This window comes from Parambassis ranga, chromosome 8, assembly GCF_900634625.1.
Source record: "Parambassis ranga chromosome 8, fParRan2.1, whole genome shotgun sequence".
Lineage (NCBI taxonomy): Eukaryota > Metazoa > Chordata > Actinopteri > Ambassidae > Parambassis > Parambassis ranga.
In genome coordinates, this window is record NC_041029.1 from 16533157 (window position 1) to 16587619 (window position 54463).

General features: G+C 44.1%; 4 protein-coding genes across 7 annotated transcripts; all 4 read left to right on the top strand.

Annotated features, from left to right (window-relative positions):
- Window positions 1-4848: 4848 nt before the first annotated feature.
- LOC114440161 (prostaglandin E2 receptor EP1 subtype-like) lies at window positions 4849-9530 on the top strand. Its single transcript, XM_028412463.1, has 3 exons — window positions 4849-5048; window positions 6768-7690; window positions 8752-9530. The coding sequence occupies exons 2-3, from the start codon at window positions 6815-6817 to the stop codon at window positions 9019-9021; spliced, it is 1146 nt and encodes a 381-aa protein (XP_028268264.1). The 5' UTR covers window positions 4849-5048; window positions 6768-6814; the 3' UTR covers window positions 9022-9530.
- Window positions 9531-10166: 636 nt separating this feature from the next.
- ilf3b (interleukin enhancer binding factor 3b) lies at window positions 10167-23678 on the top strand. Of its 4 annotated transcripts, none has more exons than XM_028411593.1 (17): window positions 10167-10296; window positions 12909-13003; window positions 13650-13873; window positions 13966-14140; window positions 14873-15020; window positions 16354-16445; window positions 17520-17666; window positions 17917-18028; window positions 18117-18214; window positions 18313-18424; window positions 18517-18630; window positions 18717-19099; window positions 19187-19468; window positions 19952-20084; window positions 20173-20220; window positions 21643-22071; window positions 22858-23678. In XM_028411593.1, the coding sequence occupies exons 2-17, from the start codon at window positions 13001-13003 to the stop codon at window positions 22983-22985; spliced, it is 2628 nt and encodes an 875-aa protein (XP_028267394.1). In that variant the 5' UTR covers window positions 10167-10296; window positions 12909-13000; the 3' UTR covers window positions 22986-23678. The 4 variants fall into 4 exon arrangements, with proteins under 4 accessions (XP_028267394.1, XP_028267395.1, XP_028267396.1 ...); XM_028411594.1 differs by having other exon boundaries at window positions 17520-17615; XM_028411595.1 differs by lacking the exons at window positions 21643-22071; window positions 22858-23678 and adding an exon at window positions 20658-21533.
- Window positions 23679-24640: 962 nt separating this feature from the next.
- On the top strand, window positions 24641-29511 carry farsa (phenylalanyl-tRNA synthetase subunit alpha). Its single transcript, XM_028411653.1, has 13 exons — window positions 24641-24824; window positions 24966-25103; window positions 25186-25284; window positions 25372-25490; window positions 25559-25651; window positions 27282-27410; window positions 27490-27605; window positions 27686-27770; window positions 27844-27943; window positions 28036-28204; window positions 28328-28405; window positions 28644-28758; window positions 29088-29511. Exons 1-13 carry the CDS (start codon window positions 24678-24680, stop codon window positions 29191-29193), a joined length of 1494 nt encoding a protein of 497 aa, XP_028267454.1. The 5' UTR covers window positions 24641-24677; the 3' UTR covers window positions 29194-29511.
- A 10841-nt stretch (window positions 29512-40352) lies between these two features.
- Window positions 40353-51843, top strand: LOC114439993 (synaptic vesicular amine transporter-like). The gene is made up of 8 exons (XM_028412212.1): window positions 40353-40689; window positions 49579-49680; window positions 49788-50097; window positions 50177-50235; window positions 50315-50398; window positions 50836-50928; window positions 51033-51122; window positions 51767-51843. Exons 1-8 carry the CDS (start codon window positions 40353-40355, stop codon window positions 51841-51843), a joined length of 1152 nt encoding a protein of 383 aa, XP_028268013.1.
- Window positions 51844-54463: the final 2620 nt, after the last annotated feature.

Genomic DNA, 54463 nt, shown 5'->3' on the forward strand with positions numbered 1-54463 from the left:
GCTGAAAGACAGGAATGATAATGTGGGCGGTGCTCATTCAGGCAGGGGCCAGACGATGAACAGAAGGCTGAACAGAAGTCATGTCTGAATGTATGCGATGCTGATTTACAAGGTATGTAACAGTCTAGTTCATCAGTGCTGAACTGTAGAGTTTACATGCTGCAGGAGCTGTTGGGGTGACCTGAGGATTGCGATGAAGAGTCAGCTGTAGGCGCTTGGCAGATCACATTTTTAACCACTTTTTATCAATTATGCGGAAACGTTTGGGGACTACAACCATAATATATCTCCTTACATCTCTGCATGATATAAATCACTTATTTACTTTGGGCCGTGGTCTCAACAGGGGGAGAAGTCTGTCTGACTCCAGGAACTTCTCCTGAGGGATCGCCACCCATTTCCAGGCTGGTGGAGATATAATCCTTCCAGAAAGTCCTGTGCACTTAGCGTGCATCTTTCTCAGATTCCCTGTAAAGTAGGTCCTGCATTCCAAAAATTCCAAAAGCTCCTTCCTGATCTCACTTTCATGGCGGCTTTAATCCTCAGGGTTATGGTCTCCACCAGGACAGGGTGTCCCAAGGGGTGAAGGGTGAAGTTCATGACATGAACATGATGCAGAGGTTCTGGCCTCCCTCTAGAATCAGGTCTCACCTGGTGGCTTGGTTGATACATGGTCTGATACAGCCTCTAGTACTAACTGGAAGTTCCTGTGGTTGAAACTGAGCGACTCTGTGGTGTAGGGCTTAGTACTGATTTAGCATATTTGGAAGTAAATAAAAGACAACACAGCTTTATAAACCGGCAGGAAGAACACCGTGGGCTGGGTAGGGGGGGTTGTTCCTGTAAACTTCACACAGACTCAGGCAGGGAACACCCTCCGTTGCCACCATATCCTTGTGTACCACCCAGAGTCTGACTTAAAACCTTTAAGGCCCTGTTCACACTGGGGAAATCAATCCGGCTAGATCGCGGATTGGCTCAGGTCTGAACAAAAATGCAGCTAGCGAATCCGGCTAGCGACATGATACTTCCAGTTCACGGGGACAGTGTCCGGGTCGCGTACAAAAGCTGTATGTAAACAACCGTCGAACTACGACAGCTTTGCCCCGAGTTTATTTTCCACAGGGCTACAAAGGAATAAACTGCTTTTTGAACCAATAAAAACAAAAGAACGAATGACACGGGACAAAAAAAAAAAAAACCCGCGACGCATGCATGCACGTGGTCCTACTATTATGAGGCGCCACCTAGTGGTTTGGAGAAAAACAAACAAGCCGGATTAAGCTGGATTGAGTGCGAACGTGTATGTGATAGCCAGATTTGAAAATAGGTCTAAACGTATCCAGCTTAAAGGCGATCTGGATTCAATCCTACTCTAGCTGGACTGACTTTCCCCAGTGTGAACGGGGCTTAAGGGACAAAGTATCTGAAGTTATCTTCCAAGTTTTTGCCTAATCAACTGAACTGTATTATTCATCCTCTTCTACCAAGAAGCAAACTAATAATAGCCACAAACTGCAGCGTGGGGAGCAGGGGCTGTGGTTTGTTTTAATAATCCACCAATAAGCCAGAAAAGGGCAGAGTACGACTTAAGGGACAGAAATCTAAACAGACATCGACCCCCACACCCCCACACACATGCACACACACATTAACACTAACAGTGTTGCTTCGTGCACTTGGCTTATGGATGGTGTTTGTCTTTTGATTTAAATTGTTCCTCAGAAACATTAAACTTTCATTATCTCTTCACCCTCAGACCTCAGCAGCTGCACTGCTGGGAAAGGCTGGCGGTGGTGGTGGTGTGGTCAGAGGAGGGATGGTTAGGATGAGTATTTACCGACACGGGGAGCACAGATACCTTAAAAAAGTGATGAAATAAACAGTGTAAAGTCTCGCGTTAATGAATCTTTTCCACTGCTTGTCTACTTATGTGGTTTCATTGTATGTAAAACCAGCAGCGAGCATGACGTGCATAATTATACAAAAATGTCTGGATGAAAAATGTGGTAATTATGAGGTTCTCAGCAAATAAATTCAGGAATTTTTTGTGGCTGTGTTTTCTTGCAGAAATGCAGAAAAATGTTTGACAAACAAACTGCAGCCAACCGAATCCTCCATGTTGCCATCCTCTTCCTCTTATTTTCTTCTTCTTGTTCTTCTTGTTCTTCTTCTTTTCTTCTTCTTGTTCTTCTTGTTCTTCTTTTCTTCTTCTTCTGATGTTTCACTGAGCGATTCTCGGAGTATCAAGTGAAAATGTGTGTTTCATTGTTGTGTCTGTTGAACTGTGGCTGTTTTTTTACAGGGCCCAGGACAGCAGTACCATTCAGCCAGCAGATTCCTGTTTAATGAAATGAGGCATTCAAGGTCCAAAACACAATGTTGTGTTCATTGTTTTAGCACAATCAGGTAGAGCTGGTTCTCAGAAAAGCTAGAATTATGTTTGATTTGATGTCAGCTGCTGTCCACTGCAGGGCGCAACACAAAACCACTCATATAAGATGTATTTACAGCTGGGCTGCTGTGCGGTTTCCTGTCTGGCTGTCTGCAGACAGACGATGGCACAAACAGGCGCAAAAAAAGGTCCTCAATGCTGAGTTAATGTGTGACAGAAGATTTTACGCTGGGTTGAACCTTTAAAATATCAAGGTTTGTGTGTAATTTGAGCACATTTTAATTTTAATTTATTGTAATCAGTCGAGTTACTTGTTTAGTTATTCTGTTTTGGGTAATTACAAATTGCAAGTCAGCACTATGTGAGAGAGCAGATGACATTTTTTGTTATCCTCAGTGTCTCATTAGGACACGGCACCAACTCCAGTCACAGCGGTCCTTTTCCCAACAGGATGAAGAACTCAAATGTGGCAGAGAGAGTCTGGGAGATGAACCCCGTCCTAGGATCTGGTCATTGTCACCCCACATAACTGAGCATCCAGAGACATTTCTGCGGCTTTTGGTAACCATGGGTGAGACCTGGGTCCACCACTTTCACCCAGAGAACCATCCAAACAGTGGAAATCAGTGGAATCAGGGAGGTCTGCATCAAGAAAGATGGTCTCTGCTGTTTTCTGCTGCTGGAGGACAACATGGAACAGGGTCGCACTGTTGCAGGGGCCGACCACAAGAAGACGTCAGAGCAGAAGTCCACCATTGTCCAACACCTGTTTACCTGGTCTACACCCTCTGAATGATATCTCTTCAACAAGATGTGGGAGCATCTCGCTGGTTAGCATCTTGACACTGATGAGGAAGTCATTGGCCTGATCTTTGAGACTGCTGTGAGAGGAAATCAACAAGATTCAGCAGACCGTGTGCTGATGAAGTCACCCAGGTCATTTTTTATTCAAGAGCTTAAAGGTAGAGAAAGGTAGATTTAGAAAACTCAGTGAGAGTCAGCCAGATTTCCAAAGTAAACACACGCCCCTTTCTCTCGGAGCTCACCCCGAAGCCACGCCTCCAATCACATGGACGCGCATCACCTGAAGACGAGCTGCGGTCTGTGACTTCGGCCATCATGCACGTACCTCTCTGGTGCACAGAGCAGGAAGAGAGTGACAACCAGCCAATACTCCTACAGGGTCCACCCGGAGGATTGGCTGATGTTTTTAGTGTTTTATAGCTTCCACAGATGATTCATATATTCATATGTGGACTGTAAAGAGAAGTTACACTAATTTAACAAAAAGTGCATCAGAATGAAATCTCCTACCCGACCTTTAAAGCAGTGTAACTGGAGTTGTTTGGGCTCCTTGAACACCACAAGGAGCTTCATCACATCTGCAGACCACAACTCGACCATCATCCAACAGCCGCCCTGTTTACCTGCTTTGTCCCCTCAGACCACTCTGCACCCACTGCTCCTAAGAAAAAGATCAGCACAGACGGCTGGATGAAGTTGGTGAAAGTTCGAGGAGAGGAGGAGGACATCCTTCTGTTTCACTGCTGCTAAGTTCAGTGTAATGCGATCTTTAATTGGCCTCCCTCACCTGTTTTGAACTGCAGAACAGACTGACCTCCTGCTGAATGGCTCCTTTTCACTCATGAACATTCAGCTATGTAAGGTCTTCATAGCGCAGCAGACTGACGCGGCTGCATTAACTGGAGCTAATGCTGCCGTAGCTGCACCTGTCTCCAGTGGCATGCTGGGTGACTCTTTGGCAGGCCTCACACAGGTAATGCAACACACATTCTAATGTTGACAAAAAATCCACACATTCAAATACACAGCAGCCAGTGTGTGTGAACAAAGACCAGTATTGTGTACCTTAGTGCCATTATAAAACTATATCCCTCCTGCTGTTTTAACAAGGAAATAAGATGGCCTCTGGCAGGAGGAGGAATTACAGATGAGTGCAGAGATATGAGTGATCGATGGTGCTGGAGAGCTCTCTCGTTTCATCTTTGGTTGAAGGCTGTATCCTGATGTGCTGAGCAGCAGGAGTCTGACTGCTGCAGTTACGATGTTTGTAGTGGTGGAAGCACAGCTGGATCACATCTGCACGAGCTGACCACCGAGCTGCTGAGGTTTGTTCAGATGAGGCACAGCGGTGCAGAGGAGTGTTTCAAATTCTAGAGAATCCCAGTAATTCTCTAGAGGATAAAAAGCCAGCGTGCAGGTTGGATTGTCCACATGTTTTCATTGCTGTGAGAGGCAGCTGCACTTTAAAATATTCATGGTTCTCTGAGTGGCCTGTGCATGTCCTGGACTCCAGGGAGTCTCTCCACCCTCCAGGAAAAAAATGGCTGGATGTCAGTGCCTGGGACACCCAGAGGCGATGTGAGCTCAGTGCAGCTCTGGAGTATAAAATCAGCCGGACGCTCTCAGACTAACAGAGAACATGATTGTGAGGTGAAACAGGGAGGCGGTTTGTTCTGACAGAGCTGCTGCTGAGTGAGGAAACACTTCAGGTGAAGACGTCCTTTTACTCTGGATAAGTCAAGAAGAAGAAGAAGAAGCTGAATTTAATTTATTTTAAAGAGCCTGAGTTATGACAAATTGTCCAAATCAAAGTGATCCTGATCACCTCCATGGATTACTTATTTCAAAGGTAGGTAAAATATCTTCTTCTGTACGTCCTCAGGCTTTCGTTCTTCAGTTTTTATTAGGGTTTTATGTTTATTTCTATTCAATTTATTGAAGCATATCTTTCAAATTAAATGTTATTCCCATGAGTAATTAAAGTAAGAATGTTGTATTCTGAGTATTTACCAGAAAAGGAAATCAGGAAACGAGACAGATGGAGGAACTGAACATTTTATACACTTTATATTGATTAATTAATGCATTTTAAAGTAAACACATGTTATAAATGTTCAGAAGAAATAGAAAATATAAATCAAAGGAAATTATAATAAAAGTGGATAAATAAACTACATCGGACTGAGGATCAGCCTCGTAGGGACAGTTTTGTTGCCGCTGCGCTGCTGCACAGCTTTTTAAAAGGAATGTGTGAGAGCAGCGTGTTCAGAGTCCACAGAAACTGTCAGAACTTGTTCAGACCGCGGCTTCTCGCCTTGTATGAAGAGAGAGTGAAGCTCTGAACTCCCACAGGGTGCTGAGAACAACTGATGTTTTAAAAATGAGTCATGTTGTTCTGCACAGCTAGGCTTGACCTTATAAAAGCCCCAATAATAAACTATTTTTCTGCCCCGAGTGTGTTTGACATAAACCTGTAGGACCTCTGGAGGTTTTTTTTTTTTTTTTTTACAATTTTGTCAGAAGGGAAAGTTGGACTTTAAGATAAGAAGCGGGCGGGTTGTGCTGAGAAAGTGGATTTTTCTGTGTTTTACTACAGATGATCAAACATAACATTGTCTTATATATTATTGCATGTCACACAGGAGTACAGCCTTTAACAGACCGAAGCCAAGAGCCGCTCTGATGTTGATGATTTGTCTGGCAAAGAGGAAGGACACGTTTTCCACCCCAACATTTTAACATGAAAAACTGGAAAAACAAAAATCAAATCCTGAAAAACATTTGGTTTGTTCCTATTAGAATGAAGACTTTTACAAAAAGCCTGGAAAATTAGGAAACCAAAGTTGTTTAAAAGTGTGCAGACGCAGACAGTAAACATATATGTTATTGTTTGGATGGTTGAGTAAAAATATATCATGCATAATGCATGCTGTGGATTGCTTTGTCTCCACTTGGTGTATGTTTGTTAGCTCATGTAGCTACTGCTAACACTGACCTTTTTTCATCAAACAGAGCACATTTCTTTGTCCACATCATCCATTTTACAGCGTAAAGTCTCAAAACTGCATGTTGGGAGGGGCTGTCGATGGCTCCCATTAGAGCCTCTGCGCCTTTGTGTCAGTAAAATCCATCAATACTTCAACTGGAAAAACACAGGCTGCAGACATGTAATATTTTAGTTTAACGCCTGCTGTCACAGAAAAAGAACAATTTGCGTCACGACAATTAAGAGTTATGTGGCTTAGAGTTATTTCATGTAATGGGATGAGACGGTTAGATCTGTAGCCAGTTCATAGAAAGTATTTAGCTTTCTATGGAGGACTCTGAAAAACTAATGTTCAACAGAACAACTTAATATTAAATGACGAGTTATACGTATGTGTTTTGAGGAATGTATTCTTACACTCACTAATAGGCCCATAGGCTAAACAAACAACACCATATAATACTCCATTAAACTATGTAACCCTTGTTGTGTCTGTGTTGGACTGAATGATGTTTCATGTCTTTGTTTCGTTTGTTGCAGAAAAGGCATTAGATTCATGCTGATCTCCTTCATTTCTTTCAGTATTTTTTCTGCTAGAAGAACCACTTCTGGACCAGAGCCCAGCGGTGATGCTGGCAATGCAGCGCTGCAACTCCTCGGGCATCATTGGCTCCTTTGCCCTCTCTAACCACACCATCATGGTGCAGACGCCTGAAGTGGAGCCATTAGTGGCACGCAATGCCACCCGTCCGCCGAGCAACCCCACAGCTGCTGGCCTCACCATGACTCTGGGCATCCTCTTCAACGTGGTAGCCCTCATCATTCTCGCCAAAGCCTACCACCGCTTCCGCCGACGGTCGAAGGCCACGTTCCTGCTCTTTGCCAGCTCCCTGTTGGCCACAGACCTTGCAGGACATGTTATCCCCGGAGCTCTGGTACTGAGGAGATATTCTGCAAGCACAGGGTCCACAGCTGAAGCTGCCTCCAGCGTACGTGGTGATCCTTCCAATCCAGACATGTCTTGTCTGTTTCTGGGAGGTTGTATGGTGTTCTTCGGCCTTTGCCCGCTCTTTCTGGGCTGTGCTATGGCTGCAGAACGCTGCCTGGGCGTCACCAAGCCTTTGCTGCACACTCGCCTTGTGACCACAGCACGGTCAAAGATGGTGATCACGTTGATCTGGCTCCTGGCTTTATGTGTGGCCCTTCTACCCTTCTTCAACCTGGGTGCTTACACTTACCAACACCCTGGGACGTGGTGCTTTATCAGGGTGATGGAGGGCACTAAAGCCACAGACCTGGCCTTTGTGATACTGTTCTCTGGACTGGCCTTGAGCTCCCTGGCTGTGGCCTTTGTGTGCAACACCATCAGTGGGATCACATTAGTGAGGGCCCGGCTAAAGAGGTCCTGCTCCCAGCGGTCCTCCGCCAGGTCTCACGACACTGAGATGGTGGTTCAGCTGGTTGGCATCATGGTCACATCCTGCATCTGTTGGAGCCCTCTGCTGGTGAGTGTGGAGAAAACCAGACCAAACTGTGGAAGTGGGTTTAGGAAGCTTTAGGAAATTGCCAAAAAGTGTTGATGAATATCTGTTATAGTGTTTAAAACATACTAAAAATACACGATTTATCTTATTTATATGAAATTAAAGGCCTGCTCTAAAGTGGGAAAACATCTATAAACAGGAGAGAACCCACCTTGAAAAATTCAAAGGTTCCATACTACACTCTTCACTACACTCTTTTCAAGTGAGTAGGAGTCCTCAAATTTGTCTTTAATTTCAGCTCAAAAAAAAAATCACCCAGTGTCTGTAGCTGTCAGGAAATAATAAACAGTGCGTGGCCACACTCTTTCTGGAAGTGAGTTCTGCAAAAGAATCAATACAGGTGGCAATGTAAACACACAGAAGTTCAATTATGCATATTTTAATTAACCAAGGGCGGAGCTTATCCCCTTTTGATGTCACATGGGGCCACAAATGTTATCTGAACACATACAGACACATGTTTTTAAAGGAATAAATCTTTGTGGGTCACTGCTTGCACAGTGCAGACAATATTTTGTTCAAAAACAATAAAGGTTAGGTTTAGAAAAACATCATAGTTTGGGTTTAAACAGACCTTTCCCACACCTTGCTTTAAGGTACGCGTAGCCTCCATTGTCTTGGCTAGCAGAATAAAAACCAGGGGATTCCTATAGACTTTGGAACCACCTGGTACGTAGCTACATTGTATAAATGGCCTCAAGAATTCAACCAGTGCTTTCATTTTTTTAGATGAGGATGGGCTTTAATGTAAATGTTGGCATTATAACATGGAGATCGGTGGGAATTTTCAGACACAGCCTCAAGTGGCCACTTGAAGAACTGCAGTTTTTGGCACCCGCCCAGGTTGGCTTGATTTTTCATTTCCAGAGAATCATGTACGGTTTTTAGAGACGTGTACCGAAATGATTTTATGCACAAACAGAATGAAGGACACATTGGTGAACCAAAACACAGACATCCGCAGTTTGCTTGTCTTTTGCAGTGTGTTGATTAACTGTTCTCCTCCTTTCTTTTATTTTCAGATTTTTGGACTGATATCCGCCACTTGCTCTTACAGTAACACTCATTTCAATGACAGAGACACTTACAGAGGGCTGATGATGACGGGTGTCAGAATGGCAACCTGTAATCAGATCCTGGACCCGTGGGTTTACATCCTGCTGCGACGTGCCATCCTCAGAAAAATCTACCGCATCACTAAAAGGCAGGCCAGCTTTAAGAGAAGCATGTTCCGCTCAGTCCGCTGGGAAGTCAGCTCCTTTCAGAACTCGGAGAAAAACAACTGCAAGTGAGATTTTAACCCGGAACAAACGGACATCTGTCTCTTTGTAAGAGATCAATAATCTGTATGAAAAGACTCCCATACTCTGGTTTGTGTAAATGAAGTGTTTCAGATCTGAAATAACAAAAACATACACCTTGTGGCTTTATGTATGAGCCAACCTGTTATAAACAGTCTGTCCTCTGTGAGAGCAGATGTAAAAATAAAGATGATCTTGATAGTTTGACTGTAATAAGACTTTATCGTCTACAAAAAAGCAAACATATCATCTCAAAAGTTGTGTCTTTAACTGTTGTTGCGACTTGTGTAACTGCTCGGAGAGCTTGAAGATGTGAAAACAACACCATATGTGTCTGTGTGTAGTGTGTTGTTATGATGTAAATGGTGTGTGTCTTTATTGTGTGTTTGTGAATGTATGTGTGTTCCACCCCCTTAAGTGTTCTGGGGGGGGGGGCTGAAGTGAAGCTAGGTGTTGTAAAAGTTAATTGAATGTGATGTTGTCAAGAAAAAGGAACGTATAGGAGGATAAAATAAACAGTCTTCTGTAAATGCTGCATCTCATTCTGTATTATAAATGATATATTTTTACAGTGTTGGCAGTCTGTGCTAATGTTTCCCCTCTTTTTACTGACTCACTTACCTCTGACATAAAGTCTATTGTTTACGAGTGGAGGGGTGGTGAAGGTTTTTTTTTATCAGCTATTTCCTTATAATAATCATATTTGTCTGCTGTAAATAGTTTGGGATAACCATACAAATATATATAATATATATCTTCACTGGTAAGCCAAACACAGTTCTTATAGTAAGCTAGTATAGTTTCTGTGTAGACATAAATTTAAAAGGATTAGTGCAATATGGAAATATCTGAACGATGACAGCATTGCATTGCTTGAATGAGGAGGAGGAGATTGTTATTTTAGTGGATTTGTACTAAGATTTATGTTGTTATTATTATTTTATTATTATTTTATCTAAATGTATAAATTTCCCACAGTAACGCTTAGTTACTGGTCATAAATCATAATAGTCTAGATAAGATATTACTGTTACAACAGCGCCCCCCAGGAGCGCTGAATGAATCGGCCAGCTGTAGACCCCACAATACATGTCCACTCTGACCACGCCCCCTTCATGCTGCACTCCTGTTTTCCTATTGGCTGTTTATCAGTCACGTGTTACCGCTGTCCAATGAGCGAGGTCGTGGGCGTGTCTGTCAGCGCTCCTGCTGCCGAGACAGGGGCTAGTGTGTGCAGCACGGTCCGTTCGCAGCAACGACCCAACGGTGAGTAATGAGTAAATACCTAAATGTAGCTAAAGCTGTCACGTACATGAGGTAAACAAACACCAAGAGAAGCATGAAATGTTGTCAGTGTTTTCCTGCGCCGCACCGCATGCATGAGAACTTGATATAAGTGCCTTTGTTCGGCCAAGCTCACATGCTAATGCTAACAGTGGCCGAAGATTCAATGGGGTCTCTCGGTTTTTTGTCTCCTCACCATTTTGGTGTCTGATAACCAACTGACCCCACTTATAAAGTCCAAGTCGGTTCTCCGTTAAATGTCATTCACACCAATTCTGAGCTGACGTACATGTTTGTTTTGTGTCTTCGTGAGCGGGTCGGCAACTGCGCAGCTTTACAGGCAGGTAATCGGTTTTTATCGGGGTTGTTAGCTAGCTGCCGCTGGGCTCTGCACCGAATTAAAATGGCGTCTGTTTTTAAATTCTTCTCCATGGAGCTGAGGGGGTTCGGTTCTTCTCCTCAAAGCCCACTCATCCCCGTTTAATAAAGACCGCGTTTAATGTCAAACGAAGCGGTTTCTTGTTGGTGTTTATCTCGCCGCCACGGTTCAGTAACTTGTTGAATGGAACATTAACACGAAGGCAATGTTTATAGTTTCATCTCGTTGATATTTTACTAAAGCAAAACGCATGCAACAGTCAAATAAGTTGATATTAGAGTAAGAGAGCAATGTGGGTGTGTCAGTGTAAATAAACGAGTCCTGCCCGCCCACTAAAATCTCATCTTTTTCTCGTAGTAACACAGCAGCAGTCGCATAATTTCAACACATGCGAACAGTCTGTGAGCTGCTCAGAGACCTTGAGCATTCCTTCAGTGACTTTGTCTGTGTCTGCTCCTCCTTGCAAGAATCAAAGCACTGGAGCACTGGAAACTGTTGATTTTGCTGCTTTAACAGACATGATTATATCATATCACCCGTGCAACAAATACATGATTGTGGAAATAATATGTGAACGGTTAAATGTGTAAGTGTAATAAAATGAAAGTCATATTTTTAAGAGCATCCTTCTGCTGTCAAATATAAATGTCTTTAGAGCTTTTATTGCTGCAATGAATCATGTTTCTGCCTGTGTAAATAGGACAGTGTGCCTTAGGCATCTGTTGCTGTTCCAACTGTATGTTGCTACAGCTGGTGTCCACATTATGTCACCCAGATAGAGTCATCACTGGCTGAGGGCACCAAATGTTTTACCCCTTTTCAGTATAATTGGTCTCAGGAAGACATAGCTTGGAATCATATGTCTGTAACTTTTGTTTATGCAGATTAAACCTTCAGTGATGAATCTGTGCTGTGGACATGTAGAACATGTTTGCTTCCTGTGTATTACCGGCTGTTAAACTGAACAAACCTTTTAGTGAATTTGGAGCTGTAATAAAACAACACTTGTCAGATTAACCTCACACATTGAGAAATATCTGAACTGCAGTTCCATAAAATTCATCCTCATTTTAGTCAGCTCATGTCATCTGACATGTTTCAATTCTGTTTTCAGAAATGTCAGTAAAAAAATGCTTTTTTCTAACCTTAAAGGTCGGGTAGGAGATTTCATTCTGATGCACTTTTTGTTAAATTAGTGTAACTTCTCTTTACAATCAGATAGCAACCGATTAGTTCGGCAGTTTCACATTAAAACGAAGAATATGAATCATCTGAAGCTATAAAACACTAAAAACATCAGCCAATCCTCCGGGTGGACCCTGCGCGGAGTATTGGCTGGTTGTCACCCTCTTCCTGCTCTGCACCAAGCGGCAACCTTCGGGGCTCAAAGTTGAAGCCCATGCGGAAGTGTCAAAACTTGTAATTCACGCTGCAACAGCTGGGGGTTGGCTCCAAAAGCGAGTAATTTCCCATAGACTCCCATGTTAAAATGGCCGATTTCACAGCAGAAAAGAACATGTTTACAGCCTGGTACAAAAAATCGCTGTGGTCTCAGATGATAGGTTCTCTTCTAGTGTCAATTGTAGGGGGGGTGAATTTTTTTACAACTCACTCATTTCAATTGTATTCGGACTTAAAATTACGCCTAATTATGGGCGTTGCCGCTTGAGTGACAGACAGTTGACCTATCACAGCGTGAGTTTCCTGCTTCCACGATCGCCCGCCCCCCTAAACCCCGCTCGTGCTCCCCCTCTTTGTCCATATTCGGAGTTTTAGTTGACGTGACGCTGCCAACATGGCGGCGGTCATCACGTCCCGGAACCTCCCACTGAGACTCAAAACGGCTCTTCAGAAACAAACGGGTGACGTCACGGAGGCTCTGTCCATAGTTTTTACTGTCAATGCTCTGCACGCACCAGAGAGGTACGTGCATGATGGCCGAAGTCACAGACCGCAGCTCGTCTTCAGGTGATGCGCGTCCATGTGATTGGGAGGCGTGGCTTCGGGGTGAGCTCCGAGAGAAAGGGGCGTGTGTTTACTTTCCAAATCTGGCTGACTCTCACTGAGTTTTCAAAATGTCCTACCCTACTTTTAAAATGACGTGCTTAGATTCAGACGTGTGTCTGAAGTATTCAAAGTGTTTTGATGGTGTTGCTCTAGTGTTATTATAAAATGCTATTTTGTTTATTTTGTTTTGTTTTTTCCTCATTTTCAGACCGACAGCAACATCATCTGCTGCCAAGCACGCCCTTTTAAGACCACCTTTTTTTGCAGAATATAACCGCCATCACGGGCTCTAGAACAACAATGGTAAATAAAATTCCATTCTGTGTGAGGATATGTGTTGTTGTTGTTGTGGTTGTGTGTCATTGGTTGAGAAACAGGCATCCAGAGCAGAGGATATACTGGCCTCCATGTTAAATGTCACTGTTAACAGGACAAATAAATGTGTCACATCTAATTTAAGTCACAGGACTGGTGCCAGCGTGTTATCATTCCAGTCTGCCGGGGGCTTTAGGAACACATGCTGTGCTTTCCACATCACCACTCTCCTTTAGATTGACTGCCTGCATACACTCTGCCTGTGACAGAAACCTGGCCTAGACATGGGGCTTTGTTATTTAGTTGTTTAATTAATCAAAGTCCAGTAATTTACAGCTAAAGTGAGCCTTTGAATGTAATTAAGTTGAGCTGTTCAAGCTCAGTAAATGCTTTCATCAAAGTCTCATAGAGCAGGATTAGTGAAGTTGAGTCTGAATAAAACCTGGAACGTTTTCAAATCTGAAGCTCTGACTGATTTTTGAAGAGCTGCTCTATAATAATCTGTTTAATTCTCCCAGCTCTAGATGTGAGGGTTTCACTTGAAACTAGTTTTTACTGGTGCTGCTTCCACTGGAAACTCCCGCATACTTCTTTTTAATTCAATAAGTTGTGTTTTTTTTAATGTCATTCCCAGCCTCCCCCAATGCGCCACCGATCCATGCGAGTCTTCATGAACGATGACCGACATGTCATGGCCAAACATTCAGCAATCTACCCAACACAGGAAGAACTGGAAAGTGTACAGAACATGGTGTCCCACACAGAGCGAGCCCTGAAGGCTGTTTCTGATTGGCTTGATAAACAGGAGAAGGGAACATCCAAATCTGACTGTGATGGAACAGGCACTGATAAAGAAAGGTGAGGGATGTGTGTCATCAAGGTCAGTCTTTGGTCAACTTGTAAACAACACCTCCTCTCTAACCACCTTGAACTTTATGTCCTTTTAAAAGTGAGCACAAAGATCAGGCAACGCGGTCTCTGCGTGGGGTTATGAGGGTCGGACTGGTTGCTAAAGGCCTTCTGCTGAAGGGGGACTTGGACCTGGAGCTGGTACTTCTTTGTAAAGACAAGCCTACAATCACTCTGCTGAAGAAAGTGTCAGAAAACCTTGTTACTCAGCTCAAGGTGAGAACAGCAACTGTGGTAAACAATGTGTAAAAACAAAGAATCTTAGCTGCGACTTTTTTGCTTAACATTTTAATGGAGTCCGCAGCAGCATGTATGTTCACACTGGGGAAATCAATATGGCTGGAGCGGGATTCGGGCCATATCTGGATATATCCGGATAGTTTTTTTTCTGAGTCTGTACAACGCGAATCCGGATATATCCGGATAGACCTTGATCCACCTCTCAGATCTAGGCTCCACCTCTTGGCTCAAATGTGGCTCAGGTCTGAACGCAAATGTGGCTAGCGAACCCGGCTACTTCTGGTCCACGGGGAGAGTGTCCGGTTCAAGTACAAAAGCCATATGTAAACAACCGTCGGACTACGACAGCTTTGCCCCGAGTTTATTTTCCAAAGGGCTACAAAGGAATAAACTGCTTTTTTAAACTGAAAAAAAAGAAAGAACGAGAACACAGGACCAAAAAAATGCACGACGCATGCACACAATCGGTCCTACGGCGGCCTGAACAGACTCTGTATATTACAAGGCGCCACCTAGTGGTTTGGAGGACAACAAACAAGCCGGATTGAGCGTGGACATGCATGTCTGATAGCCAGATTTGAAAATAGGTCTGAACATATCCAGCTTAAAGGCTATCTGGATACAGTCCTACTCCAGCTGGACTGACTTTCTCCAGTGTGAACGGGGCCTTTAAAGTGTTTAGGGTATTTTTAACACCTCTTTTCACAGGCCATCACAGAAGACAAGTATGTGGTGACCCAGCACATCCGAGAGGCTAGTATTGTCATCAAGAACACCAAGGAGCCGCCGCTCACCCTCAAAATTCATCTGACATCCCCTTTGGTTCGTGAGGAGATGGAGCGAGCTGCAGCCGGAGGTAAGCTCCTACAGCCGGGGCCTCGGTATTTTCTATTTGTTTAGTGGCAGCCCTCCTCCAGCAGGGAGGCCAGGCTAGACAGATATTGTTTATTGGGCCTTCAATGGAGCTAGGGGACAAGACTGCACTGTCACATAATGAAACTGTGCTATGCTTATAGCTCTCTAGACACTCTCATAGTTCCATGTAATGTAATTGTACATTTTTGATGGCCCAATATACAGTATAGGGCAGGTAGTGTACTGACTGCTGAAAACATGGCTTTCTCTCCCCCCCCCTTGATGATCAAGGTCACCAATGAAATGAAGGCTTACTGAGAATTTAACCAAATACAAAAAAAGAGAGAGAGACCACTTTGTTTGCATGTGTTTTTATCATTGATGATGAACGGTTTGCATTGCAGCAAAAATGAGTAGCAAAAAAAAACACACACGGTGAAACTGTCTTTGGTTGTTAGACCCAGCAGTGAGCTAGCAGGGAAGCTCAGAGTTGCAGATAACGACAAGAGACACTTGAATTTGGCACATTTGTCCAATCACAAAGAATCCATTTAGCCATAGATGAAGTCACTGTGATGATTGTTGTTATACAACAACAACAAAGTAGATTTATATTTAGTGTCGTTTACGTCTTCTTTGAGAGGATCTCCGTCTTAGCAGGTGTTGAACCTTGACCTTATCTGCAGCCCAGAGCTAACGGCGATGCCCTGTTTGGGTCTTCTTCTTTTTTTTTTAAGCCATCAGTTTTGCTGCAGCGTGGACTTGTTTTGATACCCACTTTTTGTGCACCTGATAACTTCTGCCTGTGGTTCGAATTCTGATTCTCTCTGTCAAGCCTTCTAGTTTGTCAATTTTTAGGGACGCTGGACCTTTGACCAACTGGCCGCTCTCTGTCTCGGAAGGGGCAAAGTGCAGTGTACCCTGTATAGGGGTAAAGGGGAGGGGCTCTACCTCCTGTTAACTCCAGAAAGGAATAGCAGACCTTTTTTTGTAGGTGCTGAAACTGAAGCATCCATTTGAGTTGGAGAGACAACAACCTCCCATTTGATACGACCAATAAATCTTTTACGTCAGGGATTTTTTTTTTTTTTTTTTTTTAACCGGTGGGTTTGAAGTGTTTTGTGCAGCTCCGTCCCAAAAAAAATAAAATAAAAAAAAATAAAAAATATGAACTGGGAGGTTGAGAGTGTTTGGTGGTTCTCCAGTGGAGGGGTCCCCCTCCCCTTCCCCCTCCTGCCTGTGCTTTGGGAAGGCTGCCTGTGTTCCCCCTGGCCGGCTGACAGAACTCCCCTTGGTCAAACTGTACCTTGTCTTCTTATTCCACCTGCCAATAGAAACGCTTTCAGTCAACGATCCCCCGGATGTTCTGGACAGGCAGAAATGCCTAACTGCCTTGGCATCTCTCCGCCACGCTAAGTGGTTCCAGGTTTGGATCTTGTCTTTATTTGTCTCTAAAAACAGAAGTAGTTTTTGAGTTTGGTTTTATGCTGTTTGTTTTTTTTATGTGGGCGTTCCATGTGTTTTGTTTTCTTTTATGATTTTACTCTTTTTGAAGTGTACTTCCTGTAGTAATACAGGACAACCTGGATGTTTGTTTCTTAGGAAACCTTTGTCATTACACTGTTAGAGAGTCGCTTTGCTCATTTAACAGGTTCTGTCACAAACAAAACCCAAAAATCATCATTCGCCTCTCTGAATTTAGTTGCTTAATTCAAATCAGTAAAGAAAAAATGTCAGACTAACACAGTCCAGGTGCAATATTTCTCTAATGTCAGTGTTGCTGTGAGTGAGTTTGTTTTGTTTTTTTTTTTTTAATGCAAGCTACCTGTAGAGCACTCCTTGCTGCCCCATTATTTATTGATGAGAAGATGTTTCCTTGTAGTTTACTGTGTTTTAATACTGACTCATCATAGTATTGTCACCTGTGTCATCTCTGGCTTTCACACTATAACAATCCATCTCTGCAGCTTTGTTATTGTAGAGTGTGTGGCCTCGACTTTTCCTGCTCTCTGGCTGTTTCTGTCACTCTGTGTGCCACGAAATCAACCGGAATATTGCACCTTGAGTCATATTTTTTAAAATTCTTTTGCCACTAACTTAACTGCAATCGTTTTTAAAGACATTTTTTTTTTAAACGTAGGTCTCCTGTTTGTCACATTGAAGCTGTTGTTAAGTTTAAAGTGGCTTAAATCACTTCTTTTTCTCCTGATCTAAAGCCAGATGCATGTTTTTGCACAAACAGAAAATATTCTATAGATAATAAACATGTTGACTCACAGACATGGATGTGACTAATTTTAAGCAGGGATATATTTAGACATTTGCATAATGACAAAGCTAAGCAGTCTATAGTCTGTGGCTTCATTTTTTTAATATTAATTTTCATTTATTTGGATGTTCATTTGGCTTTATGTTTTATATTCGCTTCCTTTTTGACTAAAGCTGCTTGTCCACCTTCATTCCTTTCCCCCCCTCCCTCCTTCCCTGCTTGTGTCTTCAGGCAAGAGCCAACGGGCTGCGCTCCTGCGTCATTGTCATTCGGATCTTAAGGGACCTGTGTGCCCGAGTACCCACATGGGCCCCGCTTCGTGGCTGGGTGAGTCAAAGAAACTCCTGCGCAGCTTTAACATCAAGCTGGATCTCAGAGGTGTGGAATGTGATTTGTTTGGCTACTCAAACCCTTCGTATTTTGCAAATATTTGTTGAGTTGATTATTTGTTATCTTGGCTACAGAAAGAAAAAAAAAACCATTAAGGCGCCATCGTCACTTTCTTTTAACTGCAGACACTGTTTTATGCTGTGACCTAAAATCTGTGTGTGTGTGTGTGTCAGTGACTGAGCTTTAAAAATAGCTGCCTCTGACAAAGAGTCTCCCCCCCCTGTCTCCTGTGTTGCAGCCACTGGAGCTGATCTGTGAGAAAGCCATCGGCACAGGGAACCGGCCTATGGGGGCAGGAGAAGCTCTGCGGAGAGTCTTAGAGTGTCTGGCTTCAGGAATCCTCATGGCAGGTATGCTTGTGGGATCTCTTCAACAAATGTTGCTGAACGTGCTGCTGCAGTTGCGCTCTCAGTGTTTACTTTGTTGTCTGTGCTGCAGACGGTGCTGGTATCTCTGATCCATGTGAGAAGGAGCCCACAGATGCTATTGGTCATTTAGACCAGCAGCAGAGAGAAGACATCACAGCAAGTGCACAAGTAAGAGCAATGGAAACGTGTGTGTGTGTGTGTGTGTGTGTATAGTTTTCAGAATTCTGTACACTTGTACTATAATTCCACGTCTCCTTTGCCCTCAGCATGCCTTAAGGCTGTCAGCTTTTGGACAGCTTCACAAAGTGCTGGGAATGGATCCCCTTCCCCCTAAGATGCCCAAGAAACCTCGTAGTGAGACTCCTATTGATTACACAGGTAAAAGACGCTCGGCTCATCTACATTTGCCACCACCAAAACTTCATCTTTTTGCAGAACCAATGCCATTTATTGTGTGTCTCTTTTTGCAGTGCAAATCCCACCTAGTACTGCTTATGCTCCACCAATGAAAAGACCAATTGAGGAAGAGGAGGGAACTGATGACAAAAGTCCCAATAAAAAAAAGAAAAAGCTGCAGAAGAAATGTAAGCTGTCTGATGTTTCTTGATCCTATTCTGGATAAATAATTAATCAGCTGATTAATTTACAACGATCCTGTCCTTTCCACCAGCTCCGGAGGAGAAGGCCGAGCCTCCCCAGGCTATGAACGCCCTAATGAGGCTTAATCAGCTAAAACCAGGCCTCCAGTACAGACTAATATCCCAGACTGGCCCGGTTCATGTCCCAGTCTTCACTATGGCTGTAGAAGTGGATGGAAAGAACTATGAGGCTTCCGGGCCCTCCAAACGCACTGCCAAGCTGCACGTAGCCGTGAAGGTTCTGCACGATATGGGCCTGCCCACTGGAGTGGAACTTAAAACTGCTGAGTCTGTAAAATTAGAAGAGGCAGTTGTAACCACTGCAATAGAAGAAGTAAAGCCCGTGGTAACGCCCGTTGACACTGCCACTGCCGCCACAGGAGCCTCCAGCGCAGACAGCACTGATGCTGTTGAGGTAGGTGTGGCCAGCCAGCACGGATTTGTTTTTTTTTTTTCCTGCTGAGATGTTCTGATTTTCCTATCTTACTTTTGGTCCTCGCAGACTGCTCGCCAACAGGGACCAATCCTGACCAAACACGGCAAGAACCCGGTGATGGAGCTGAACGAGAAGCGCCGCGGCCTCAAGTACGAGCTCATCTCAGAGACTGGCGGCTGCCACGACAAACGCTTTGTCATGGAGGTGGAGATCGATGGGCAGAAGTTCCAGGGAACGGGGTCCAATAAGAAGGTGGCTAAGGCATATGCAGCCCTGGCTGCACTGGAACGGCTCTACCCGGAGGGCTCTCTGCCAGAGGCTGCTAAGAAGAAGAAGGGACCCCCGATGGTGAGGAGCATTTCCCTTTAGTCTTGCCTCAAATGTCTGTTACTTAAATCTGAAAATTAGATCAGAGCTTTATATGTTACTTACACCTCATGTTGTAACAGTAGGTGAGCCTTAGTGAAGTAACATACACTGCCGATCAAAAGTCTGGGGTCACCAGGCCAGTTCTACTGCTTCTCTGATCAGCGTAACATTTCCAAGTGACCCCAAACCTTTTCACGCTAGTGTCATTTTCAGGTTACAGCTTGAGTTACCCCAAAACATGACATCCAGAAATGAGTGAGGTTAAGGCTTTCAGTGTCAATGGTACCACTCAGAAAGTTGTATCTGTCTTTTCTCAGACCAAAGTGTTTTCTTTAATGTCTAAAAACTGTAAAAATTGATAGAAAGCTGGTTGCTTCAACAGTTAAAAGCAGCACGGAGGCCCCCGAAATAACAACATGGCTCTAAGTGCATTGTTTTATTTATCGAATGTTTCCTTTTCAGCACACTCCTGGGTTCGGCATGATGGGAGCCCCTGGTGGTGTCGATGCTGCTGCACCCAGGGGCCGAGGAAGAGGAGGGCGAGGTCGTGGAAGAGGCAGAGGCTTCAATAACGGAGGAGGATACGGCCAAGCAGGTAAGAATTCACCCTAACCTGGAACCATAGTACACATGATGAATATGACACGGTGTTAAATCTGTGTTTTTAAAATCCTCTTCCTCAGGTGGCTTTGGAACATACGGTTACGGGAACAGTGCAAACTCTGGATACAGTGAGTATTTATTTAACCCTTTAAAATCCAGTCGTGCCGTTTGTCCGCTGTTCGGTTCTAATCAAATGTGTCTTGTCAGTGTGACGGTTGATCATATAAAACACGACATAATAATAATAATATCACATGCTGGGATGAGCCCAGTGATTTTACATTTCTCTGCTTTAAGCCACAGGATTGAATCTGTATTTGACAAGCCCCCCTCCCCTCCTCTTTTGAACACCCCGTTCTTCCTTCTGGCAGCCTGTTCTGAGGACTGACCTACCTGAGCGTGACAGGAGCAGAGAAATCTAAAAAAATAAAAAAAAACTCAGTTTGAACACAATTTGACCAAACCAGTCTCTGAACTGCCTCCTTTAAGGCAGAAAAAAAAATCAAAATAATCTAAATCTAATTTTGATATTTCTTTCCCTTCTCTGCCCTGTCTCACTCTTTAGGTGACTTTGTCTCAGACTGCTATGGCTACCACGAGTTTGCGACATAGACCTTCCCCAGTCTTAAAAAAAACCAAAACAAAAACAAACTAAAAACAGTCCCATAGAGAGGATTTAAATGGACACACACATGCTCAGTAGTGTTCCAGCAACATCATGAACTCCCCTCACCGCCGAGTTCACTATCCTGGGATACAGAAACGACTCAACTTGTCACGTCCTGACATTGTGGGGGAGACGATCCACCTCTGCATGCATGTAGCCATAAGACAACACCTTCCTTTCTCCTGACTTGCTGTGGATGTACCCGAACAACCCCGGATCTCCCCGAGGTCCCCGCAGGGACCGATCTATCACAGAATGTCTTTGTTCGTCACAGCGGGGGACGCGGCTGCTTTGTATCCGGCGCATGATTTATTTTTTGTTAAAGCGATGGCCTGGACTACATGACAACTGCCTTTCTGGATTATTGTGCAGACCACAATAGCCTTGTGTCTTTGCACAGTTTACTTGGATGAGAAGATGATTTTGAACGTGGTTTGTTTTTATGTCATCCTCACGATTTTCTGTCACTTCCAGTCATGTTTTTATATTTTCTGTTTTAGCTTTTGAATGATGGCCACATTCTGTAAGATCTGCTGTTTCTGTCTCACATCGGCAACACTATTAAGTCGCAGTGAAGACGTCGGCAGTGTTTGGTAGTTTGCAGGATGGTATCTAGAAGCCTCAGTGCAGTTAGGTGCACTGAGGCTGTTGACACTAACTTTGCACGCACAGACTGGATGAGTTTTAGAATCTGGTGTATGTATGGAAGGAAAGACGTTTTGCTGTAGCTGTTTTTATATGTTGTGTTTTTTTTAATAAATGTGACACCATTCATTACTGTGCCACCACAGGCTCTGATTTCTTCTTCTGAGTGGGCACGTTGTGACTGTGTTCATCGATGTTGTGGCTGTTCTAAAAGCTGTGGCATGCTGTCGTTTCACAGATTACTACAACAACAACAACGGTGGCGGCACAAACGGAGGAGCTGGGGCATCGACCAGCCCGTCAGGCGGCCCTCCCGCCAGCACGCCGCCAGGATCAGCACAGGGCTCCTACAGCTCATACTACCAGAGTGACAGCTCTTACACTGCTAATGCTGCCAACAAACCGCTCAAAAAGAAACCCCCAATGCACAAGGGAGGAAAGTCGACGTTTCCAGGTCCTCCGGGGGCAAACAGTGGACCTACAGGGAGCTACCAGTCCACCAGTCCGTCAGGGCAGAGCTCCTATAACCAGTATGGCCAGGGCTATGGACAAGGAAAGAAGAATTTCACTCAGAACCAGGGGGGGACCGGTGGATACCCATACAGCACAGCCTACCCGAGCCAGGTGACGGGAGGTGCTGGAAGTAATCAGGACTACACTTATGAAGGTAAGTTGTACCAGGATGTAAACGTGTTTGTTTCTGCTGTAAAGTTGGAGATTTTAACATTTAGGTCTATGTGGGAGTGCCTCACCAGAGGGAGACTTGTCTCCATGGTAGCCAAAAACCTGCACCTTTTCCTGAATCCAAACTACTAGTTTCAGTGTGTAAAGTCTGCATTTGGGCCCTGCAGCCTTCTGGGGTAAAAGTCAGGAATAGTCTCACCTTCGCAGTCACATACAGACAGAAGTCTCTGAAGGAACGCTCAAGGTCTTCTCTGAGCAGCTCGCTTCTTATAGCCTTCGTTATCCGACAGTCACAAGCAAGTCAAAACGGAGCAATATGTGAAGGTCACAGAAGCGTAGGCACAGTCCTAAGAGTCATATCAAATAATATATAAAAAAACAACCACATCAGGCCTATGAGGCGCCCCCCTGTGGTCATGTCGTTGGAAAAAAAAGGGGGGGGCTACACTGGCTCGGTGGTAGAGCAGGGTTGTCCAATAACCAGAAGGTCAGTGGTTCAATCCCAACTCCTCCCTAGTCATTGTTGTGTGTCTTTGGCCAAGGCACTTCACCCTGGCTGCAAGCGATTTCCCTTCTAGGATTATTAAAGTATAAGAAAAGGGAAAAAAATAAAATCATATACACCCTTATAAAAGGGCCCTGAGAACACGTACAGAGTACATGTATGGGCCTTCACAGAGCTGCTGTAGGAAGTAAACGAAAAACATTCAAGGCACTCTCCAGCTTTGTACCATCTTTATTGGTGAAATCACATTTACTGTCTTTATAGGTTACAACAACCAGTCCAGTTACAACTCACAGGGAGGCGGCGGCGGAGGAGGCAGCAACCACTCTCAATACCACAACCCAGTGGGCTATGGCAGGGGAGACGCCAGCATGAACTACCAGTACAGATAGACTGTATCACTCGGAACCATCGGCACCAAGTATCCTGCGCCAGTTTTTTTCAAGCCTTCTCCAAAGAAAGTGATCAACGGCTTTCCTGTGCTCGCTGCCTTCCTCCATGTCTGCTTCTTAATGTGCTTTTGGGTTCAAATTGTAGCACATGTGGGCACAAGGTGAGACTTTTTCAGTGTCGGAGCAGAGTCGTGGCTGAATTTCGTGGTCTGTTTCTGTGGTCTGGTCAGTGCTTGGTCTTGTGTTCTTTTTGTTTTTAGAGTTTTACAATCTTGTGCTACCAGTCCTTATTCTCCTCACTAAACATGACGGCTGACAAATTACTCACCCGCTAGCTCTGACCTGGTTTCCTTTTTTAATACAGAGTTTTGTGAAGCATTTTTTTTTTCTCCATGTTAAATCTTGTAGTTTAAGCTACACAGGTTGTATTATTTTTTTGTAACAACTGAATGGACCCACTTCTTTTCTTTTCTTTTTTTTCAATGCTTGTATTTTTGGCTTTGTTTTGTAATTTACCAAGTGTGATGTAGTTATTTTAATAAATGGTTTGTGGTTCTGGAAAGTACAACCATGAGGTACAGTCTAGTGATAAGTCCACATTTCAGATCCGTGTAGCTCTCAGAGTGGGTGGGGTTTCTTCTTGTTAATGTGTAACAAAGTGTGTTTGTATTAATAAATGATTTTTATTTTGAATACAGAGTCTTAAAGAGTATTAACTTTAATAGGAACCGCGGCAGGTTAGGATTGTTGTGGAATAAGGTCAGAATGCAGTTAGGCAAGTTAAATATTTTAAAGTGCTCATACAGTTTATTGAAGAATTTTAAAAGAGATTAAATACATGATGTGAAAACCTCATAAAATGTAAAGACTTTAACTAACTTTACATTTTCATATATATATATATACATATATACTTTACAATGAGATTTGTTTAAAATGTAAAAATTAAATCTTTGACCTTGTAAACAGTAATACGCTTAATTTGCATTTTAACCCTCGTGTGTTGTTCGGGACATTTTTGTCCTCTGAGAAATTTTTCTGTTTATTTTGGCCATAACTTTGTCAATATGTGGACAAATTGAATCATTTTTCCCTCAACAAGCTTAATTTTACATAAATTTTGTTAATATGATTTTAAAATTTTTCATAGGTCAACGGTACACTGTGGGCAAATTTTACCCCCTAATGTGTTGTTCGGGACAAAAACGTCCCCTAACTAATCATTTTCCCCCAGGATTTTAACCCTTTAATCACCAATTTTATAAGGGGTGGTGCTGAAAATTGAAAAAAAAAACACACAATATGGCTCATTTTTAAAATCCTGGGGGGAAATGATTTTTTCACTACTGTTGATTAGAACTGAAGTTAATTAAAAGGTCTATGCAAAAAAATAAAAAAAAATATTTATCTAATATATTTTTAAAACCGTTAAAGTTAGGGGACGTTTTTGTCCCGAACAACACATTAGCGTAGTGTTTGCGAACAGTCCATGAGGGTTAATTTGCATTTTAAAATCTAACATAAACAGAGTTTTTGTTGTGTTTTAGGACCGTAGGACCGGTTTAAAGCGCAGCACAGCAATTTTTTTTTTTTTTTTACGGTAATCATCTTCTTCGGCTCTATTCGTGTACGTTCGGCCATTCGGGAAGTGACGCTACATCCGGCCTCTTTCGGGCTTCGCAGGGCTCCAGCATGGCGGACGCCGGTGTGGTGGAGACGCTCTTAAAGCGGATAGAGAAGGCGGACGATGGCGTGGACAGCCTGGACGCGGCCTCCAGCCTCGGTGTGGACCACCAGGTCATCGTTGGAGCCGTGAAGAGTCTGCAGGCTCTCGGCGACGTGAGTTTTCCGGAACTCGGCGACTGTCACTGCATTTGTTGTGTGACTGATGCAATAAGAGGGCAGGTTGAAAGAGTGACAGTAGAGAGGAGGAATACGAGGAATTTTACAGCCTTATGTTTTGTGTTCCTGATTCTGCAGTTAATCTCAGCCGAGCTCCGGTCCTCCAAACACTGGGAGCTGACCGAGGAGGGCACGGAGATTGCCGAGCAGGGCAGCCATGAAGCCCGGGTCTTCAGCTCCATCCCGCTGGAGGGTCTGGCACAGAGTGAGCTCATGGTAGGTGACACAGGAGGGCAGAAGATCTGAATACACAAAGAAGGATGCTGTAATAATCCGAAAATAATCTGTCCCTCTGTAGAAACTCTCCTTCGGGAAGATCGGCTTCAGTAAAGCCATGTCCAACAAGTGGATCCGACTGGACAAAGCCCATGAAGGTGGCCCCAGGATATTCAGGACTGTAGGTGTCCCTTGATGCCAACCTCCTACTGTTCCTTCTCTCTGTGTGCGATCTGCAGTCCTATAGTCCTCATGCTGATGTTTTCAGGTGGAGACCATCGACGACCAGGTGAGAGAGAAGCTGCTTCAGGTGCAGAAAGGCAGCTCCACCCAGCTGGAGGAGAAGGAGAAGAACGAGCTGAAGAAGAGGAAGCTGCTCGCTGAAGTGTGAGTCTTAAACATCCCACACTGTCCAAGCCAGCAGCTTCCTCTTACTATAATTTGTGTGTTTCCAGGACGGTGAAGTCTTACTGGATCACTAAGGGGAGCTCCTTCAGCACCACCGTCACCAAACAGGAGACGGAGCTGACGCCCGAGATGATCGCCAGGTGAGTCGGACTTTTCGTTTCAGTTTAGAGACGCAGCAGTGAGACGTGTCCGGTCTGTCCTCCTCTGTCGCTCAGTGGCAGTGTGCAGGACCTCAGACTGAGGACGCAGACCAATATCCGCCCAGAAAATGGGGACGAGTCCAAAGATGTGGGCTCTGTCCTAAAGGCAGGGTGGGACAAAATAGTACAAAAAAACTGACTCCTCAAGTGTTTTGTATATTTATTGCATAACCTGTAAGCTGTGTGGTGATAACAAGCCAGTTAGGCTGCGTTCAGACTGCAGGCTGTGACCCAAATCCGATTTTTTTGCACGAATGTGACCTGTATCTGATATTGTCGTGACAGTCTGAACAGCTCAATTCCGATTTTCTTATATCTGACCCAGGCCACTTTCATATGTGGTCCTAAATCAGATTCGTATCCGATTTTTTTTTGCAATGCGACCTCAGTCTGAACGGCTATGCGGCATATATCCGACTTTTGCGTCAGTGAAAGGCGACAGACGTCACAATTCTGCGACACAGGAGCGGGCAGACGAGCGGTGTTGTTAGCAACAAGCGCCTGTTGCCAGGAAGTAGAGCCCGACTCCAAAGCGCTCGCTCACAGATGAGGGAGATGTCGACTGTCTTGCTGTCAAAGTGACACAGAAAGGCGCTCGCAGACGTATTCAAAGGTTCTCGTCATTATGAAATTATGAATGAAGTCAGTGTCGATAAAAGCAGTCACATCACTGTCCCACCACCCTGCACCCACACACATCTCTGTACAGACGCTGCAGCTGCTGCTCTCTTCCTTCTCAGCGTTCTTCTTAATATTATTTGGTTGTAATTATGTTGGCCACGATCGGACGTTAACATAAACAAAGCCACACAAGCACACACACATTGTGTGATGTCGTGGCTTCTTCTGTGCATGCGGGTCACTTCAGGGCCGCAGTCCGTTCACACAGGAGAGTGGTAGCAGTCGCACATTATTTTGTAAACACCAAAAAATCCGAATTGGGCATTAAGACCTGCAGTCTGAACGAAGCCTCAGTCCAGCTCCTTGTTCGATTCTGATTGGCTGATAATACAACGTTGCATCTTAAATGTGCTCAGAATGCTGCACGAACGATTTTTAACACTTGGATGATGTCTTATTTAACGTTATTGTTTAGAACTTAATGGCATAAATCCAGACAGCATGACGGTATTTATTTGTTCTTCCAGGAGTCATGTATGTACATTTTGCACAGCATCATCCCAGCTCTTCAGGAATCAGGGTTTGTGTTTAAAAAAAATGAAAATAAATCATAAATAAATAAACAAAGAACAGTCTGATAATGCAGCTTACACTGTTTTCATGTGGGCGAGGCATTAAAGTGGCCACAGAGTGAAGGTTTGCATGAAATCATATCATGCAGGGGATTTAGCTAAAAGCAGCGTCCAGATGTTCCCTTTGGTCCAAACGCAGGTTGCCGTTTGTTCCTGTGTGCGCCGTCGATTTGATTTTATCTCAGCTGCAGATTAAAAAACGATCAAAAACACTCAAATGAAATGAAAAATAATACTTTGTGATTGTGGCCTGATGAGGGCGCTGATGTGGAGGGCCTCTCACAGCAGCTCTTCCTTGTTCTTCCTTGGGTTTGCAGCGGCAGCTGGAAGGAGAAGAAGTTCAAGCCGTACAACTTCGAGGCCATGGGCGTGGCCCCGGACTGCGGCCACCTGCACCCGCTCATGAAGGTGCGGACGCAGTTCAGGCAGATCTTCCTGGAGATGGGGTGAGCAGCTGTGAATGAGTAAAAAAAAAACAAAAAACACACTTCAAACCCACAAAACAAACTCTCTGCGTCTCTGCAGCTTCACTGAGATGCCGACCAACAACTTCATAGAAAGCTCTTTCTGGAACTTTGACTCGCTGTTCCAGCCTCAGCAGCACCCGGCCAGAGACCAGCACGACACCTTCTTCCTGTCCGGTGAGGTCCAGAGTCTGTGTCTCATTAAGGTTTTCTGTGTCCGAGTCCAGTCCGGCTCATGTGTGTGTGTCATTCTTCAGACCCAGCACTGGCCCGTGACTTCCCACAGGACTACTTGGAGAGAGTGAAGAGGGTCCACTCGGAGGGAGGCTTTGGCTCACAGGGGTGAGACATAATCACACACTCGTCATAAACATCATCTGATCCTTCTTTGACAAACATGACCGCTGTGTTGCAGCTACAAATACGACTGGAAGATGGAGGAGGCTCAGAAGAACATCCTCCGCACGCACACTACGGCCGTCAGCGCTCGCATGTTGTATAAACTCGCACAACAGGTGAGACGCAACCGTTCAGGATGTCATCCAGAGCCCACAGCGTAACATGCGTCGTCGTTAACCATGAAGCTCTGCTCCTGCTCCTCCTCCAGGAGAAGTTCACCCCCGTCAAGTACTTTTCCATTGACCGGGTCTTCAGGAACGAGACCTTGGACGCCACCCACTTAGCAGAGTTCCACCAGATTGAGGGTGTGATTGCCGACTACGGGCTGACGCTGGGCGACCTCATGGGCGTCCTGCATCAGTTCTTCACCAAACTAGGTCAGTGGGTAATAAAGAACTGTTCAGATCAGCTCCGGTGCTCCTGAAAGCTTTAGAACCAACATTGTTTAACCAAAATCTGATGTTGAGATCTGCAGACGCATTCATGTTTGTGTTTTGTAGGAATTACCAAACTGCGCTTCAAGCCTGCTTACAACCCGTACACAGAGCCCAGCATGGAGGTGTTCAGCTACCATGAAGGTAGAGTGAGACGTCCTGATAGCCCACCCACTGTCCTCTCACTGTTGGGAGATGTTGTCGTCTCTCTGCTCCTGGAATGTGTTTTTCATTGTGTTGGTGCCGTGTTTCTTCTGCTTTTTGACTCCTGAAATCCCAACTGATGGGACGCAGCACCGTCAAAGCTGAGGTTATAAACAGATGTGTTGGCCTGATGGTCGCTCTGTTCTGTGGCACTGACGGTGTTCTTCTGTTCACACAGGACTGAAGAAGTGGGTGGAGGTGGGAAACTCGGGGGTCTTCAGACCTGAGATGCTGCTGCCGATGGGTCTGCCTGAAGATGTGTCTGTGATTGCCTGGGGCCTCTCTTTGGAAAGGTAAACACACAGATTTTCCTTTGAGGGATTAAAGGTGCACAGATGTCATCAGTCCCCTGGCTGCTCATATATGACCCACATCTCACATGTGTAGGTTGGAGGATTACTCCTGTCTGTTGAGCTGATGACAGTCCTGCTCATTTGTTCCACATTGTGTTTAAATATGAGTTCTACTGTAGCAGGCATGACCGTCACAGCTAAACACTGTGAGGGGGGGTGAGCTCTAATAATCCAGGCTGTAATCCCAGATCCCAGATCAGGTCTGAATCTGTCAGACCTGAAGTAAGCGCTCATTCTCACTGCTGTCCTCCTCCTCCTCTGTCCTGCAGACCCACCATGATTAAATACGGCATCAACAACATCAGAGAGCTGGTGGGACACAAAGTCAACCTGCAGATGGTCTACGACAGCCCCATATGTCGCCTGGACTCCTGAGTCCCTCACACAGCAGCTCTGACTCAAACTTCGGACCCTTTTATACCCAAACACCTCATGTCTGCTCCTCTCTGCAGAGGGAATCTCCAGCCTCTGCGCTGCAGCTCGGCCGGTCTGCCGGCGTCTTTAGGAGCTTTAAACGTGTTTGAAAGGGCTTTAGGAGCAGCGTTCTTATGAACTCCTCACACTCGACTTCAGTCCTGACAGCTCTTTTTTTAAGCTGTTTCACCTTTACAGAAAATTACCCCCCCTACAGGAATAAATAAATGCCACAGTTGCAATGTGACAGATGAAATAAAAAGCTCTTTTTCCAGCTAACACTGCAGTCTGACGTGATTATGTTGCTTCAGGGTTGATGAAAGTGCTCGTGCTGATGTTGATTAGCACGAGTTAACACCCACTGACTGCATACAGAGGTAAAGGCTGAACTTTTCCATTGGACGGCCAACAAACACATTCATACAGTCATCAATTGTTTTGTTCTCCATTTGGTAATTTCAAATATAATGGTTAGAAACTGCAGTTCTCTGCTTCTTTGCCTGTATTTGGAGTTTAGGCAGACTGTGATGCTGTGATGTTTTTCTACCAGGCTGTAAATATTAGGGATGTCCCCATCAGGTTTTTTGCCCCCGAGTCCGAGTCATTTGATTTTGAGTATCTGCTGATACAGAGTCCCAATCCGATACTTTTAGAAATCTCTACAAAGGCGAGTGGCAGGTCACTCATTGCGCTCATTTGTGCTGTCTTGCTGTGTTGTCCTGCGCCTTCGTGCCGTCACGGGGCATAGAAATGTTGCTAAAAATGAATCTTGTGTGTGTGTGTGTGTGCTTCCACAAACTGCCCGAAACGCATTGTCACAGATTCTAAATACTTCTGTTCAAACTGGTAACCGCCTCATCCCGGTCTTGAATCCTGGACCTGTCGCACCCAAACCAACAATCGCACCCCTACACAAGCCAGAGAGCCATCGTGTGCTGGATTAATCTGCGGAAACACATCAACGTTGACAGCCCTAATACATATATATCACATGATCGGATCGGGACATCCCTCGTAAATATGTCTCTGCTGTAGAGTTGCACTGGGATTGACTCACTTTTGAAGCCACCTCCAGTGGCCGTTGTGAGAAACTGCAGGAAAATTGATTTTTCAGAGGTTGCAACTTTCATTTCTTAAATCTGCTCTTACAGTAAAGCGGGACAGGACTGCTCCCTCACTTCTTAGTAGAGCTTCCATGGCTTCTATATTCTCTGTCCTTCCTCCTCCTGATAACAGTAAGTAATACTCGCCGACTGAATTCTTTTAAAATGAGTTTTAGAGGGTTCTAGCTGCAAAAACAGCAGATTTAGACCCAGAAAGTCGCCAGCTGTCGGTAAGAACGTTGTTTGTTTGGATGTGTTGTAGCACGTTAAGTTGTTTCGATTCTAAGAATGAGCTTACACCTGACCCTTGGCCACCTCGGACAGTGTTCCTGCACGTCCAGGATCAGAGCCTGCTCATGTCCAGACGGGACCTTTTGTGCTGTGTGTATATGACAGCTGCTTTACAGAGAGAACAGATTTTAGGATGTGGAGAAAAAAAAAAGCTGAAATCCTCCACTCGCAGTGATCTCATCATCTTCTTTACTTCACAGCTCCGGACTGTGGTTCAGGGGAAGGTCAGCACTTGAATTAAGTCATTAAGCCCTCGCTGGGATGGATGAGCATGATTCTGACTGGAGCTGTGCATATAGATACAAACTGGAATCAGCTCGAATCTTTAACCCTCTCCTCTCCTCCTGCTTTGACCTGCTTTATGAGCGTGGCTGCATTGATTTGTGCTGGAGGTGCTCTAAGCTGCAGTGTTTGGCTCCGCTCAGCAGACGGGGGGGGGGGGAATCCCTGAGAGCACCTCTGATAAAGGCTGCAGGATTAGGACTTGTGTACCTACGTGTTGAATTGCTGGAACTCCGTTAAGTCTTCTTCTTACGCTAATCCCTCAGTGTCTTGAAATAACACTTTACTGAAGTGTGTGTGTGTGTGTGTGTGAGGTACGTCCAGCTGGGTTTGTTTACAGGCTGGAAACAGCTTTGGCCAAATTAAGGTGACGGAAACTCCTGTAGCACTTTTCCAGAACATATGTTACACATTTAGTGAATAGCAATAGAGACGTAAGTCAGGACTAAGTCAGGGAAGATGTCAATGTGTGCAGCTAATCTACGGTTCCACAGCAAAGGTGGATTATACCAGCACAGCAGATGGACGAGCTTCCAGTCTTACGCTGGCAGGACAAACACAAGTCACTTGTCTCCTTAACAGTGTCGCAGGCTGTTGTTTTGAGTTCATTAAAAACTTTTATTTCACCCACATAGAACGACAGGTCTATTTAACGCTTATCTAACTTCTCCGATCAGGCACGCTGTTGCTCCTTTTGTGTCTTTGAGTTCCCTTATCTCTTGATAAGACAGCAGTCTTAAGTCCTGTGGCATAATACAGACAAATCCCTAACATGTAAAGAGACACAGAGAGTGTGGTCGTTGCATCATTTGAAGCATTTGTTCTCACACAATTCGTGGAGTCCTCTTTGGATCAGAGCTCCCGGGGGATGCTGACCTCTCCGTTTGGTTCAGGGCTGTTAGCGAAAGCCAGAGAGCTGTGACTTGTCGGGCTGTGCGAGTGTGGGAAGAAGGAGGGGATGTAAGGGATGGCGGCCAGCAGCAGCGGGCTGGCCTGTGGGCTTTCCTCTTGAGGTAGATGAATGACCACGTCGTCCTGGTCCCACACGTGGAAGGCGTTGTGGGCGAACGGGTGCGAGAGATGGGGATGGCTGGAGGCCATGCGTTGAGGGTCATCCTTGTCCTTGTCTTCATCTCCATGCGGACCCAACATGCAGTCTAAACAAGGAACAGCAGAGACGTTAGCGAAAAGTAATTTAAACAAATTAACCTCATTGGTATGGATCTTTGTATCTTAGCTTAGAACAGATGTAAAAACTGTTGATGTGGTTTCAAACATAAGCCTTAATCTGCAATCTCACCACAAAATACCACTATATTCAGAACAACGGTTCTTTAAAAGGTTAAGAATAAAAGTCAGCATCAGAAAAGATAAAAAAAAACTCATCAATATATAAAAAGTAATGGAGAATGGTGCAATTTTACAACAGCTAAAATAGTTAGCAAGATGTAGCTAATGGACCAAATAGTGACATGGCTTATGCGGACGGATTTTCCACTGAGTAAAGGGTTAAATTACATCAGCTTAAAAACTTGAATGATCAATCCGCCATTTTTAGATCCTAAATCGTGATAAGGTCAAGTGCGGTACTCGGCTACAAGCTAGCAAAACAAAAACAGCTAAACCTGTTAGCATAGCTTTGAGCAAAAAATAAAAGTTTAGAAACTTGAGTATTGTTAAACAAGTGTTGCTAATTTGCTAATTAATGGAAAAACTGTGCAACTAAAACGAAATGCAGCTAATGAACCAGTTAAATTATTTAGCTAAATAGATTAGCTAGAAATGAAAGACAGTTAAAGCCATTAGCCTGAGTTAAAATAATATTTAAAGTTAATAATGTGGAACGTGTAAAACAAAACTGATGAATAGATAATAAGCTGTTAAAATAGTTAGCAAATGTAAGGACAATAGGGACAAACAGCTAATTCATAAAGTGACACAACATTGCTAACAGCTAAAAAAAGTAACTAGTTAGCAAAGTAGCTAATAATTAGCTAGATTCTGTTTGCTTTTAATTTGTATAATAAATGTTTATTTTTTGTTTACCTGCTATGTCGATGGCCAGATCCTTGATGAGGTGTCCGATGATAGCATAGGCAACTCCAACCACCACCAGCGCGGCCATCAGCAGGTACAGCACTGCCTTCGGCAGCGGGATCAGGTCCTTCACGGGGGGCCTGTACTGTTTGTACAGGGGGTCATCCAGAGAGAAGGAGTACGGGTCCGCGTGTGCTTCATCCGTGGAGTTTATCCCAGTGAAATTCATGGTTGGAGGCTGTTCGGTCTTCTTATAATAACTGGATCATCCTCCGGACAGTACGGCAAGTAAAAGCCAAGTTAGTGAAGTTAGTCCTGCACAGAATAAAGAGACAGACATGTTCATATGTTTGAAGTAGTTCCAGCAGTAAGATGAAACTCTGCATGTGACGTGTGTACCTTCAGGCTGCAGCCTCCTCTCTGAGCTCTCGGAGCTGTCGGAGCTGCCTCCGCTCTGTCCCCGGTGCTGGAGTGAGTGTTGCGCGCTGCCAGCAGCAGTTTGTAACGCGCCGGTTCCGCCCACTGTCCCCGCTCATCCCTCTGAGAACTCCCCCCCACACGGCTCCTCTGCTCAGGCTTCAGCCGCGCTGTCGGTGCCCTTAATACCTCCAAGTTACTGAGAAGTCTCCTCTTGGGAAAATCAATCAAGTCATTATCGATGCGTAAAAGGACCGTTTGAGCTCAGACACACACACACACACACACACACACACACACAGTCCCAACAACAACAACAACAACAACACTCTCCAAACAGTAACACTTTGCCACAATTAGCTCCAATGTTTTTCATCCACTTCTTCACAGATTTACAGTAAAAAATTGACGTTATTACATCTAAGCATTAAGAAATTATCAATATTAATTTTTTTTACAAGTAATGATTCAATCTAAATACATAACTCTATTAGATCTTAGTGTATGTGGTCATTTTGATGATGATGATGATGATGATAACTGATCACTCTAATAGATGGTTAACAACTGTGGTTTACTTCTAATCTAAACATCAAAAATAAATTAAAACATATTAAATAAAAAAGTTAAATTAATTTAAAAAATATATTAAATAACAAAATTAAATTAAATAAAAAATAACTTTAATAAAAAACGTAAATTAATTAAACATTAAATAAAAAAAATTGAATTGAATAAAAAAATAATTAGATTTAAAAAATTAAATTACAAATTAAATTAAAATACATTAAATTAAAAAATTAAATTAAATAAAAAAAACATTTAAATTAAATTAAATCAAATTAAATTAAATGCGCCAAACGTGACCACTAGTGGGCACTGCAAATATAAAAAAATCTTACACCAATCCATCTTCTAAACAGAACTTGTTTGTCAAATCATGATAAAACATTTACACAATTTTAAAAAATATATATTTTAAAATCGCTGTCACTGCTGCTTCTACGGCTCAGCTTCAGCCCCCAGAGGCCGGGGGTGGAACTGCAGTTTTTGGCACGTGACAGTGAAATAGTCTTTTCTGATTTTATACTGACCCTGCTTGCGGTTTAGTCAAAAACAGAAAATTTAGTGATGTAACTCGAGGGTGAAGAAGACCAAGGTCTGACCTATAAGAAGAGGTTTAATGACTGTCAATCAAACTATGCCGCAGCCTCCTTGTGGAGTGGAGGATGCTTGGATGATGCTTCAGAAAGGCGCTTATTGTATATTTGTGCTGACGTGCTGGAGCCGGCTGGAGTCACACTGAGGATAAAAATAAGCCAAAAATCAGATTTGTGTCCAAATCATTTGCAGCATTAAAGCCCTGGGTTTAAATGGGAGATGTGCCCTAACCTGCCCTGCAGAGGCTGCACCGCCCAGACCCTCAAATCCCACATCATAATCCTGTCATAGAATTAGCATGTTGGTCCCTGCCGAACTGTCAACTGAGTCCCACCGGGAGGACGACGCAGTCTGACACAGCTCCTAATCCACCGAGGTTATAATCCAGATGATGAGTCCAGATGAAAAGCCTGCTAATTATGGGAGTATTAGACTCTTTTAATGTGTGGATGAGAAACTGTGAGCCAGAGCGGCCGTCGTTCTTTTCACACTCGAGTTCACATAACAAGATGGCCATCTCTCCGGCATCCATCATCCCCTGACAGGGAGGACACACACGAGTCCTGTAGGGGTACAGTTGGTCACACAGCAGATGAAAGGCTGTTAGTAACACACACACACATACACAGAGAGAGAGAGAATACATGAAAAGCAATTTTCTTATGTAAGCACCATGTAGAACACGCCTGGGCATCATGTACAGCTGGGGATTTGCCCGTTCTTTAATTCCCTCCACTTCAAAGACATGCGATGAAGCCACAGAGGATGGAGGTCTTTATCTGTCCAGCAGACCTCCAGATACCCCCTGATAGAGTCCACACAGAGATGATCTGCTCAGGACATTATGTAGAGTTCTTTCATTGACCCGGGAATGAAGTGAGGCGTGTGTGTGTGTGTGTGTGTGTGTGTGTATGCAAGCAGGACGTCATGTCAACATGATATTTAATGCACGTGTGTGTGTGTGTGCAGTATATCTTCTTCTTCTTCTGCTTCTTTTACCACCTCCTTTCTCTTGTCTGCTTATTCAGCTACCCTTCTTTTTGCAACTTCTTCTTCTACTGTTCTGCTCTTTTCCTCCTTCTTCTCTCCCTTTCTTCTAATATTCTGCTCTTCCTTCTTGTCCCCTGCTTCTTCTTCTTCTTCTTCTTCTTCTTCTTCCAGATCCACTCTTCCTCTTCTGTTTCTTCTTCTGCTTCTGTTTTTGGGTCTTCTACACCTTCTTCTTCTTCCATTCCTCCCAATAATGGCTCAGTTATATTAAGTGTCCTTGTAACCCATGACAGTGAACCAGCGGCCACAGAAACAGGATCGAAATAAAGACTTCTGTAATAACTGGATGATTTAGAATGATTTGTTTTTTGTCCTCTGGTTCGATCATTAAGTCTTGATTTCCTGAAAAGAGAACAGTGTCAGTGTGATGTTTAAAAATATCCGAGCTTCTGTTTTTGATGGACGTTCTGTAACAGAAAACCTCAGATTTAGGCCTGACCCAGACTCTGCGACAAAGTCACAAACACTCATAACTGCAGTAACAGAGAGCATCACTTCTACAGGATGATGTAAAAGCAACAGATCCTGATTAACAGGACGTGTAAACATGTAAAACTCCTCAGTGAACTGTAGATTTATGTGGCGTTTCTGTCCTCCTGAAGGACAGGGACAGGACCGGGTCTCTGGGGAGGACACTTTGACATTTGTGACCGCTCATGGCAGCCCTGAGCAGCACAGGTGATGACATTACATAATGGCCGCCATCTGCTTGCTCCATACATTTCTCTGAGTGAGCTCATACGCACTCGTTTAGCAGCCACGTGTTGTCTGCAGGTTCCCCAGCAGCTAAGGGCACAAGTGATCTAGAATAACAGATCGATAGAGAGACAGGAACAGGATGAAGACATGATTCTTCTTTTCTGTGGCATCAAGTTCCAAAGAACACTTTGAATATAATCCTCATAAAATAAAAATAGCAGCAGAAATACTTGTACAAACGTCTTTTGTTTGTTAGCTACACCTGCTTGCGACAATGCTAACAAGCTAATCTGTAGTCCTATAGCAATTCAGCTATGTAGGTGTAGTGTCAGGGAGTGAACTGTGGCTAATCTTAGTGAAATGGAGTCAAATACAATGACCCAAAATTAACTAGAATCTTCTGTCTCTGTATCAGCCAATAGGAGTAAAGCTACCTCTTTCATCGTGCAGCTGTGACAACCTTTGACCTCCAGCAGTCGGCCATTCCTTTCAACACTGGGCGAGCAAAGACGAAGGTGAGTGCTCCTCCAATATTGGGCTTCAGCTACAGGAAGAAAAAGCACAATATAAATGAAAACACATTAAAATGTTCTGGAGTGTCTGCCAATACTTCCACTTCTCTTCCCCTTAGGTTAACATAAAACACATCACCATCAGTGCACTGGCACAGAAACCAGCTGTTCACAGCGCTGCATAGCGCTTCCTGTCATAACACAGCAGGTTCTTCTATTCAGTTCTTCTATTAAACATTTTGTGTTTGTACTAAGTATATTTTTATCATTTCCTTTATGCCTAAGATTGACCGAAGCTCTTTGTGCTACAATGGGGAATATGAAGAGGATGCAGTTTCAAAGGCCAAACACTAGAGGTAAGTATTTGCAGCCACAAAAACTAAAAGTAATACACGAGTGATATGCATTGAAGGTATATACCAGTAATATTAATATAGACAAGACTGTAATCTTTACTCATGAGGCAGAAATAACCCCCCAAGCATTCTGTAGAGGCCTTAATCAGTTTTTGGCAGGTGGAACAAGCAGTTTACGAGGTGTATTGACCCTTTAAAGGTGGGTACAGATGGGCCGGCTGGATTATAATCTGTTAAATATCACGGACAAGAATGACTTCAAGTAGATTTTGAGGCAGAAATAAGCCCCTGGGCTTACTGTGGGGGCCATCACTTTTTGGCAGGTGGAGCAAGCAGCTTCTGACCGTGACAGCTTTGGAGGCCTTAAACCTGCCTCATACCTCCGTTAATGAGCTGTGACTCTGGGGAGTGGCTCGATATCAGATCAGTTCTGAGGGTATTTAGGTTTTGATATGTGATTTCCAATAGTCTTGAACATGTTGAGTGTGTGGCTTCTTCATCTTATATGTGTCAGCAAATGTAGTCTTTCATTTCCTCATGATCTTAACACTCAACACTATAAACCATCACACAGTCTGTCGTTAAAAGAGTTTTTGTGAGGATGATGTACAGTGTTCCCACCACACACACACACACACACACACACACAGTCATTACAAAGGAGTACAATCTGGACTCTCAGTCAGGAATGAATTACTGCATGGGTCCTGGAGGCCCAGGCCAATGGGCCCTTGGGTTCAGGGGTGGGTCTGAAGTCTGAAGTCTGAAGTCTGTGCACTGATGCGTTATCCACCCTGATATGTAAGTAACACTGGTTATCTTATCTGATGGATAAACAGTCTGTAAATCATGTAACACGGGGTGTTCATGGGGCCTCCTTCCTGTCTGCGCCCAGGGGCCTGTTGACTCATAATCCGTCCCTGCTAACAGTTAATCAGTTACAGTCTTCACACTACATGCTTTTGTGACACCATCAGTGTGTGTTGGTGATGATGCTACATTTGGAATGGCGTGCTGTAGTCTTACAAATAATCAGGTGTTTGAACATGATGAGTGATTTCTGCATCTGGGTCTGGATGCAAACTGTAAACACATACAGCATGTACACAGATATACACAAAACAATAGCAACAGTGACCCCTTCTGGAAAAAAATGTTAGTGTAATTAAACTGTCTGACTCAGCACTGCACTGAGCTCCTCCATCTTTTAGGAGTCTTTTAGTTTGCTCTTGTGACCCAATAAATAAAAGATGGATCACAAAAGTCTCTAATCACAGATTTTATCTACATTATGCCATGGAAATTGTACCTGAAGCCCAAAAATGTAGCTCCTAATTCATCACAATGAATATGAAGTATATTATGTCTTATATGGCTTTTCAATTGTATGGAAATCTAATAAAGAGGGGTTTATTAGACACACACACACAGAGTGTTTGTCTCTATTAACTCTTTAAAGGTCGGGTAGGAGATTTCATTCTGATGCATTTTTTGTTAAATTAGTGTAACTTCTCTTTACAATCCGATAGCAATCGATTAGTTCGGCAGTTTCTCATTAAAACGAAGAATATGAATCATCTGTGGAAGCTATAAAACACTAAAAACATCAGCCAATCCTCCGGGTGGACCCTGTAGGAGTATTGGCTGGTTGTCACCCTCTTCCTGCTCTGTGCACCAGAGAGGTACGTGCATGATGGCCGAAATCACAGACCGCAGCTCGTCTTCAGGTGATGCGTCCATGTGATTGGGAGGCGTGGCTTCGGGGTGAGCTCCGAGAGAAAGGGGCGTGTGTTTACTTTCCAAATCTGAATCTCCTACCCTACCTTTAAACAGGGAGTCATTACAGATTGTTGTGGCAAAACATTAAGATTCTGAAAAGAGAGACTGAAAAGTATTCAAAGTAAAAGTGCTCACGCACCAAATATATGTGATTGATTTCTCACTCGGGTATTTTTCACTAAATACAAATATTGAATTTTTGTAATAATTGTATCATGTTTGAGGCATTTTCATTTGTATTTTTAGTGATACTATGTTTTAAAACTGATTTTAAAATCACCTGTGTCTCCTATTGTGGCCAACCTCTACATGGAAGAAGTGGAGAAAAGAGCCCTGAGTTCCTTTCCTGGCACCACCCCCACCCACTGGTTCAGATATGTGGATGACACCTGGGTCAAGTTCACTCGGGAGGACACCAGGGACAGTAATCTGGCCTGGGGAGGACAGGAGCCTCAAGGTGGAAGTGTACAGGAAACCCACACACACGGACCAGTACCTGCTGTTTGATTCTCACCACCCACTGGAACACAAACTGGGAGTCATCAGGACGGATCATAAGAGGGAAAGTGATAAATATACTCCAGGAAAAGTGAGTCCCCTCTGCAGATCTCCTTGACATAAGTTACTGGCACTGAAATCTATAAAAACACTCACACCTGTGTTGAAAAAGACGAACGATGGCAAAAACACTGCACGACCATTACTAAAACAACACAACTGAGGACGATGACGTAAACAGGCAGGCTAAGCCTATACGTCTGGAGACAGCGGAAGTCACGCTCTATTAACGTATTATTAATGTTATGAATAAAACGCTTCAGTAAAGTCAGAGCGAGGATAAAATGTGAACATGTTCAGCAGCAACTCGGTCCGTTTCCTTCATAAATCTGTATCAGAGAGCCGCACTGCGACACTTTCAGACAAGAGGCGGTTCTAGTAACATGATGAACCAGCAGCTGGACGGACCACCACATACAGAGACGTTGCATCTGTTAGCTCAGGCTAACTAGCTAGAGCTAACGTTGACCACTTACCTTGGAGAGAACTTCAAGCCCTTTGAGGTTTACTCTGCGGCCTTGTACTTAAATACATCCCTAACTGTATGATGGCACTTATTGTGATGTCACTATGATGTCATAAAGTGCCATTTGAAGTCACTATGATGTCATAAAATGCCATTTGAATTCACTATGATGTCATAAAGTGCCATTTGAAGTCACTATGATGTCATAAAGTGCCCTTTCGAGGTTTATAACTGCACCTCAGGTATAGACTGATACATCACTGTAAAAATGGCAAATATAGAACACAACATAGAGCAACACAGAGATCCATTATCTCTACTTCTCAGGGCAGTTCAGTACTGTTACACTGAATTAACTGAAAGCATTTGGTTTGGTCAGGCAGAGAACAACATTCAGCAGCACTCGGAGATGCCTGAACAAAAGGAAGTCAGCACCATGACCACCACACTAAAGGACCAGAGCACCAACACAATGCAGCCAATGAGCCTTCAAGACATGGAGGAGGAGGAGAGGCCGCAAACGGCTAAAAAGAAGCTGAAAAAGGCAGAAAAGAAGCTGCAGAAAGAAAAACAAAAACAAGAGAGGCGCGAAAAGAGAGAGCGCAAAGAACAGAAGAAGCGTGAGAAGAACGAGCGCAAAGAACGAGAGAGGCGCGACAATGAAAACCTGCTTCAATCTTCTCTGTCTATTATGACCTGGTTGACTGAGAATCTTCATCAACAACATACCCAGTCTTCTTCCAAGTGTGAGGAGCTGGCCAATGAGGTCTGCACTCTGAGAAGTGACCTACAGGAAAAAAAAGACAGTAAGATCAGCCAACTGTCAGAGGACAGGTCCTCCTTAGAAGATCAGCTGAAACGTGAGCAGGAAGCAAAAGAAAGCCTCCAGAAAGAACTAGAAGAGCTCAAGAAACATAAAAATGAAATTTATTCAGAGATGTTATTTCAGTGCAATGCCATTGCTGACCTGTCTGCTGAAAACAAGGATCTCTGCAACGAACTGGCCGAGAGCAGGGCCAGGGTCGAACTGTTGGAGGAAAAGAAGCTGGAATTAAAGAAAACACAGGAAAGTTTACACCATTTACGTCAGTCACTGACTCTGCAGCAAAGAGAGACTCAACAGTTTATTGAAAAGTGTGAACAGCTCACAGAAGAAAATGAAAAGCTCAGAAAGGTTGCCGAAGAACATACCCAGTGTTCTTCCTAGGAACTGGCCCTACAAAAAGACAGTATGATAAACCAACGGTCAGAGGACAGGTTTCCTGCTGAAACGTGAGCAGGAATCAAGAGAACCAGAGTAGCTCAAGCAACTGTTTTTTTTGACAGAATTTGTGCTTTAGTTACAATTCTGAAGAAAAAAGTCAGAAAATTCTCAGACCTAAGTTGACCTTCATAAGTAGTTTTAAAAAACTTAAACTACTTATGAAGATCAACTTAGGTCAACTAAGTTTTTTTTTAAATGTATTTAAAAAAAACTTAAAAGTTGTAAAAACACAAGTCACGTTACAATTCTGAAGAAAATTCTCATGTAAAAACATTTATAACACCTCATAAACAATTGTGCCACATGCACCAACACAGATAAAACGGTGGCCAGGTAAAGAGGCAAAAATGACCCAAATGGACAAAAAAGTCTATAATGATGACGCCTGTGGGTTAAAACAGATTCCACAAAGACTCTCCTCTTGAATCTTAAATCTTGAATCTTGAATGAATATTCAATTCTTATGTTGATGAAGATTCTCAGTCATCCAGGTCATCATACGTAGAAAAGATTGAAGCAAGGCGTCTGGACTTGTAGAGTTTTCTTGAAGACATTTTGCTGCTCGTCCAAGCAGCTTCATCAGTTCTAACTGTTTGGTGGGGAAATTCAATTCAATTCAATTCAGTTTTATTTATATAGCGCATATTACAATCAGACATTGTCTCAAAGCGCTTCACAGGAACCCCCCTAAGAGCACTGTGGCAAGGAAAAACTCCCTTTAAGAGGAAGAAACCTTGAGCAGGACCCGTCAACTTAAGGGGGAACCAGTCCTGCTGCTAGTCAGAGAGGATGAGGGAGAGAGAGAGAGAGAGAGAGAGAGAGAGAGGATGAAGGAGAGAGAGAGAGGAGAGAGAGAGGATGAAGGAGAAAGAGAGAGAGAGAGAGAGGAGCAAACATGATACAAACATGATAAAGTACAGAGCAAACATGACAGCAAGATGAAACAGTGATTATATTGCAATAGATATCTATATATATCGTCGGTCCATAAGTAGGAATAGTAATTTGATAGCAAGGATGAGCAGCAGGGGCTAGTGAAGTCGATGAGCACAGGAGAGACTGCAGGTCAGTATGCAGGTCTTGAGACCTGCAAAGACAGAGAGCGAGAGCGAGGCACAGAACTACAAGGAAGACAGTTAACACAGATTATGAGACGATATTACCCAGTATGATCCAGACTAAGGAGAGTGGAGGAGAGGTCAGAGGGTGTTCAGAGGATCGTGTTTGTGCCCCCCGACAACGTAGAGCAAGAGAGACTTCACGGGCCGGACTGCAGGTCATCATCCAGGTCTTGAGACCAGTGTGAGCCAGACTAAGGAGAGAAAAGGAGAGGTTAGAGGGTGAGAGGGAAACTGCTCAATGGATCATGTTTGTGCCCCTGACAGCGTAGGCCTAGAGCAGCATAGCTGTGCTACACACTAGGTCTAAGGCTAACTGTACGCCTTACTAAACAGAAAAGTTTTAAGTCTAGTCTTAAAGGTGGAGGCGGTGTCTGCCTCTCGGACCCAGATTGGTAACTGGTTCCATAATAGCGGTGCCTGATAGCTGAAAGCTCGTCCTCCCATTCTACTTCTATGAATCCTAGGAACTACTAGTAAACCTGCACTCAGAGATCTGAGTGTCCTATTAGGAACATATGGTACAATCAGGTCCTGCAGATACAATGGAGCAAGTCCATGAAGAGCCTTGTAGGTTAGAAGAAGGATCTTGAAGTGTATTCTTGAGTCCACTGGGAGCCAGTGAAGAGACGCTAGGACAGGAGACATGATCCCTTTGGCTGCTTCCTGTCAGAACTCTAGCTGCTGCGTTCTGAATCAGCTGCAGACTGTTGATGGAGTAATGTGGACATCCTGACAATAAAGAGTTGCAGTAGTCCAGTCTTGAAGTGACAAAAGCATGGATGAGCTTTTCAGCATCACTCTGAGAGAGGATGCTCCTGATCTTAGTAATATTACGCAGGTGAAAGAAAGCGGTCCTGGAGACCTGCTTAATATGAGAGACAAACGACATGTCTTGATCAAAGATAACTCCAAGGTTCCTCACAGTCGTACTGGAGGCCAGAGTAATTCCATCCAGGGAGAAAGTATTATCTGATAAACTAGTTCTGAGATGTTTCGGTCCAAAAACAATGACCTCAGTCTTGTCCGAGTTTAATAGTAAAAAGTTGGAGGTCATCCAGTCCTTTATGTCCTTTAGACACGCCTGTAGTCTGACTAGCGGCTCCGTTTCTTCAGGCTTCATGGATAAATACAGCTGGGTATCATCAGCATAACAATGAAAGTTTATGCCGTGCTTCTGGATGATGTTTCCTAGAGGGAGCATGTAGAGGGTGAACAGGATCGGTCCGAGCACAGAACCCTGTGGAACACCGTGGTTAACCCTTGTACCTGTGGAAGACACATCGTTAGTGTGAACAAAATGAAATCTGTCAGATAAATATGATTTAAACCAGCGCAGTGCTGTTCCTGTAATCCTGATCTCGTGTTCCAATCTGTGTAGCAGGATGCGATGGTCTACGGTGTCGAAGGCAGCACTGAGATCCAGTAGAACGAGTACAGAGACGAGACCCCGGTCCGATGCCATGAGGAGGTCATTGGTGACTTTAAGCAGTGCTGTTTCTGTGCTGTGATGGGCTCTGAAACCAGACTGGAAAGCATCGAACAGACTGTTACTACACAGGTGGTCGTTTAGCTGACTTACAACAGCTCTTTCGAGTAGTTTGGAGATAAAGGTGAGGTTGGAGATCGGTCTGTAGTTTCCTAGGACGTCCGGGTCCAGTGAAGGTTTTTTAAGTATCGGAATGATCACAGCAGTTTTAAAAGCCTGTGGTACATATCCTGTTTCCAGAGACAAGTTGATCTGTCCTAATATAGAGTCTCCGATCAGAGGAATAGCATCTTTGAGGAGCTGTGAAGGGATCGGATCCAGAAGACAGGTAGTAGGTTTAGACTTGCTGATGCTGGTGGTCAGCTCAGGGAGGCCGATGGGCACGAAGCAGTCCAGAGTTAGATCAGGATCCGTTTCCAGAAGTGGCGGTGTATCCTCAGCGGTCACAGAGAGATTGTGGTTGATTTGTCCTCTAATAGTGGTGATTTTATCGGTGAAGAAGCTCATGAAGTCTTCACTACTAAGAGCTGCAGGAATGCGAGGCTCCACAGAGCTGTGGCTCTTTGTCAGCCTGGCCACGGCGTTAAAGAGAAAGCGCGGGTTGTTCTTGTTTTCTTCTATTAGTGATGAATAGTAGGCTGTCCTGGCTTTACGAAGGGCCTTCTTATACGTCAGCAGACTGTCTCTCCAGATCCTCCGGGAGTCATCTGATTTAGAGGACTGCCACATCCTCTCCATCCTACGTGTAATCCGTTTCAGTGATCGGATGTTTGAGTTGTACCACGGAGCTAGCCTCTTCTGGTTTGTAGTTTTCTTCTTCTTCAGTGGAGCAATCCTGTTTAAGACTGAGTGTAGTGTGTCTGCAGTGTTGTTGACAAAGCAGTCCAGCTCTGCAGGAGTAACATTTAAGTTGGTACCCCCATCAGTACTTGGGACTGTGGGGAGTACTGGTAGGATTGCTGTCCTAAACTGCTTTACGGCGTCTTCAGACAGACATCTGCTGTAGTAGACCTTTTCCTTAGGTGCTGGTAGGTCTGAAAGAGAGAAGTCAAAAGTTATTAATGAGTGATCTGAAAGAACAGGATTTTGAGACCACACTAGCAGGTTCTCAGCTTCCAGGCCGTAGGTGAGAACCAGGTCGAGGGTGTGACTGTGGCAGTGTGCGGGTTCATTTACTAACTGAGAGAACCCAACTGAATCCAAGAGTGAGTTGAAGGCAATCTTCAGACTGTCAGAGTCGACGTCCATATGAATGTTAAAGTCACCCACTATAATGACTTTATCTGTGCTAAGCACTAAACTTGATAAGAAGTCTGAAAACTCCAGCAGGAACTCTGAATAAGCAGCAGCAGGTGGACGAGTAAAAAGTTGGAGGTCATCCAGTCCTTTATGTCCTTTAGACACGCCTGTAGTCTGACTAGCGGCTCCGTTTCTTCAGGCTTCATGGATAAATACAGCTGGGTATCATCAGCATAACAATGAAAGTTTATGCCGTGCTTCTGGATGATGTTTCCTAGAGGGAGCATGTAGAGGGTGAACAGGATCGGTCCGAGCACAGAACCCTGTGGAACACCGTGGTTAACCCTTGTACCTGTGGAAGACACATCGTTAGTGTGAACAAAATGAAATCTGTCAGATAAATATGATTTAAACCAGCGCAGTGCTGTTCCTGTAATCCTGATCTCGTGTTCCAATCTGTGTAGCAGGATGCGATGGTCTACGGTGTCGAAGGCAGCACTGAGATCCAGTAGAACGAGTACAGAGACGAGACCCCGGTCCGATGCCATGAGGAGGTCATTGGTGACTTTAAGCAGTGCTGTTTCTGTGCTGTGATGGGCTCTGAAACCAGACTGGAAAGCATCGAACAGACTGTTACTACACAGGTGGTCGTTTAGCTGACTTACAACAGCTCTTTCGAGTAGTTTGGAGATAAAGGTGAGGTTGGAGATCGGTCTGTAGTTTCCTAGGACGTCCGGGTCCAGTGAAGGTTTTTTAAGTATCGGAATGATCACAGCAGTTTTAAAAGCCTGTGGTACATATCCTGTTTCCAGAGACAAGTTGATCTGTCCTAATATAGAGTCTCCGATCAGAGGAATAGCATCTTTGAGGAGCTGTGAAGGGATCGGATCCAGAAGACAGGTAGTAGGTTTAGACTTGCTGATGCTGGTGGTCAGCTCAGGGAGGCCGATGGGCACGAAGCAGTCCAGAGTTAGATCAGGATCCGTTTCCAGAAGTGGCGGTGTATCCTCAGCGGTCACAGAGAGATTGTGGTTGATTTGTCCTCTAATAGTGGTGATTTTATCGGTGAAGAAGCTCATGAAGTCTTCACTACTAAGAGCTGCAGGAATGCGAGGCTCCACAGAGCTGTGGCTCTTTGTCAGCCTGGCCACGGCGTTAAAGAGAAAGCGCGGGTTGTTCTTGTTTTCTTCTATTAGTGATGAATAGTAGGCTGTCCTGGCTTTACGAAGGGCCTTCTTATACGTCAGCAGACTGTCTCTCCAGATCCTCCGGGAGTCATCTGATTTAGAGGACTGCCACATCCTCTCCATCCTACGTGTAATCCGTTTCAGTGATCGGATGTTTGAGTTGTACCACGGAGCTAGCCTCTTCTGGTTTGTAGTTTTCTTCTTCTTCAGTGGAGCAATCCTGTTTAAGACTGAGTGTAGTGTGTCTGCAGTGTTGTTGACAAAGCAGTCCAGCTCTGCAGGAGTAACATTTAAGTTGGTACCCCCATCAGTACTTGGGACTGTGGGGAGTACTGGTAGGATTGCTGTCCTAAACTGCTTTACGGCGTCTTCAGACAGACATCTGCTGTAGTAGACCTTTTCCTTAGGTGCTGGTAGGTCTGAAAGAGAGAAGTCAAAAGTTATTAATGAGTGATCTGAAAGAACAGGATTTTGAGACCACACTAGCAGGTTCTCAGCTTCCAGGCCGTAGGTGAGAACCAGGTCGAGGGTGTGACTGTGGCAGTGTGCGGGTTCATTTACTAACTGAGAGAACCCAACTGAATCCAAGAGTGAGTTGAAGGCAATCTTCAGACTGTCAGAGTCGACGTCCATATGAATGTTAAAGTCACCCACTATAATGACTTTATCTGTGCTAAGCACTAAACTTGATAAGAAGTCTGAAAACTCCAGCAGGAACTCTGAATAAGCAGCAGCAGGTGGACGATACACTACGACGAGTAAAACAAATTCTGACTTCTTCCAGCTTCCGTGAGACAGGCTGAGAGTGAGACTCTCAAAAGAAGTATGAGTAGACTTAGGTTTAGGATTCATCTGAAGACTGGAGCGGTAGATTGCTGCCACTCCTCCTCCGCGACCTGTAACTCTAGGAACATGACAGTTAATATAACAGGACGGAGTTGATTCATTTAAAGCAACATATTCTTCACCCTGTAACCAAGTCTCAGTGAGACAAAGTATATCAGTGTGATGATCAATAATTAGATCATTAACTAAGAGCGACTTAGAGTGTAGGGATCGTATGTTAAACAATCCACACCTGAGTGTTCTGTTACCTTGTTCTATGTGTTTGTGTGTGTTAGTGTGTATTTTTATGAGGTTATTATGATTAATATATCTTAACTTGTGTGCTTGATGAACTGTGGGAGGACGTGTGACCGTCACCACTTCAATAACATTATTAAGCTTAGTGTTTCTATGTGTATTTGTGTTTAATGTGTTTCTAACTGAGGGCGGCAGTCCTCCAGAAGCAGCAGAGAGGTGTGTAGGACAGCGACTCTGCCTCCTGGCCTCGACCCTGGGTTGTCAGGTTGGTCTAATAAACTTGGTTTATATGTGGTGGAGGACCTCAGTGGGTGGGTCTGGGTAAAAACTTACAAACAATAGCACTAAATGTTTCCATAATTACCTGTGATGATCTGGCTGCCTGTGTCAGGTGTATCTTAACGACTGGCTAACGCCTATGAAACTGCCGGAGGGGACTGGTTGCAGCCCTTTGTTCTTGCTGTGAGTATGTGCAAACCAGTCTCTATTTCAGTGTTGTCATCGGTTTGAAATGGACCGGGATGTCATGGTTGTTGAAGATCCTGCAGAGTTTTTCTGATACTTCTGACACATATGGAATGGAGATGTTCTTTCTCCGCCGGTTGTTGTCCTTCTTCTTGTTGTTGGGGGGTCTTGTTTTTGTGGCTTTGATGAGTGCCCACTTCGGGTAGCCACAGGTTTGCAGGGCCTTCCTGATGTGGTGTTGCTCCTTCTTCTTCCGCTCTGAGCTGGTTGGTACAGTTTGTGCTCTGTGCTGCAGGGTCCTGGTGGTGTGAATCAAACAGCAGGTACTGGTCCGTGTGTGGGTTTTATGTACACTTCCACGTTGAGGCTCCTGTCCTCCCCAATGTGTACTGTGCAGTCCAAGAGGACCAGATTGTTGTCACTGGTGTCCTTCTGAGTGAACTTGATGTTGTTATCCACTGCATTGATGTGTTCTGTGAACCGTTCCACTTCATTGGTCTTGATTTTGACCCAGGTGTCATCCACATATCTGAACCATTGGGTGGGGGTGGTTCCAGGAAAGGAACTCAGGGCTCTTCTTTCCACATCTTCCATGTAGAGGTTGGCCATAATAGGAGACACAGGTGATCCCATCTCCTTACTTGGCCAGTTCCCTTCACATGATTTTTGTATACACCTATACAAACTTTGTACACAACGTAACACAACGTAACACTTGCAGACAGAACCTTCATAACACCAGACCACATATGTGATCTACTGTCAAAGACAACAGTCTTTCTTGAGTGCTTGAGTGCTTTTTGTCCCGAACAACACGAAAGGGGGTAAAATTTGCCCACAGTGTATTATTGACCTATGAAAAATTTTAAAATCATATTAACAAAAATGTAAATGTAAAATTAGGCTTTTTCGGCAAAAATTACGCACAATTAATCACGCACAGGTCTGACACAGCTCTCAGTGGTTCTCCACCGAGCAGGAGGCGGGTACATCTTTAATATCATAAAAGTGTCCTTCAACTTCCACCGGGCATAATGTGAGACATTGTGGCTGCAAACAATAACCTTCCATGAGTGTCTTCCAGGTACACTTCTTATCTATCTCTACACATTCACAGTCAGGTTGACTCAAATAAAGCAAGACAAAAAATATGAGTCTGTATTTTCCCACCACAGTTTTCTATTCTTAGATAACATCATTTGGGGAATCTTGACTAACACATGCTGTGCTATCAGCTTTGGGGAGTCGCCCTGTCTAGTGCCAAGGGGTTCGACCACCTGGCTGTTAACTCTGTATGTTACGACAAGAGTGGAAATATAGCAAACCTTTCACTCACTTCTAATGATACCAGAAGTGTTTAACTCTTTAATAACCCTCCTGTTTAGAACAATAGATGCTATCGTGAACACATTTTATCAAATCAGATGAAGTGAAATGGGTGCTTACGCACGGCCCTGTGCCGTCCCATCACGGTGGAACTTTTGCTGCTATTATTTGGTTTGTAGCTTGATCAAGATATTACCAACTGCACTGGCACCAAAAGTAAATGTTATTTTTTCTATGCCTGTGAAACAGGATGAGGCTCAGCCCTTCGTAAATCCTGTTTTTTTGTGTCTTTGCTGGGAGACATCGTTCATGCTGATCCCACCTGAGCTCTGCTCTCTGTGAGAACTAATAATATGGGTGAGTTTGAGCTATTGTATGTACATAATATTTAGATTTACATAGAGATGTTATGTGCTCCAATTATTATTAGCCTTGACTTGTAGAAGGTCTGCTGTGTCTCTTAGACCTGCTGACCTGGCTGAGAGAGGAAACCCAGCTGAAGAAGATGGTTCTTATCACTGTCTTCAATGCTTTTTTCCTGGACCATATGCTGCTGTCAGTGGTTGGTAGGTTCAGGACACCATGGTATCCACCTCTCTGAACTAATAGGAAAGAAATTCTGTGAAATTAAAAACACACCTTGATTGTTTTGTGTGCGTTCTTTGGTTAACAGTGCCAATCCTTCCAAGCATCCTGTACACCCAGGAGCAGGTTACCATCTTGCCTGGAAACAGCACTGACTCCACAGGCAGAGCTCCTCTCATTAACACATCAGGGGTGGCGAGCTCCACGTTCGCCCCTGCGCTCCACCGCCCACTTCACTCCGACCATCATTTCACACCCACCCAGAAGTCCTCTGGCTCAAACTGCTCCGAAGCAGGTCTTCAGCCAGACGCTGTGAACATCAAAGTAGGACTGTTGTTAGCCTCCAAGTCCACCGTACAGCTCATCTTTAACCCTTTCACTGGGCCACTCACTGACAGGTATTTATCTGTTTTTATTGTTATGCTCAAAAACAGACACGTGTCCGCTTCCTAAATAAATGTTCTGCTTACTGTGCAGAGTTGGATACCACATCCTAATATGTGCTGGTTTCTGCATAATCTTCCTGTCAGCCACCTGTAAGTGTTCAGCTGTGTGCAGCACGCACAGATATAATACCTGTGTTAGCTAAACCTCCATGTCCTTCTTTTTTGGAAGTATTTGCCTTTTCATCTACCTACATCTTACTACTGCTGGCCAGATCACTGCAAGGTGTGGGTGGATCCTGCTTGTCAGTGGCAGGTGAGATCAAGTAATACGAAATTTTACACAGGTTCAATAATATACTTTAACAAGATTGCAGGAATCTTTAGCAAAAATCTGTTTTAAATATTCTGCAAACCTTAACAGTAGGTGAAAACAAAACAGCATGTTCTGTCTGGGGGACTAGAACCATAGACTCCATTCCCATCCTACGTCCTTACATAGTTGTAAGGTTTTTGCAGTTGTATTGGTCCTGTGATCAGCCAAAACTCCAAATAAGGACAAGAACATGTTTATTTCTGCTGTAAAGTTGGACATTTTAACATGCAAGTCTATGGGGATTGACTCACTTTTGGAGCCAGCCCCCTACAGGCTGCAGCATGAACTGCAAGTTTTAACACTTATGCAAGTCTGAGCAACATAAACATGTATGAGAATGTGTGATGGTCAGACATTTTAATAAAAATCTCTTGTAGGAATGAGTATGCTGGCTGACGTGTTCACAGACGACGAGCAGAGAGGGCGGGCGATGAGGGTCTCTTTCACTGGTTTGGCGTTAGCCCTGATAGGTGCATACACAGACCCCTGCATGGAATACATATATGTAACAAACAAGTTTTTTTCCCTTCTGTTCTGTTTGGCTGTAACCTTTATTCCTCTCTATATCCTGCAGTGGGTGCTCCTTTTGGGAGTGTGATGTACCAGTTTGTGGGGAAGATGGCCCCATTCCTGGTTCTGGCCGTGCTCACTGGGTTGTGCGGAGGTACAACCATGCAATAAAACAACTACATCTTCCTTTAAAAGTGAAAGCATGCAGCACGTGTCTGGCTTAACGTCTTTTTTCTCCACACACAGGTTTGCATTTCTACATTTTTCAGCCACGATTGGTACAAACAGAGGTAAGCTATGACAACGTAATGCTTTGTGTGACCCTTACATCCTGATAGGCTGCAATTTGTTTTGTAAAATATGTTGGAATTCAGACTATGTGACATTATTTTCACTTTTTTTATTTACAATTTTTACTGTTTATTTCATCATAGACTAAAAAGGGGACTTCCCTCCTGACTCTCCTGCAGGATCCATATATCCTCATTTCTGCTGGTATTTTAAATATTTTTTACTAAACAGTATTGTGTTATTCTTTTAAAATGATGATAATAATAACTGAATTTCAGGAGCTGTATGTTGGACCACATTGATTACTGCCACATTAGAAGCCACACTTCCTATCTGGATGATGAAGACCATGTGTGCTACCAAATGGCTGCTAGGTATTCAAGACAAAGCTCAGCTGTGCTCATACCTTCATGAATTCATTGTGTGTGTGTGTGTGTGTTTTATGTCTGTTGCGATGGCACAATTAAACACACAAAGATCTTCTGTCAGGTGTTGTCTTCTTGCCAGACAGTGTATCCTACCTTATTGCAGCCAACGTCTTTGGTTACCTGTCGCAGAAATACAGTGTGAGGTACATCATGTAAACACTGACTCATATACTTTGTGTAAACATGCGATGCCCCCGAGCGATAACAGAAAAAATGGTGTCTCTTCTCCCACAGTTGGCTCAGTGCTTGTGCTGGAATGATCCTGGCAGGAATAACAGCTATCTGTGTGAGTCTTGTGAACAAAGCAAACAGTCACACTCTGTTACATAACAGCTAAACACTGTGAAAATGCATCTAATTCTCCATTCATCAGTTACTGTAATCCCAAAATCAAATATTGATTTTGTTTTGGTGGAGTACCGATCACCTTTTACGATGTGTTTGAGTGTTTAATTGGAATTTTCGGAGGTAGAATGTAATAATGTAATCATATTACCCAGCAGGAACCTGTTCATCCATGATCCCTGTCCACTGTGCTCTCTTTCAGTTTGGGTTTTCCACAAACATCTATCATGTGATGGCTCTCAATGCATTTATTGGCCTTTCACTGGGTAAGTCCTGCCTAATACTTGACATTAAATCAATACTCTGCTTGCTGGTTGACATAATCAATGATTATCTGGTTTCTACTATAGGCATAGTGGACACTGCAATAATGCCTCTCATGGGTTTCTTGGTTGACCTGAGGTATGTGCCGGTGTACGGGACGGTTTATGCCATTGCTGATTTTGCAGTTTCTGTCGGATTCTGTGTGGGTAAGCGTTTCTCATCATTATGGAACAAAAGGCTCTGTTTGTAGATGATGCAGGAGTTCATACAGTGTGTTGAGGCTACATCTGTGTTTAGATGGTGACAGAAAGTAGAGAATCTTTATGAAATCCATCCATCCTTGTCTGCAGGTCCAGCTATCGCAGGTCCTCTAATGGCATCTATCGGCTTCACCCGGCTCATGGCCATAATTGGAACAATAAATATCATCTTCGGACCACTTTGTATTTTCCTTTTCAGACCACCACGGCGGGAGGAACCCTTGGTAAGAGCTCAGAGAAGATCACAGATACAAAAACTTGTGTCATAATAAAGTAAATGATCTGTTTTGTGTGTGTTTCAGTCACCGTCAGAGGGAAATCGATGCTTAACCCGAGAATGACAACATTAGTCTCGGTGACCATGGACACTTCTGATGCCCAACATATCCATTGAGAGTAAAAAAGATGGACTAAAGGTCGCACCGCTTGAAATTCCAGCATTGATACCTAAACGTTTTGTTTTACAAGCTGTTATCTAATATATAAACTGTTCTGAGTGTTCTCTCCAGTGGATGATTATCAGTTCTTAATCACCGTGTATCTCCTTGGTTTGCTGCTGTGCGTAGATGCCAAAAGACCACAGTAAAATAAATCAGCCATTAACAGGACATCTGCATCCTAGTTCTTTAACAGGAACTCACTTACACATTGCCACTCTAAATCACCACACTCCTGGAGACAACCCATACTCTCCTTTTTATGGTCCTTCGAGCCGGATGTTAGAGTAACAATCAAGGTATGGATCCTAGCAGATGTCCAGACTAAGCCTCCACCCAAACCTGCTTCACAGAGAGAGCGACACCCTCCTGCTTACCTGAGTGACTATGTGGTTGCAACTCTCCCTCCAGAGGGACAAATCCACACCACCCAGAGCTCACATAGCTGAAAACACTCCTCATCTCATAGAAGCTCCATCCCCAGATCCACACGGTCATCTTGCTCATCTATGAGCCGATTCACCTCTAATATTTTATCAGAGTTAGAAACAGCCCAGCTTGAAGAGAGGGTGAAGGAAATGGAGCTGGAGGAATTAAAGCAGCATATAGAGGAGGATCAACAAATTGACCATGAGTGTCAGAGACTTCAAACTCAAGCTAGAGAAGCTCAACAGCTACAAGTGAGAGAGAAGCAGGTAACCCGATCAAAGCAAGATCAGAAAGCCTTAAATCTGCTTCAGACTTCTACTGTCAGGGTCAATGTTGATGGGATCCAAAGATATGCTACACCCCTGCTGCGCCGAGCCGACTCTGTCACCGTTTGTGCTCCAATGGCAGCAGTGTTGCCAAGTCTTCGCAGCACGGAAAAGACCCACAGTGTGCCCAGGTCTATTGTCAGGAGATGCAGAAACTAGAGAAGATGGGGTATGTAGCAGAGGTGACACCCGAGGCAGCAACATCAACCCCAGAATCCTGGTTTATACCTCACTACATGGTGCGGCACAACAACAAAGACAGGATTGTCTTCAACTGCTCGTTCCAGTATGAAGGAAGGTCTCTTAATAGCCTCCTCCTCCCTGGACCAGCTTTAGGCTCATCACTACTAGGAGTCCTCATCCGGTTTCGGCAGTATCCAGTCACAGTGAGTGGTGATATTAAAGGTATGTTTCACCAGATACGCCTCCTGCCGGCCGACAAACCAGTCCTGCATTTCATCTGGCGGGGAATCCAGCAGAGATCTGCACATGTTCTGTGATGCATCAGAGAGGGCTTATGGATCTGTTGCTTACTTAAGAACAAAAGATGCTCAGAAGGAAGTTCATGTCTCCTGTGTCTTCGCCAGGTCCCGTGTGGCACCAAAGAAGCAGTTGTTCATGCCAGGGCTAGAGCTGAGTGCAGCACTCACAGGTGCTCAACTATCAGGCATCCTCCGCACCGAGCTCACCTTACCCATCAGAAGGATCACTCTTT

Bases quoted from the DNA above. Each gene is read 5' to 3' on its own strand.
- LOC114440161 (XM_028412463.1), top strand. From the start codon at position 6,815: ATGCTGGCAATGCAGCGCTGCAACTCCTCGGGCATCATTGGCTCCTTT. The intron at 7,691-8,751 runs GTGAGTGTGGAG...TTTTATTTTCAG, and splicing joins TCTGTTGGAGCCCTCTGCTG to ATTTTTGGACTGATATCCGC.
- farsa (XM_028411653.1), top strand. From the start codon at position 24,678: ATGGCGGACGCCGGTGTGGTGGAGACGCTCTTAAAGCGGATAGAGAAG. The intron at 25,285-25,371 runs GTAGGTGTCCCT...TGATGTTTTCAG, and splicing joins GCCCCAGGATATTCAGGACT to GTGGAGACCATCGACGACCA. The intron at 28,406-28,643 runs GTAGAGTGAGAC...CTGTTCACACAG, and splicing joins GGTGTTCAGCTACCATGAAG to GACTGAAGAAGTGGGTGGAG.
- ilf3b (XM_028411593.1), top strand. The intron at 18,425-18,516 runs GTAAAAGACGCT...CTCTTTTTGCAG, and splicing joins GACTCCTATTGATTACACAG to TGCAAATCCCACCTAGTACT. The intron at 18,631-18,716 runs GTAAGCTGTCTG...CCTTTCCACCAG, and splicing joins GAAAAAGCTGCAGAAGAAAT to CTCCGGAGGAGAAGGCCGAG.
- LOC114439993 (XM_028412212.1), top strand. From the start codon at position 40,353: ATGCCTGAACAAAAGGAAGTCAGCACCATGACCACCACACTAAAGGAC. The intron at 50,236-50,314 runs GTAAGTGTTCAG...CTTTTTTGGAAG, and splicing joins AATCTTCCTGTCAGCCACCT to TATTTGCCTTTTCATCTACC. The intron at 50,399-50,835 runs GTGAGATCAAGT...AATCTCTTGTAG, and splicing joins ATCCTGCTTGTCAGTGGCAG to GAATGAGTATGCTGGCTGAC.